This window comes from Patagioenas fasciata, chromosome 11 (genome assembly GCF_037038585.1).
Source record: "Patagioenas fasciata isolate bPatFas1 chromosome 11, bPatFas1.hap1, whole genome shotgun sequence".
Classification (NCBI taxonomy): domain Eukaryota; kingdom Metazoa; phylum Chordata; class Aves; order Columbiformes; family Columbidae; genus Patagioenas; species Patagioenas fasciata.
The window spans coordinates 5820137-5889617 of NC_092530.1; the positions used below are offsets into that span (position 1 = coordinate 5820137).

Here is a 69481-nt window from a genome sequence, read left to right on the forward strand (position 1 = left end):
ACCCAGAGCATCCCCCCAGGTAAGGAGCAGCTGCCTTCAAAACAGCAGCCAGTGCAATACAGAATGTTTCTTTGCCTAAAAAGCCTTCCCAGCAACATTCTCATCCTCCCCCAGCTTTCTTCTGCTGTCTGTGATATCCCTGCTATTCTTTACTATTCAAGTGAGTTCTGAAACACATCTTCTTTGAAAACCCCTTGTGTAAAGTAGGAGAAAATACCCATCAGGGCTGCGATTTGTCAGTTCGGCAGCGCTGGCTGTGGAGCAAAGTTTGAGGGAAGTTTGGCTGGAAGGGAGGGAGGTATTTGGGAATGTTTTGCGGGGAGCTCAGGCTCACCCCAGCACCACACTGCTCCCCGCGCGAGCAGGCGATGGGTCCCGCCTGCTGCTGCCTTCTCCTGCACAGGCTTTCAGCCCATGGCTTGCTCTCTGCAGGCGCCCGTGTGGTTTGGTGTGCAGGATTGGTGGGGTTTTAAGGTAATAAAGTTGTTTCCCTCCTGTCACTCACTCAAAATCACCCAGGGAACTGGTCGGTTTTATATCAGCATCTATGCAAGAGACCTTCCTAGCATCATGGGAAGAAAGGCTTCCAAACATATCGCAGCTCCCAGACGTCGCGGTGAAGGGTACCGGCCTTCTGCTGCAGTTCATGTCTCAGCTCTATTTATCCCATCAATATTAACGGCCACTGGGTAAAAGATGCTTGTTCCAAACCCAGCATGTTGGGAGCAGCTGGGCTGTCTGCAGAGCCCTCAGGGCAGCCATGCCCTGCAGCTGGACACACTTGTTGTCCCTCTGCCCAGTGGCACAAGCTTGTCCCCTGGCACTGGGCACAGTGGGTCACAACACAAATCACTCGTGTGTGTGTGTGGATGTGGGTGCAAATCCCTCCCTGTTCCCAGTTCTGGTTGATTACTAATACTCCAGTATTAGCCTCAAAAGTGTCCAGGGCAATGACAAGAGCAGAGTGCCTCCCATCCCTTTTCTGGGATACAGATGGGGATGTACCCTGGACCTCAAGGCAGGACTGGGTGGCAGTTCCTAGTGTCCCTGCAAATGCCAGCAGGACTCAAGTGGCTCAGGGGCACCAGGTAGGCTGTAGTGGAAAGTCTGGACAGTCAATTTAATGGCATTTTGGAGGTGACAGCCGTCACTGTCCATCCCTCCCAGTGCTCGTGGCCTCGAGCCAGCAAAAGGTAACGTCCAGCTCAGCTCATGAGTGCTGTGCTGGAATACTGAGATGTGGGGAAGAGATCACAGCCTGCTTTGCTGCATGAAAAGTTGGGGACATTACACCTTAACCAGCCCTCTCTGGAGCCTCTTCACTGAGCCCTGAGCCTTGTACAGAGCTGAGAGAATGCTGGTCACTCCACAGCCTTCAAGCAATGATGTGCACAGTCACAGCAGCGCATGGAGCTGGACCACCAGCATCCTGGCATACTCCATGGCCCTCCTTTGTCCAGCAACAGGCTGATATGGCCAGGTTGTTAGGCAGTGAAATCCCTACTTCAGTACCCTCTGGAAACCTGGATAGGGACTGTGGGGCCACATCTACAGGTGGAAAAGCTGAGCTGGGAAACATGGTCCTGCAATAGCTGCGTGCAGGCACAAACCTTTGCAGCCCAGGCTGTAAGCAGCTTCATCTGGCATCACAGGGGGGCACAAACCACCCTTAATGGTATTTTCTGCTGGTATTACAGTATCCATTTTGCAAATGTGATTGTTGAGTGTACTGCTGAGGCGCTGCTCTGCTGAGCTATCTGGATGTCACAAATGCAAATAAATCTGCTCTGAGAGGAGGTTGAGGGGCTGGAGGTTCAGGACTGGGTTTTCTTCCTCCTCATCGTAGGAACATTAACCTCTGGCTGCAGCTGCAATATCTACTGCTCTGATCTGCTCCACATTTCTTCCTTGCATTGCTCAGATGCTAATGGCAGCTCAGAATATCCTTATGGGTGAATACATTTCACTATTTGGCAGTGATTCCTCACTCCTTTCTTGCAGGCTCTGTCAATGTTGACCCAAGTGTTGGTGAACACAGGATAACTCTCTGGGAACCCTCTGTAAATAGCAGTGAGGCATCAGGAGTAAATGGCATAAATACCAGGGATGAGGCTGCTCCCAGGAGCTGGGCAGTGCAGCCTGAGCCCTGCACAAGGCAAAGCTGGATTCCCACCCTGGGCAGCCTCACCCGGAGGAAAGTCCTGTTGCTGATGTGACAAGGAACACCAGCAGTGCCACCGCCACGGTGACATTAACATCCCGGCATGCTCCTCCATCTCTTTCAGCAGTCTGGAAAGAACTTTGCAAGCGGCTTTTGCATGGATTGGCTGTCACGCACAAGTGCCCAGCATCTTTGCAAACACCGCGTTTCCACCACAACCTCTTACTGAGGACAGCACAAGTCCCAACCCTCCCTTGTTACAGAGCGGGGAAGGGGAAGACAAGAAATGGTTCATGGCCGCAGCAAACCCAGATCTGGTCAGGATGGGGACTCGGGTGCCTGCATCCCATTCATGAAGCCTGTGCCATGCCCTTCAGCTCAACCTGTGCCGAGCACAGCACTAACTACCCCTTGCTCAAACTGGTCCCAGCAGGGTGATGCATTGCATTCGTTCATGTTTTGCTGTACAAGGCCTGAAGCACAAACTGGTCCTCTGTGGCCTCTGTGTTTGCTCCTTGTCCATCCCACCCAGGTGCATGATCCCACTGAAAGAGCCTATTTGCTGCCAGCCTGCCCCAAAGTGGCCTGTTCCCCCACCTCCTGCCAGACACACCTGGCCTTGGCAAGATTTTATCAGAGCCAAAGCAAGCTCAGTTTACACAACGATGATACTGCTCTCGCAGGTGTTTAGACACTTCCAGGCTTACTGAGGCTTACAAATAAATATTTATTATTAATTTTATTCCCCTTCTGGTGCCAGGGTGCACAGGATAAATCACTGCCACTCTGTGATAAAGGCTCCAGGAGCCAATCTTTAGCCTTGCCTGAGATTTATGCCCCTTTAAAAACAAAGATCCTGACAAAGAGAGAGATTTCCTGGCACAGAGCAACTCTGTTTAATTAGAGAGATGATTCATGTTTTCAGTCACAGTTTAGTACCAGGCCCTTTACAGTCAGCAGTAAAGCAGGAACCTGCAGGTCTGCAACCCCCTCTCGGTTTGCCCCAGTGGAGTTACCATCGGCACGATGCCCTGCAGAGATAGGGTCGCAGCGCCGAAAGCCTCAGCTGGACCCTGGCACCTGCAGACCTTCACCAGAGCCACCCAAAACCCTTTTCCTGTGCATCTGGCGCATGGGAGAGACAGTTCGCCCCATGCCACGGGGACGGTGTCGGCTCCATCAGGGAGATCTCTGTGTTCCCCAACCTAAACAAAACACTTGGGTCCTGTCCCATGCTTTGGTTGCCATCATCCCTGCAGCAAGTGGCCAGGGGCCATGCCATGGGCCACTGCCCTCCCCGGCAGCCCCTGGCCACAGGGTTCTGCAGGCTATGGGAGCTGATGGAGGCCAAGTCCCACACCGGTGCTCTCACAACTGGGGCCAACCGTTACATGGCCAGGGCGGACTGGTCTGAGCATCCCCAGGCTGAGCAGGTGCTGCTGAAAAAGCTCCACCAAGAACCCATGGGCTCTTTGTAGCGGAGATGGGTCTCTCATGAAGCCAGCACTGGAAAGCAAAGCTTTGGCCCTAATTCTGCTCCACAGTGGGGGAAAAGGTCATTGCAAGGGGGGCTATCACCTGATGAGGCAACGTCATGCTGAGCTGCTCCCCGAGAAACAGGGGCACCTCTGTGGAGCAGATCCCCTTCCTGGCACATGGTGCTTGGACTTGGGTTCAGCCAGTGCAGGATCAGGGCACAACCCGGCCAGGACAGGGACCCAACCCATCATCTTTCTCCTCATGCCCCTGCTCAACTGGACGTCTCACCAGAGTGGCAAGAATGAGCCTGGTGAGCACATTAAGCAAGCTACCAGCCTTGCATATGGCTACCAGGCACATTTATGGGCCGTGACTGTCTAGACAGTTTACAAGAGTTGGTGGCTGCCTTGTTCACTCCGCTCCTTACCATCACATCCCAGGCATTAATTCAGAAATAAAACAGACGCGGCAAAGGCCCATAAAATTAATTAGCTCTCACTTTAAATTAAGCATCTCAAATGACTGTTTCATGGAGATTTAATTAAAAGCCTGAAAGTTATACTGTGAGCAATGGCTGGAGCTGGACCGGAGAGGATGGTGTGTGTGCGCGGGACTGGGAGCTGGCACCATGTCCCCTGCTGTGCCAAGTTGAACAGGCACTGTGCACAGTGGTGCCAGCTGGGTCTGATGATGTGAGTGAGCTGGTGTGTCCCTTCCAGTGGCACTGTCCCCTGCTTCCTAAGCCTGTCCTTGCAAGGGCGTCTGCACCCAAGGCGGGGCACAGCTGGGGCACACAGGTATGCAGGAGGGAGACCTGAGGTGGGGGGCATTCTGCCAATAGAAGGTGACAGCTCTGAGGGAGAGGGGATTTGGGCTCCGTCCCCATGCTTGTGCCTGGCCCTGGTGACCTTATCTCAGCACCAGAAGATGTGGCATCTGGAAGAACAGGAGAGGAATCCCAAATGGGGACAGGAGATGACCCAAACATGCAGTAACATCACCAACGTTGAGAGGGATCAGGCTGGGTTCAGCTCAACGTCAGATGTGTTAGGTTCATCAGTCACCAGCTGAGGTCCCCTGGGTGGGATGGCTGATGCTGAGTGTGCCTTGGTTGTGAACTGGCAATTAATGGACAAAACATCCCATCCTGAACAAATACTGGCGAAGGGCAGTCCTTACCCCAGTGAGACGTGTGCTGTCACACCATGTCCCTGTCCCTGTGCTCTGCCAGCAGGTCCCTTCCAGCTTAGCCTTAGCAGGGCTCCATGTGGCCACAATAGCATCTCGGACTGCAGCGGAATAATGTTAATGGTCCCAGCACACCGCTCAAGCTCGATGCTAATGAAGAGGAAGAACTGGAGAGGAAAAAGAAGGTTATTTCCATCTCTGAAGAGCCCTGAGGTGGCTTAGCAGTATATTCAGGTTACACCCCTTTCTGATTGCAGAGTTTACTTCTGCCCTTACATCTGCCCCTAGATCCTTGGTGCATTCGGGCTGTAGCCTGGCAGTCCCCAGGGACAGGGGCCATCTCGTTCAGCTCGCTCCTGTTGGCAATAGCAGTGCTAGGTCCAGACCAACCCTCAGGAGAACCACAGCCCTGGTATCAACCTTGGACTGGAGACTTGATCATCCCATGGAGAGGACTGTCCGTCTACAAGGCAGTCCTGTTCCGTGCTATCCTTGGAGCCTCCGGAGGGCAGCCCTGGCAGGCACGTCACCGGATGGCTGCACAGCCCAGCTCAGCTGTGGTTTTTCCTTTGCTTTGGTGTCATATTCTGATTTGAGGTCCCTCGTTGTTTAAATTGAAGCCCTGCAAGATGTCAGTGAAAACCAGGCTGCAGCAGGCAGCCAGGGCTATCTTTACACTGGTGAGCAAACAGGGACCAGGCAGGCTGTCCTTCCCTGGTCATGCCAAGCACCCCTGGCTCATGTGCCTCCCAAAGCAGTGCCCAAGTAAAGCAACTCTTTGGATAAGAAATAACCTCTTCCAGCTTCCCGGGCTGCTCACCTGGGTGCTGGCACTGCCCTGGCCCAGCTCCGCTGCTTCACTGCAGCACAGAAGGGAGGGAGCTTGTTACACTGAACCGTGAATGGAAAGCGCTGATCACCAGCACTAGCAATGTGCTATTAACACCTTAACCACCCCTCCAAGGCCTCCTGGCTCTGTTGACTTCCAAGGGGCTCTCTGTGCCACCTGGGGTTTGACTCCTTAGATGAAACCCCACGTTGGGTGAAGAGATTTGGGCTGGGGAGGGAGAGACCCCTTTGAAGTCTGCCTAGGGACTCTAGTCAAAGCAAAAACGACCACAAGGCTTTCCCCTATCGCATAAACTTGATGCTTAAGATATCGCTTTTAACATTTCTCCCAGGAGAGCACTGATGCTGGAGTCTTGCTGTTTCTTGACACACTGCTTTCTGGAGAGGAAAGAGGAGCTTGAATTTGAATAACGAGGCTTTGACAGGAAAGCACCCTGCCTTGCTTTCTTGCTTCATGCCGAAGACTGCTCCTTCCCCCAGGAGCAGGCAGAGCCAGCCCGGCTGCCGGAGGCTGAGGAAGATGAGCGAGAGAGACCACGTTCAGGAACGAGAGTCCGACAGGTCACGGTGCGAGAGCCCTCACCCGCACCTTCCTGCACCGCAGACGTGATTCCAGCAGCTCTTGCTAATAAAGGCCACACACATAAGACAGGCCAAAGGGTGTTTTTAAATGTGCATCTCTCATCCTTATGTAATGGCTAATTTACCTTAATAATATTAAACTTATAACAAACTTTTATTTTATCTCATTATTTATACTGCTTTTTTTGTTTCCCCGTGGTTTAAACAGTGACCTGTTCACGGCACAGCCTGTTGCTACCTGGCTTGTATTGCACTGGAAATTTTAATCCCCATACTGCTACTGATGTGCCGACACTGCCAATGCTCCAGTTACTTCGGCAGTATTTTGGGGGCATTTGTGAACCCTACACATCAGTAGCCAAGTTGGATCCTGCAGGTTCTCCCACCCGCCCGCATTCCCTCAACCACTCGCGCACCTGGTATTCACGTGAGCTGTTAAAGGCGACATTCTCCCCAGGTTTCTCTAATCCCATCAGACTTGCTTTCAGTTCACGAGAGCCCATTAATTTGTTCCCAAGGCTTAGAGACATCCCCAGAGCAATGCCACCGAAGCATCTACCAAGGCCCAGCAGGATCAGAAATCCTGATGGGAGCACGAGGCTCTTTGCAAAGCTGTCCCGGCTCCAGGCTCCCAATGGCTCAAACAGCTTCTTCCTCCTGGATTTCCTCCCCCACCATCTCCCTGGGCGCTGGCTTCCTGACCTCAAAAACATGGGAACAGAGGGCCCTGGCTCCCAGCACAACCAACCACTCCATGCTGGCTCAGATCCTTCCAGTCCTTGCAGTCCTCGGCTCCAATTGCCCTGCATGGTCTCCTAACCCTTCTTTCTCATCTGGATCTGGATAAGGCAGCAGTGTTCCAGATTTAACATCTCTCTCTGCCTGTGTGTGCTCAGCAGTCTGTTGTCCCCTTGCTCCCCTCCTCACGTCATACCATGGAGCTAATTCCCAGAACCATCTTTGGAACATTTCACTGAATGCCAAGATGTTTGCAGCCTTCATCCTTTCAGGCCAAAGCCCTCCAGTCTTGCCTGCTCTGCAAGAGAAACGGCAGCACCCTGCGTCCACCGACACTTCTACAGAACAGCTCTGTGTTCATCCGGGTTTCTGCAGCCAGGAAGCTGAGACCTTGCAAAGCCTTTTCTCTTGCAAAGTCCAAAAGTCCCAGAGAGGTGTGAAATGCCTGGGGTCAGGTCAAGGTGCCATGCTTACACCTATGCAAATGCACAGTTCTGTGCAAGGTGCATCTTTGTGTTGAGAAGCCATTTGCTAGAGAATCCTTTGAAATTTATTCAGTTTTAAGAGCTGTTCTCCCCACTATGTTTACACAAGTGGCCACCACAGGAACTGCAGCCAGTGTGCTTTCCTTCATTCTATGATAATTAGCATCAAAAGCACAAGAAGTTGCTTTATGGCCCAAACAGGAGCTTCGTTTACTCTATGGTATCATTACTACTCGCATGTGTGTTCAGGCTGGTGCTGTGCCCACCGCTACTGGGGGAGTTTTCAGCACTTCCAGGCTGTTTGCAGCAGGATCTGCCCTGTCCCCTGCTGCTGGAGCCAGGCTCTTCTGGGTGACAACCAGTGACAGGACAAGGGGCAATGGGTGCAAACTGGAACACAGGAGGTTCCACTTAAATTTGAGAAGAAACTTGTTCGGGGTGAGGGTGTCAGAGCCTGGCCCAGGCTGCCCAGGGAGGCTGTGGAGTCTCCTTCTGTGCAGACATTCAAACCCGCCTGGACCCCTTCCTGTGGAACCTCAGCTGGGTGTTCCTGCTCCATGGGGGGATTGCACTGGATGAGCTTTACAGGGCCCTCCAACCCCTGACACTCTGGGATTCTGTGTGTGACCTGCGTTCAGGGCTGTCCTCCATCTCTGCCGTTTCATTTTCTCCCCAAGTAGTCATGCTTTGTGTTAAGATCCCGTTGTCTGCTCCCCACGAGCTCCCCCAGCCCCTTGGTTGGCATAAGCAGGCCCAGCTGGCACGCTGGTGACACCGGTGGCTCAGCGCTGGGGACTTGCTGCCATCCAGCGGCTGCTGCGGACAGCGCTGGAGCCCGGCTCGCCCAGCCTCGGGCACGAACACGCCTCTGTGTGTGCGTGTTCACACACGCGTGTCAGTGTCTGCACACAGATGGCTGTGTGTCTGCGTTCTCAAGTGTCTGCCCCATGTGCACACGTGGTCTGGGGCTGCATGAGAACAAGGCCACGGTGTGGCGCAGGTGGGTGTGCAAACACGCGGTGTGCGTGCACAGGAGTGCGTGTGTGCGCGCGCACAGGTGCGTGCACAGGTGTGTGCACAGGTGTGTGCACAGCTGGGCACACTGTGCATGTGTGCAGGCGGGTGTGTTGTGGCTCTGAGAGCAGACAGTGTGAGCGGGTTGCTTCCCCCAGCCGCACTCCTCATGTCTGCCCTGTCCAGTTGCACGGCTCAGCGTCACAGGCTCGGGCAGAGTGACTATGAGCCCAGTGAACGAGCGGGCAGCAGGACTGGCTCTGGAGAGAGCCGGCACCTCTGCTCCAGGCAGCAGAGTCAGTGGCAGGGAAAGGGCAGCCAGGACACGCTCCTGGTGCACTGGACATGCAGCAGCATCCTCCCCTGGCAGTTTCATCCTTTGGTTTTGGCTGTTTCCTGGGCATCTCAGGGTGGTTCTTGCAAGGTCAGCAGAGCCAGAAGCAGCAGACTGTGGAGATGTGCGTCACCTGGCCCCAGACGTCACAGTGAGAAAAATGGGAGAGCCAGCCCTGCTCCAGCTGTGCAGAACTGTGCACCTGCTCCCAAGCACACTGCTCTGCTGATGCTGATAAATCTTCCCTCACTCTCAAGGCTTCATGTAATTAACAGCAAAGCTGAACTGTATTTAACAAAAGCATTTTCTGTTTATCAACATGCATCTGCCACCCAGCTGCAGACACATAAGGTATGGAACAGGGAGGTCTGTCCAGCTCAACACTCCTCCTTGGGCACAGATGGGCCCCAAGGTGCCCTGGTCTAAACAGTTCTCCCTGATCTTGCCTGTAAGCTGCTAATGGACTGGGTGGCCTCCACCATCCAGGACGTTCTCCTGCCCCATAAGCAGGGAGGACAAGGCAGAGGGAGCCTTGACTGTGCCTGCCAGCCCCAGCTGGGTGTTAAAGGTACCAGCTCATCCCACCATCTGCAACTGAGAGCCCCTAGTGAGATGTGGAGGCACATGCCAGCCAAAGGAGCAGGACGTCTTCTCCAGAAGGGTCTGCAAACACGTCAGGCAGTGGACATGGGGATGTCACTGCAGTGCAGCTCGTTCCATAGCATCTCTGCAACTGGATTATGGTTTTGGCATGCGACATCCCTGCGGCACCCTGCAGAAGGGAGCTCAGTGTGAATGGCATGTTCCAGCCTCCTGCTTCCTTTCCCTTTCCCAGGGCGGGAGCCATGGCGTCACAGTCGAGGAGGTGGCAGCAAGCTCCTTGTCACAGCCATGACTCTGGACTTCTCCAAGTTCGAAGTTCCCCCCAGCACAGACCAGGGACATAGCAGTCCCATTCACCTCCTTCCCAAAGGTAGCAATGGGGTGGTCTCTGCCACCAACATCATTAATTAATACAAGTCATTCTCTGTACAACTTCTAATGAATGACTGTTCATCCTTGCTGCTGCTGTCACCTGCCCTGACCAGCCCCCGATGCAGCCAGATGAGGCCCCATTGTGCCAGCTGCATTGCCCCACGCTGCACAGCCCAACGTGGGAGGACCAGGAGGTGACAGTTCTGCTTTAACCTGGCCAGGCTATGGGCAGGTCTGTCCCCATGAACCCTCATCACCTCATCACTATTCAAGTGGGCAGCCGGAGCCACAGGTCCCTGTGTGGTCCCCTGTACCCAGAAGAGGTTTAGCTAATCTCAGGAATCCCCACAATTTGGACAGCATCCGTCTTCATTCTCACAAGAAGGCGACTTTGTACATCAATTTTGGCACTGATTGGACAAGCATTGAGCATGATTACATTATTTTCTGCACTCAATTTAACATAATGCAACTTCATTCATATTATTAAAGCCTTAATCTCCATGGTCACTCAAGTGAGTGCCTTAGGTGGGGAGTTACTGTGTGACAGCTCCTGGCAGTGCCGCAGCTGGGCAGCCCATCAGCAGCGTTAATTAAAGGCAGAATTAGAAATTATAACCATGACTGTGCTGCTTCTGTCTTTTTGATAAGTTATAATATCTCCCACAAATTAACATGGGTAGGGAAGAAACCATCCCATAACTGCAGGGGCTTTCCAGGGAAGTGGATTGCTTTGCAGGGATGATTGTTTTTTAATATCTCACGCTATGTGTTTTCAGAAGCGCTGCTGCTGTGTCAGGCCTCGTCCACCAGCGACTGCGAACAACAGCAGCTCTTTTGCCTTCACAGCAGAGACCAGCAAGGGACAGGGGCACTGCCCAGCACCAGGACAAGCAGTGGAGGATTCCTTGGGGATGAGTCCACCTGGAGCAAATAGCAGTGCCTGGCTGGTGCCAGCACTCCAGGAGCACAGGCCAGGCTGAGAAGAGGCTCCTTCAGCTGCCACGGGTGGCTGGGGGACCTATCTGCCAACGTTCCTTGCTGTGCCACGGCAGAAAGCTGGAGAGATGTGGCATGGAGCTGGGATCCGCCTGGGAGTGATGTCTGGGGACATGCAGCTGTGAGCGGGCTCTCTGCCACCCAGGGGGCAAAGGAGGTTGGAGGGTGGGATGGGTCTTCCACAGGACTCATCCTGCCTTGGGGTTTGGCCCAAGGCCCTGGTGCTGTGATGCGCCATGCTGGGTGTGCAAGACCTGAAGGGAACCCCACACAAGTAGTTTGCACCCAATCCAGGCACCCAGCACCCATCCCAGACAGCGCAGTGCCAGGAAAGCCTTCATCCTGCCATGGCGGCCCTGAAAAGCCCCCATTAGCCTCAGTGATGTGACCTCCTAAGGCAAAAACAAGACCCCATCCATCCTCCACCCACCCAGCCCTCTGCCCACTGCCAGTGCTGCAGGAAGGAAGGGCTGGTTTGCTTTCTCTGCATGCAGCTAAACCTGCTGCCCAGCTACAGAACTGTGCAAAAGGAATTCACTGTTTCCAGCCTCTGAGCCATTCCTCCCTGGAGCATCCCTGTCCCCATTCCTGTCCCCTCTCCGCAGGGGTTCCACATCAACACCTGGGAAATCAAACATTCTTAACGGTCCATAACCCACCATTCTTCCACTTGTTCTGTGGTTGTAGGGAAATAGAGCTAGAAAGCCTGTGCTAACAAATGCTTACACAATTCCTGGGGCTGGGAGAGGTGTCAAGGCATGGGGTAAGTCCTTCTCCTTGGTCAGGCATGGGGGATCATCCCCCAGTGCTGCCCAGAGCTCTCACAGCATCTGTCCTAAAGCAACTGGATGATTTTGTGTGGGATCCCAGCAGGTTCCTGGGCTCTGTGAAATGGTTGTGTCTGTTTCAGCTGTCCCTGTAGAGGTGGTGTCCCCAAGACACGGTCACCCTCTTCACCAAAACCAGGGGATGCTGCCATTGCTGGCTGCTCGTTAGGTCACTGCACAGCGTGGCTGTGCCAAGGGCAGGTCCCCGTGCAGCAGGGTCACCTCCTGCGTGAGCGCTGGTGTGCAGAGCCCTTTCCTAATGTGCAATCCCAGCAAGGTCAAGTAGCTCCTAACACTTCACAGCTCTGCAAACAGGCACCTCCCTGGGGAGGATTAGCCTTGCTGCAGGAGACAGTGGCTGCTCTGGTTAGCACTGGGTGCAGTTGCTTACAGTTCACCCCTCAGAAACTTGTTGAGTTTTGGAAATGGGGACTGTTGCCTCCTGCACCTTGCCCCATGCCTCACACCACCGAAGGCAAGGCTGGGGGGCATTTGAGCTCTGTTTCAATCTGTGCCCCTCACACTGGCATCGGCTCTGTAGAGCAGGCAGGGAGCACCGTAGGGGACCTTTGTGCATGCTGCAGTCACCCTGGCACTGTGACAGGAGCCACTCAGCTTGGCACTGGCACTGTCACCTCCCTCATGGTTAGGGACAGGGAAGATGAGGGACATTAGAAGTATGGAGGAGCTGCATCATTCTCTGATGTCTGAATGGAACTAGCAAATCACTGAGTTGGGCTCGGGGAGGACTGGAAATAAGGCTGCAATGCCTGAAAGGAACAGAGAAGCTGGATCACCTTTAACTTCTCAAGTCTGGGCTCCAGGATGGCAGAAATCCTCATCAGGCACTCTGGAGAGGACACACGGGAGCCAGCATGTCCAAGGCTCCTAAAACATCTCCCCTCTCTTCCCCCAGGTACCCTGTTCCAAGGCTTTCCCTTTGCTTGCGCTGCTGCATAGGGACCCCAGGCAAGCTCCTATCCCTGCAGAGGTGGTGTGTGCATTTGAGCCGGCTGAGGAGGGTCAGATGGACTTTCCAGTGGTCCTTCATCCCAGTATCACAGTATGTTTGGGATTGGAAGGGACCTCAAAAGATCACCTAGTCCAATCCCCCTGCCAGAGCAGGAGCGCCTAGGTGAGGTCACACAGGAAGGTGTCCAGGCGGGTTTGAATGTCTGCAGAGAAGGAGACCCCACAACCTCCCTGGGCAGCCTGGGCCAGGCTCTGACACCCTCACTGAGAAGAAATTTTTTTCTCAAATTTAAGTGGAACCTCTTGTGTTCCAGCTTGATCCCATTGCCCCTTGTCCTATCATTGTTTGCCACCGAGAAGAGCCTGGCTCCATCCTCGTGGCACTCACCCTTTATATATTTATAAACATTAATAAGGTCACCCCTCAGTCTCCTCTTCTCCAGCTCCAGAGCCCCAGCTCCCTCAGCCTTTCCTCACACGGGAGATGCTCCACTCCCTTCAGCATCTTGGTGGCTGCGCTGGACTCTCTGCAGCAGTTCCCTGTCCTTCTGGAACTGAGGGGCCACAACTGGACACGATATTCCAGGTGTGGTCTCCCCAGGGCAGAGCAGAGGGGCAGGAGAACCTCTCTGACCTACTGACCACCCCCTTCTAACCCACCCCAGGTACCATTGGCCTTCCTGGCCACAAGGGCCCAGTGCTGGCTCATGGTCACCCTGCTGTCCACCAGGACCCCCAGGTTCCTTTCCCCTACATGCTACACCAGTTGCGCAGCCCCATGGGTGAGGGCCAAATTGGGGCGCTGCTCCTTGGGACACTGCAACAGATACCAGAAGCAAGGAGGTCTTCAATGCTGCCTGCCTGCTGCGTGCCCACCACAAGCATTTAAAGGGAGATGCAGAGGGCTGAGCAAAGGAAATGTGCTGGGGAAGGTGCCTAAGTGGGGTCATACCCCAAAAAAAACCTCTCCAGATGAGGCTCAGAGAATGAGGACCTGTTTGGTACCTGGCCAGGGTGAGGCAGGAGAGCTGCAATGTGCTCTTGGGCCTCTCCAGATGTAATACATCCACAGCCCCACATTTTCCTACTGTGTGACCATTCAGCCCCCAAAGATGTGCCTGGAGGGGGATATCTCCTGTATCTCCAGTAGCACCCCAGAGGGCCCTGCCAGAGGATTGGGACATCAGCACCTGGTTTGTGGTGACACCAGGGAGGGGATTTATCTGCAACACCAGCAGTTGCCAGGCAATAGCATGTCAGGTCATGCCACTGCCGCTGCTCCGAGCTGGCAAAGCAGCGGGCGGGGTGGTGTCCTGGCATCCCCTGGGCCAGCACCCACACGCCTGCTGCCCCTTCCCAAGGAGCACCGGGTGTGCTGGCCCTCCCTCAGCCCCAGTTGCTCTTCTGAGATGATTTCCCTGTGAAGAGAAGCCATGACCCGGCGTGTCCTTAGGAGGGAACCTGTCCGCTTCCTTCAGATGTGTCCTGCAAGACCTTGGCTCTCCCAGCGCTACCAAGGGGTGGATCTCCAAACAACAAGCTCACATCAGCCACAAAGATCAAAGGGGATGTTCAAATGCACTCCATGCCTGCATCATCCATTTAGGGTCTGCACAATCCATGGTCCAGGTGCTGGGACTTGCTGCCCTGTAAATGAGTGGGTGCTTTCAAGTCAAGGGTATATATTGAAGAGTCTTCAGCCATCTCCTGCCTTGCATCAACACGTTGCGTTGAACTACAAAGTCAGGATGGACCCTGAGGGCCTGGATCACCCTACACCAACAAATAAAAGGAAAAACAAAAGCACTGACAGGGCTGTCCCATGGGATATTGAAAAGCTGCTTCTCAGTGTGTGCAAACCTCCTTCTACTTGGGCTTTTTCTATCTAGACAAGGGTTTTCCCTTCAAAAGGGCTGCAAAAATGGATTTGAAGACAAAAGCATTGCTCATAATTCAAAATGCTCAGAACTGGTTTGTATTGCCATGGGGAAACAGCTAGCAAGTCCCAAGGGAGAGGCATAAATGTCTTGTTGAATATTTGTACATTCTTTCAAATGCCACCAAAAATAAGACATTCCTGTTACTTGCTGTGACTGCCAAAAATTGCTGGGGAACAGAGAAGCCCCGCAGAGAGGAGAGGATGAGGAAGGGAGGTGCACATGAGCGTGTTGATGTGTGCGGGCACACACGTGCCTGGGAGAAGCTTGAGGTTTGCAGTGTTCACACTCGCTCCAGACAGATGGGGGGAGATGGGACAGCTCACACCATCTCCTGTACCCCCCACAAAACCTCAGCTGCTCTGTGTCTCCTCCCAACCTGGACGATCCTGGTATGGTCCAGCATCACCTGTGCCACACGTCCTGCCGTAGCCCCCATCTCATCAAACCCCAGCGATACCCCGTGTCGCCTTTGTTCCACCTGGGCAAGAGCCACCATCTCCTGCACTTCGCATTGGGTTTGTTCCACCTGGAGCAGGACAAGGGGGAGTGGGGTGACACTCCTAAAGCTTGGAAAAGCCAGCAGGCGAGAGGGAGGGACTGACCTCCCCCAGTGCATGGGAACAAGGCAGGAGTCACAGGCTGGAAATTAAGGCAGAAGAGTGAACAAGTGAGAAGCTCCGGGCACAGGACGGGGCAGCTGCCCCCAGCATGGCCCTGCAGGGTGGCTTGTCACCCACAGCCGCTCTGAGAAGGAGCAGGCACCCCGGGAAGTGTTTTTCACTGTGGCATGATGTGACTAATTGCAGCCACAGACTTTATACCCCCAGCACAAGCAATTCTTTCTCACCAAAGGCAAGAGCAGCCTATTTTACATTTCCCAAAAAAAAAAAAAAAAAAGCTGAAAGCTGCCCAAACCACCAGTGTGTCTTCATCCCTGCTCCAGGCAAAACCTCGCTTGGTGTTTTCAGGGGCTTCCCCCAGTTTCAGGTCACGGGCAGCAGTCAGCCAGCTCCCAAACCTGATCTCCAAACTGGAGGAGCAGCACAGAACCGTGCTCCCCCCGTTGCTGCCCTCAGCTCACTCCATGATCTGCCAGACTGGCCAGCAGCAAACCCACAGCCCTGCGTGGCCGTGATTATTTTGAGACCCCCCTCTCAGTGCCTCCCTGAAGCTCCTACCACCCTCTTGCTGCGCACCTCACAGAGCCTGATGGCAGTTTAATGATGCAAACGGGTGCTCGGCAGATGCAGCACGAGGTTGCTGTGCTATAGTTTTCCCCCCTCGCTGCGAGGCTTTCCCAGGCTTGCACTGACCCCGTGGGAAAGTCAATTTGACTTCAACCCCTCTCAAGTGAGCTGAAAAGTCTTGCGCTGCAATCGCCCTCTGGTCCAGCTGGAAGAGCCCTCCAAGTGCCGGCATCCAGCGCAGGGGTCGCTCCCCAGGGCTGTGCGAGCCCCCGCGCTGAGGAAGGGCAGCGCGTGGAAACCCACGTGCCAAGAAGCTCCTCAGCCGGGGCCTGTCAGGGCGTTTTAAATGATTTTCTGGAGTGTTACACAAAGAGGAAAATATCCGAGACTCGCGGCAGGCTGCGTGACTCACCATCGCCCAGGGAGGAAGGGCTCCGGCTCCGCTTATGCAAGTGCCAGCAGCTGCTGGGGCAGCGTTCGCCCTTGATGGGAGGGCTGTGTCCCAGCAAAGCCCACCCATCTTAGGGCACGGTGTGGGTGCTGGGGGAATCACAGCGTGCAGGTGCACGGAGGAGGAGCAGCAGCTCTGCCGTGCGCTGGCCCAGCCCCGGGCATGGCGGGGCCGTGGTTGCCATGCTGGGGGCACCAGCCTGGCTGTGGGGGAAGGTGCTTCCCCAGCCAGACCCAGGAGAGGAGGGACGTGTCTGGGTAGGTTATTCGCAGGGTGGAGCCAGAGGAGGTGACCTGGGATAGGAAAGCCTGGGTGTGGGAAAAGCTCTGAGAAAGCTTTGGCAAGGGAATAATTTGATACTTTCTTTTTCCTGCAAAGTCCTGTTTTCTCCCCATCTGGATCGCTGCCTTCAGGAGCGCAGGCACGAGGACAGCCACGCCGGGTGACACCCTCGCACTCAGCGCAGCCGGAAGAGAAGGAGCCAGCAAAGAGGCAGGGCAGAGTTCCGGGGAACAGCCTGCTCCCCTCAGCACAAGGGAAGGCAGAGCAGGAGGCTGGGGGGGCGTCACACCCATATTTGCATTCAGTGGGGCAGGCTGCTCTCTCTCGACTTGCCCCATCCCCGCCTGACCCCATCCCCAGCAGGGCGGCTGTGTTTCAGGAGAGCACGGGCTTGATGGGACCCCACAAATGAGGGTGGCAGCAGATGGAGGCACCCATCGCCCCACTCCTCTGTCAGTTGCAGAGCCGGGGCTCAGGCAGACATGAAGCCCAGAGGAGAGCTCTGTCAGCCCCATGGCCCCATGCGAAGGGGAAAGGGCTGCTCAGGTACTCAGGGAAGCTGCCCCACATACCTTTTTGCACTAATGACAAGCAACTCCAAGATACCCCATCCCCCTGGATGGAAGAGACCCCTTGTCAGGCAACGAAGCCCAGCTGGGTCCCCATCCCTCCGCATGTGGCTTTGGCTCCATCAGCAGGTGTGGAGCAGGGCCCAGGAGGGAAGGCAGAGCTATGGTCACCCAGCCCAGGAGGCTTCCCTGATCTCCTGGGTGTCCCGCAGAGCTCAGGATGTGTGTCACCAGGAAAAGCAGGGCAAGGTGGACCAGCAGCTGCCCAGTTCCCCACACTGGGCACAAGGATGCAGGCAGCAGTACCCCTGTGTCCCACCATAGCGGTCGTGCTCCTGCTCAGGCAGGAGAGGGGGAACAGGCCCCCCCTCTCCCCAGCCACACGTGACCCCCCAGACTGCCCACCCTGTCCCCCCCCTCGGCTGGCAGCTGACGTCAGGCAGCAGATGCATCCTGTGCCCAGCAGCCTGGAGTGGGGGTGGCACCGGCGGGCGCCTGCAAATATCATGGCTGCTGACAGCGCTGGTTATTCTTAGCATCCCGCGGAGGCGCAGGGGCTCTGCCTGGCAGCGTGGCGGGCTCCCCTGGAGCAAATGGCCCTGCTACGCGAACTGTCTTACACCAAGGTGCCAACAGAAAGGGGAAAGTGGCATGGCCAGATTGCACCTGGAGTCCTGCTTGGTGCCGACCCCAGCTGGGATCTGCAAGGAGAAGGGTTGGCTCTGAAGACACCCAAGATCAGGATGGGGTGCAATCTCCCCTTCCAGACTCGCCCAGGGAGAGCTGCCCCGAAGTGTGTACTGGGGAGATGAGCTGCGGCTGCGGGACCTGAGCAGACCCTGCAGCTCACAGCTCCCGGAGAGATGGCAGGTGGCTTGGGTCTCCGTTCAAAGAGAGGAGAAAGCCACACAGCCCACAGCTGGCACAGAGTTGGCTGAGCCCAGTCCCTCCTCTGCCCCACGTTTCCTTCTGTGCTCTCCTTCCCAGGCCACCACCCCCTCCAGGCCAGGGGGGCTGCAGGAGCAGGGCTTGGATCCCTGCGCTGAGCTTGGAGCAGAGCACTCCACGTTTCAGCTGGGAGAAGGGAATCCTGCTTAGAGCCGAGAGAGCAACATGGAGCCTCTGTGTGCAATGCACCATCTCAAACATCCCCTGCTCTCCCAGTCTGCACCAGCCCTGAATGAGTCCTCGTTCCCCAGCTGATCGGTCTGTGCCAGCTGCGACCCAGAGCCAGCAGTGCCTCTGCCCGTGTGCGGGGTGCAGGCTGCCTCGCTTGGCGCAGGGAGCAGCTGGATGCCCTTGAGAAGTGGGTGTGTGGAGCCGCAGGCAGCAATCAGCAGTGTCCCAGTCCTGAGAACAGCAGGACCCAAAAAGGCCAGAGCTAAACATAGGAAACCTACTTTTCAGCTGTCGCCTCCGACAGCGGGGCTGTCTGCCTGCTCCTGGCTGATCGCCTCCTCCCAGCACGTGGCTCCAGGATCTGGGGCTTTAGGGAGCCCATCGTGGCTTGCAAGGCTCACAAGCAAGAATGCTGAAGCCCATGACACTGCCAGCTGTGGATGAGGAGCAAGGAGCTGATGGCTGTGCAGTAGCAGGACTGGTGTGGGGCAGCGTGGCAAGTGTGCTGGCCTTGGGGCTGCCCCGAGTGGCAGCTCCCAGGGCTGCTGGAGGTGCCACGGGCCAGCAGCCACAGCCAAAGGGCAGAAGGAGCCCGCAGGAGTCTGCAACCTGCACCCCAGGCTCCTGCCAGGAGGAAGACGGTGATGTGACCTGCTGAAAATAGTAACAGCCCCGAAACTCTGCAGGACAGGCTGTCTGGGCGGCAGCCACGGGAAGAAGCCGCGGCCGCGGGCCAGCGCCGGGAGCTCCGTGCGGAGCCGGGCAGGCCCCCCCGGGACAGGCAGGACACCCGGCCTCGGTCCCAGCGGAGGGGCAGAGCCGGAGGGGCTGGCGGGGGTGCCAGGCAGGGTGGCGTGTCCTACCCGCTGTGCCCACGGGATGGCAGCAGCCTCCCGTGGCTCCTGCGGGGCGCCCACCCCACACCCCGCCCCGAGACCCGGTGAAGGGCACCGCTCTGCCCGGGCCGCGGCCCCGCGGCTGGGAGGCACCGGGCCGGCCCCCGTCCCCAGCTTACGGGGGATGAAGGGAAGAAACCTCAGCGCCCTCCTGCTCCCGTGGGCCCTGGCAGCAGTGGGGTCACCCAGGGACACCCCGCCAGCCCGGTTGTCAGGCTGTGCCGGTGCTGCGCGCCCACCCGGCACACGGCAGATCGGCAAGACCCGGATCCCCCTCCCTCCCGTGGGGCTCAGCCCCTCGGCGACCACCGGAAGGAGTGAGGAAGCACCTCAAGGGAGTCCTCAGCATCTACCAGTGCCATGGAGAGAGGGAACAACTCTGTGGCGGCTTGTGGGTCATCTGACCTTCAGGAATCTGCTTGGTTCGCAGGGCTGCGGGTCACCCCCTACCCACCCCTGGACCCCCTGCTAGTGCCACCTTCACTGGTGGGACAAAATCCAGACCCGTCTCCGGGATTGATGGATTGGCATGAAATGAAAAGTGCTGCCCAGAGGTCTCCTTGGCCACTTTTAGAGCTGTTTATCTGAGGCAGTGTCTTGTGCCTTCCTGGTTTACTAATGGACTGGAAAGTACTTCATTCTCATGTGATGTGAATGCATCTTCCTCTTTCTTGCCAAATAGGGAACAGAAATGTTTATTGGGGACTTCAGCCTTTTCTTCAGCAGTATTAGCTGCCTTATTAACATCTCAAGCGAGCACTGCTCTGCTGCCAGGATCCCTGCTGTCCTGGTGCTTTTTGTGGTTTTGCCCTACTGGATTTTGACCTGGTTTATCTCTTATCAATTCTGTGGACTTCAGATCCTCTGCTGTCCTCCAATTGCTGCTTTCTGCAACTCCTTTTATCAATCCATTTGCAATTCTTCCATACAGACTTCCTCCCACTGCCTCCAATTCCCCTCCTACCCATGGTGGGCTTTTAAAAGCCTGTATGCTCCTTCCCTCGGGCAGCTCATCTACCTTCAGATCCTTGGCCAACCCTTCTTCAGCAGCTCCCAGCTGCTTTGTCCAGATGTTTTCCTCCTTGAAGGGGTGAGGGTTCTCCCAGCTGGCTTGGAGGATTCATTGATCGATGGTGATGGCAGCTCAGCCCCGCTTCCACCGCACACGTCATCCGCTCTCTCTTATTTTGTTCCCGTGTGTGCTCCTAAGCTGGGACCTCAGTGGCCTCCCGTTCGTCATCCCTGGTGTCACAGCCCCACGTCTCTGACAGTTTTGCCCTGTGTCCCAGCACCATCAGGGCAGGACAGTGTGTCCCAACTGCTCTTTGCCAGCCCACGGAGATCAGTAGGTAGGAGAGATGCTCCCACGGGGGTGCAGGAGTGCCGGCAAAGTCACCTTTTTCCCCTCTGCAGAAATTTCCGTTTCCCCTTGCATACCCCAGAGCCCCCAGCACCCTGCAGCCGAATCAAAACTTCTCCGCACATCCTTGGCCGCCCTGGCTTTTTACGCACATGTTCCACCTGTGCCTTTCTTCAGCTCTGGGTTAAGCAGCTCCCAGTCACAGCGGTGATGCTGCGTCACTCTGGAATTTTCTGCCATCCTGGGCTCTTTTCTTCTCCTTTTCCCTCTTTTCTGTCTCTGCTCCGGAGCCACGTGGGCTTTTGCGTGCCCATGCCCAAGCCTCAGGGGCTGATGCTGCGGCCACCCTCCAGCCTCCCTGAGCCCCTCTGCTCCCTCCCCAGGAGGCACAGAGTGGAACGGGGGGTCCTGGTCAGGGGAGGGGGCACCGTGGCCCCTTGCCACCCCTTGCCATCCTCTCCCGGGCCACCCCTTGTCTCCAGGTCGGGAGGCGCGCGCACCGCCCAGAGGGCCCGTTGCTGGCCCAGGGCTGCCGAGGGCAGGGAGGGGGCAGAAAGCACCGCGGGGACCCACGCGTGGGCTGTGCCGGGCCGCCGGGGGCAGGACGGGCGAGGGGGCGGGTGCCCGCCGGGGGCCGGCGGCGGCGGGGCGGGGTGCGGCGGCGGGCGGCCCGTGCGCCCGGGGCCGCCGTTACCAATCAGCGCGGCGGAGCCGGGGCGGGCGGCGGAGCCGGGGCGGGCGGGGCGGGCGCGCAGCCGGGGGGGGCGGGCGGGCGCGGCGCTCGGCACCGGGCGCGTCCTGCCGCCGCTCGCCCTCCGCGGCCCGGGAGTAGCCCCGGTTGCGCCGCCGTGGCCGCGAGCGGGGGGGATCCCGGGATGTCCTCGTCGCCCGTGGAGGAGTGCCGGTCGCCCGTGGGGCTGGACTGCTGCAGCTGCTGCCTGGACTTGGCCAACCGGAGCGGGCTGGAGGAGGGGGCCGGGGGAGAGAACAACAACCTGGGCAGCCCCACCGTCAGCAGCTTCCGGCAGCTGCAGGAGCAGCTGGTCCGCAAGAACCTCAACACCGACAAGCTGAGCTCCATCATGCGCCAGGACTCGCTGGAGCCCGTCGTGCGGGACCCCTGCTACCTCTTCAACGAGGGCATCTGCAACAGGAACATCGACCAGACCCTGCTCTCCATCCTCCTGCTCTTCCACAGGTGAGTGTCACCAATGGATGCCAAGGGGCTGCCTGTGTGCTGGATGCCCCTGGAGCTGGAGCCAGGCTGGCTGTGTGCTCAGGAGCTGGCAGTATGGGGGGTGAGATGTGTGGCCTGCAGCTCCCCCAGGCTGGCAGGGGCAGGGGGACCTGTGTGACCCTGAGGCTGTGTACGCTGGCAGCGTTGGGGGATTCTAGGTGGGGAGGAGCATGAGTGGCTGCGCGTGGCAGGGACCCGAGTCCACTCGCCATGGGTGGTGCCAAGCCAGTCTATGGAAGCAGATCCAGGTGATTCTGACCCGTGGTGGCTGGCGGCGCCCCTCTGTTGGTGCCCTGTGTCTGTCCTGGCAGTGACAACTGCCTCCACTTGTGTGTCTTGGCCCCTGGACTCTGTGTTCATCTCCCTGGCTACATCTTACCCACACAGACACTGCCTGCAGGGGCATGGACAGTGTCCAGCGTCAAACAGGCATCATCACATTAGTCCTGCATGGAGAGGGGCAGCTTGTTACTTGGGAAACAGCTGTGCTGCCTCAGAAGCCACCTTCAGAGTTAGTGAGAAACTGGGTAGGGAGCCTGAGAGTCCTGCTGCTGGGTCCTGCTCTTTCAGCAGCTTCCCCTGTCTCTGCCTGGAGTAAATTCAGTGGAGACAAATTTGGCCTGGGTGGTATTTCCCGTCCCTGGAAAGTGACTCTGCCCCTGCCCAGCTGCTCCCTCTTGGCTCAGAGCAGGCTGCTCTGGATGGGGTTGCCTGCACCCAAGCAGCGGGATGTGCTCAAAGCTGGTCCCATCCACTTGCCAGAGGGCTGGGCTCTACCCGTCCGAGACTGGGGAGGGCTGGAGTGTGGGGAGCCGCCCTGCTCCCCTGCTCTGGAATTGCAAGCAGGGGAGGCTGAACGAGTGGTCTGTGGGGCTGCCACCCTCCAGGGTCCCCAGTCCTGATGAGGGGGACCCCAGGCGCAGGGAGGGGACAGAGCTGTCTCAGGTCCTGCACTGGCACCTCCAGCTCTGCGATGAGGCTGGACCTGGTGCCCAGCACCCTGGAGGGCTGGAGAGACAACAGGGAGCAGCCTGCGCTGTCAGCTGGCAGGCTCGGGGCTCTCCAGCTTAGCCTTGACAAAGCTGAGCTGGACCAGGGAATGCTGCAGGGTGATAGCCTCCAGAGCTGCTTGTGGCTTCAGCAGATGGGACGCATTCCCCCTCCCAGGGCTGAGGGGACATGTGGCCCATCAGTGCGTACGGAGGGCATCTGCGTGACTGGCAGTGCAGGCAGCAGCTCTGGGGCTCGTTCCTCAGCTGTGGGTGGGGTAGCGTGCAGGTGGGGCGCGTGGCAGCACCCACACGTTTGCAGACACCTCACCGCCCCCTCCACTTTCAGCATGCACGTGCACCTGTAGGCATGCTCCTGGGCCGTGCATGGGTGTGCAAGACACTCTTCGTGCCCTGCACCCGGCGCAGGGATGTGGGTGGGCTCACACGTGGCGGCCCCACGCATGCCAGCCACCCAGGCCATGCGTGCATGCCTCCTTGCCCCAGCCAGTGTCCCACACTAAGCAGGCTGCTCCTTCGGAGCCATCCTCAGCAGAGACACTCTTCCTGCACTTACATAATGCTGAGCTGCCGCTCAGGTGGGAAAGGAGGAGCCGGGACACCTGCCAAGGCACCCAGCACCCGGCCTGGGCTCCCGGCTGCACAGTGAGCAGTGAACCCACCCAGCCAGGAGGGAAATGGGAGCGAGAGATTTCCCTTCGTTCTGGGAGGCTACAGCCAGTTGGCACCACAGGCAGAGAGGGGAGGCGAGACACTGTCCCCAGTGCAAGCTGCTGGGGCTGGGTATGGGAGCCAAGCTTCTGGGATGCTTGCCCAGGGAAGGCGATGACAGTGCCCGTGGGTGAGAGGTGATGTGGGCATAGCTTGCTGCTTTCAAACATGTCCCTGCTGGGGCAGGACCCATGGTGCTCCTGGTGAGCATCAGTCTGCTCTTCTGAGGCAGGGAGCAAGTGTAAGTGCCAGGGAACTGGGGTTTCTCCCCGTCTGTGCCCTGCAGTGCCCCTTGCTGCCATGCCCAAGCCTGTCTTTCATGCCCTTGTGTGTGTTGTGGCTGGGGCTGTGGGCACTCCTGTTTACAACAGGCTGTGCCACAGCATGGTGCGCGGTGTCCCTCCATCACACCTGCTCCCAGGCACCCTGCTGCCAGCCTGGCCTGGAGACTGCTTGGGTGATCCCGTTTCGCCCCTGGGTGGCACAACATGGGGGAGCTGTGGGCACGGCCCCAGGCACTGGAGGCAGGTGTGTCTACACCTGTATCTGCTGCTGTTTTGCTCCACTCTGAACTTTCTCCTCCTGGGGAATGAGCCAAGATACCCAAAAGGTGATAGGATACACAGCAGCAGATTGTGGGTGCCAGAGGAACACCCCGATAACAGGCCTGATAAGGGCACCCTTGCTACTGGCACTGGGGAGCCCGAGCAGTTTTGTGCCTCCTGTTCTAGCTGGTGTGCTGGCATGGGAGGAAGGGAAAGTCGTGTGGATGCACGTGCTCGTGCATGGCCAAAATCCAGCACAGCACAGGAGGACCAAGCAGCTACATCTGGAGTCCAGGTCTGGCTCTGGGACTGCTGGTGACAGCTCAGCCCATGATGGATCAAGACCTCAGCTCCACAAGTCAGGATCAGATCAGTGCTGAGGGTCTTGGACAAGCTACATTCAGCATTTCCAGCCTGTGTTTGGGGTTTCCCCTTGGCTGGGTGTCCCTGCTAAGCTCCCCATGCTCTTTGCTCACTGTAGGGATGCTGTGAGGGATGCACAAGGTAGGGATGCTCTGGACCAAGTGCTGATGCTCTTGCAGGAAATCTTCCTGCTTGAGGAGTGCATGGAGCCTGTTCAGAAAAGGCTTCTCCCCTCTGTGAGCTCCTATGTGCTGTCACTAACTGCTCTCTGAGGAGACCTGGGCAATTCCAAAGGGCCCAGCTTGCACAGAAACACCAGGTATAGGGAGGCCAGCTACCACCATGCTGCTTGGGTGACACATCTCCGGCCTGTGGATGCTGGTGCTGGGGACAGAAAGGTCTCTGCCATCCTGCCACAATGCCAATGTTACCCCGAGATGGCTCATCCAAGACCTAAGCATGAGCTTAACTGAGCGTGGGCTGGGGAGAGCAGCCCTGTGACTCTGTGGCCCCTTCCCCGGGGCTGGCAGGGCTGAGGGGAGCCGCGGGTGTGGGCGGGGGTCAGCACAGGCAGGTGCAGCTGGCAGCTGAGGCCGGGCACATGGAAAGCCATGGCAGTGCCGCAGCACCGCGGCGGAGAGCAGCACCCTCCCGGTGCTTACTGGCTTGTGATTCAAGCAGGGCCCTGCCTGGCTCTGAGGTGGGGAGAGGAGATACGTGCCAACCTGCTCGCCCACATCAACCAGCCCATGCCAGCTCTCCTTGCCCAGCCCTTCCCAGATCAGTTCTGGATGCCTGGCCGGCCTGTGCCCTGTCCTGCTCTTCCAGGCAGCAAGGGAACATCTCTGCCCAGCTGGACTCTCCCTGGGCACCGTGGACCCGCTGCTCCAGCGAATAGGGTGGGCAATGGCCCACTCTTTGGTCTGAGCTGTGGAAGAGGCTGGAGATCACCTTCGCTCGAGTCTTGGGCAAGCCAAGGGAGCTGCAGGGAGGCGGGGGAGGGATGAATCGGGGTGGGAGAAGGCAGCCATAATGTCACCGCCTTAAGGTCAGGCTGGTGACCAAGAGCTGCCCAAGCAGCCGTGCCAGGGTGGCATTTGTGGCATGGCACCATTTGTTCCCATCTGTCACAGTGTGACTTTGCCGTAGTGAAGCGGGAGGAGGAGATGGAGCCAGGGCCTGAAGGGCATCTCAGGGTGGTGGGGCCGGGGAGCGCATTCCTGTTGGCCGAGTGGGCTGGAGCAACAAGGAGGCATTGACAGCAACAGGGGCCGCGTGGGAGCGTGTGTGAGCATGAGAGAGGTGCGGGTGTGAGACCGGGGGCTGTCCCGCTGGCAGCTCTGCCTTCCCCAGCCCTGTGGGGCAGGTCTGCCTGGGGAGGGGGCTCTGCCAGCCACCCTGCCCAGTCAGGACCAGTGTGCCAGGTATTTGCTGTGCTCTCATGGGACAGAGCTGCATACAGCCTGACCCGTGTCTTGTAGCATGGTTTGCTGAGCCCTGCAGACTGATGAGATGATGGGGAGGTTTCGCTTTAGCAGCAAGAGCCTTGGCTCCGGGAAGTAGCTGACCTTGGCATACCCAAATCCTCCCACCGCTTGGAACATGCCAGGCAGCCTGCCTTGGTTTCCATAGCGGGCATCCTGCCACCCTCGGACCCCTGCCCTGTGACCCAGCAGGCTTTAGGGGGATGTTCTTGCAGGCCAGGCTTGCAGGGGCTCCTGTCCAGGGAAGCCCAGCAGCACCAGGTCAGCCGCAGCACACCGCTCTCGGCACGGATCGGCGAGGCCAGTGGCGGCACACGCCACACCGTGCCTGTCCCTGCCCGTTTCTGTGAGACCCAGCTCCCTCCAGCAAGTAGATTCCCCAGCATGCCCTGGAGTGTAGGAGAGCCCTGCTCAGCACCTCCAGCCCCTCAGGATGAAGCCGTTTGCCCCTGGCCACATGGCTCTGGCCAAGGGGGCCTGGCACGGCTGAGCTGAGGTCTAGTGATGCCAATGCCAGCTGCACAGAGATCTGTCACCTCAGCTTCCTGTGGGCACTCAGGCTCGGCCTGTCTGCCAGGACATGTGCGCAGCTCCGAGCAGGCAGGTGTAGGTGGCCCAAGGGCAGGCAGGGCTGGGCAGCACGGTCCCATGGGGAAAATGCTGGCCAGGATTTATTTCAAGCTCTGAACATTTGATGTGGAAGAGGTTGGAACCAGAGCAGGCTCTGGGGGTCTGCTCTGGTCCCAGCATCATGCCCCCCCTTCCAGCACCATGATCCTCACTTCCCTGGGGACGTGTGGCCTGATCCTGGATGGTGCTGAGGCCAGTACTGCTGACCTTCTCTGTGAGTTGGGGCTGGGGCTGGCACTCAGGGGAAGCCTTTGACAGCCCAGCTGGCACCTCAGCTCGCACCGGGCACAAGATATGGATGTGTGTGCTGTGGGCAATGCCTTTGTGGGCACACCGTGCCCATGGTGTGCTCTTCTGTGCTGTGACCCAACACCACCTCCCTGGCCACCTCCCAGCACAGAGAGGGTTAAAGCCAACCCTGTACTTTGGGGGAGCACCATGGCCTGCATGTGGTGGATGGGTTCAGGACACGTGTTGGCAGAGCCACGCTGCCTGTGCACACAGGGGATGTGACTGCAGCGTATGTATGTGCACCATAAGGTGGCTGTCAAGGGGAGAGAGGGACCAGGTGGATCCTGCCCTTTGGAAGTAACTGAAACCTCATTTGCAAAGGGCAGAGGATACCCTGAGGTGTGTGGCAGTGGGGGTGAGGGCTGGAGAGGCATTAAAAGCTGCAATCTGTCCCAAAACCACACTTTGCCAATGAGCTCCAAGTTATATTAATCCAGGTGCTGCACATTGCTGGCTTCAGGACAGGAGTTTGCCATCCTCTGTCTGTGTGCTTAGAGATATAGATGGATAGATATGTAGGTGTATATATATATTTGAGGGGCTTTTGCTGCAGAATGACTCCAGTGGCAGAGGAGAAGCCCCAGGCTGCTCCCTGGCCTGCTGGACCCCTGACTGCGGGGTCAGGGGGTGATCCAGTCCTTGCCACTCCTGGGGATAGCAAGCACTACCTGGGTGGGCAGCGGGGTGGCAGATGCCATGAGGCAGGGCAAAGACATCCCTATGACCTTGAGTGAAACCACCCCAGTGATCCCCCTGTGGTGCTCCAGGGACTTTGGAGGCAGGGGACAGTCTCAGGTCCTCCCCAGTGGTTGGCAGTAGCCAGGTGGCAGCTGGCAGCTGAGGGCAGCACATGGAAAGCCACGGCAGTGCCACAGGTACGCAGCCCGCCGGCAGCTTATTGTCTTTCTTGTTGTTATTGTTCCGAAATGTCAGCGAGGGATGAGTTTTAACTGAGCATACCTAGTCTGAAATGCCCGGGATTCTTCGCAAAGGCCAGGCAGAGTATTAATAACCAGCTCTGCTGAAACTGCACAGCCCCAGCGAGCGTCCTTGCCTGACCTCCTGCGGGGCGCCGGCTCGGGTGCCCGGGGAGCTCGGCCCCTCTCCCGCGCCGGGCCCCACCGCACTGTGTCTGGCTGGGCTTTGCACCCCCTGGCTGGGTCCAGCCTGCCAGCCCTGAGGAAGGGGCTTTGAGGGGCTCCTGGGGCTCCCCCCCAAGAATCCGCATCGGGCCAGGCAGGAGACTACAAAGCTTGAGCACCTTTGAAAGGGGAAGGTGAAGGATTCAAGGTTTTCCTTGAAGGTTGGTTAGTCTGGGCTGAAACAGCAGCTTTTGGTGGCATGGGGTGCCGACGCGCTGCTCTCGCAGCTTCCCAGCCTCTGCCCTTTCATTACATAACAAGCTGCCTTCCAATTAGTGAGCCGGGCACTCCCACACGCCGCAGGGCAGCAGCTGCCAGCGCCAAGCGCAGCTCCAGAGCGCCTGCTCCTGCCTGCAGCGTGGCCTGGGATCACTTTCAGCAGATCCCTGCCTTGGGTGCCTCTCTCGGGCTGGAGATCTCCGGAAAACCCAGCTCTGCACCAGCGAGGGGCTCGGGGAGAGCAGAGCCTGGGCCGGCAGCCCCTGCCTGCTGCACGCTCTGGGGTCCGAGGGCACCGTGTGGCCCTGGTGCAGCGGAGGGTCCCTTTGGCATCAGAGCCACCTCTGCCCTGTCCCTGGTTCCCTGAAACTGGACCAGACAAGGGCTGCTAGGATCTGGGGATGATCCAAGATGACGCAGCGGGCTACAAAGTGAAGACAGGCCTGAAGTTGACAGCCTGGTCTGGCAGGAGACCTGTGGGGCAGAGCACAGCGCACCAGGGGAGGTGACAACAGGGAGTTCAGTTATGGGACTCCACCCCACGGTGCCCATGGGTGTGAAATGCTTGCTCTGCGGACAGATTTGTGGGTGAAAACCCATCTGAGTCTGCTCACCCTCCCTGGGGCTGGGCATCCCTGATCCACGGGAGACAGGGAGTGTGGCCAGGGGCTGGATGTGCTCCCACTCGCGCTGCACGACGCTGGTGGGAACACACGGGGTTCAGCTGGGCTGTGCCATACCTGACACCCTCCCCTCAGCATGCTCCAGTTGTGGGGCCATGCAGGGGCCAGGTGCGAGCAGCCGGGTGACGAGGTTTGTGCTCGCTGGGGTCACCTGAGCTGTGCAGGCAGCATTGTGGAGCTGGTGTCAGCAAACAGTGGCAATGCATGAGGTTGGGCGGCACTGTCCAGGGCTGGTAATAAGCAGATCGGCCCTTTTTCCTCTTCCCCTTCTACCCCAGTGTGCCTGGGGAAGCCATGGCTTCAGGGGCTTCCAGTGTGCAGCATCGCAGGGGGCTCTGCCGGGGACATCTCTGACCTCCACTCTTCACGCTGCTGCTGAGGGCAGCGCTACTGGGCTGTGCTGGGTGGGGGGCACAGGAGGAAGAAGTGGGGCTGGTGGCAAAGTTAGAGAAAGAAAAACTGCAGCTCTCAGCAGGCCGACTTCGGGGTGTGCACTCGCACGCCAGAAAATACAGAACTGGGAGTACAGCCAAGTACCTTTATCAGAGGAAGCAGGCAGCCCAACAGCTGGACATGGGAGCCTGCCAGGCCTCCCTCCTCCTGCCCCACACTGCCTCCAGCACAACAGGTTGCAGAAGTCCCCACACCGCAATCCCTGCCCATGCCCCGCTGCCCGGTGGGGGAGTTCGCTGTGCCCCCTGCCCACAGGAGCTTGCTCTGCCTCTGTCAGTGGTGAAGGGAGAGGACAACAGGTTTCCCATCAGCCTTCTGTGATTACAAACCCTCCCTGGGCTTCCCCAGCATTGCAAAGGCCTTGACTGCCCTGTTCAGCTCTGCCTGTTGCTCTGCTGTCCCCTAGCCCTGGGACTGGGACTATGTCTAGCAAGGCCAGCAGCAGTAGCTCTGTAGGCAGGGGCTTGCCTTACAGATGTACCCAGGAGGATTTAGGTGTTGCTCTCTGCCCTAAAGGAGCATGTGCTCTGGGTTGAGGGACTTATGAGGCTCTGGTGAGCATGAACCAGGTCCCCATGTCACAGGGCTCCTGGCTGCATGGGGCTGCCACAAGGCCCATGCAGCCCCGGAAGGCACCAGTTGAGCCGAGGGTAGTGCCAAGTCTGCAGTAAACAGCTCGGCCAGGACATCTTCAGGATAAGGAAAACAAGGGCTGGCCAACTGGTGTGCTCAGCAGCTCTGGCCTCACAGCACTCAGGACGGGCACAGCAGCCCCAGGCCAGCACTGCAGGGCAGACAGGCGCAGTTTGGGACACTGGGAGTGGGACTGCCGAGTGGGACAGCAGATGACACGGCTGCCTGCTTGCCCAGGGCAGCCCCCTGGCATTACCTCTCCCCAGCACCAGGACAGGGCTGCGGGCCAAAACTTGGGGCTCCACAGAGCTGTCCCACACCCAGCCCTTCCCACCATGGGCTCCAACAAGCCCCAGCCATCACCGATGTCCCTGGCCACCCCTCCTTCAGCTCCTGCAGGGCACGGCTTGCCCTGGCGCTGGCATCCCCCATTGCCTTGGCGAGCACAGCCACATCTGCAAGATTTCGCTTGTGAAAGGCAGAATTTTCTTATGTTTGCAAGCAGTGGCTTTTCCACTCCCCCTCTGCTCTGACCCTTTGAGCTGGAGATCTGGCTCTGCAGAGCAGCCTGGGCAGCTTTGGCTCTGTGCCTTTCCCGTATTGCTCTCCAGTGTCTCTGAGGCCAGGCAATAAACATTTCCCACGCCTCAGACCCTCTGCAAGGCCTTCCTCCCATTGAACTGAGTCCTTGGGAGAGAGCAAGCCAGGAGCATTGCCACAGAGCAGGGAAAATGGTCTGGAGCTGGGGGAGAGCAGAGACTGAGGGGCCGGGACGGCTCCTGCAGCACTGGCTGTTCCTCCTGCTCCCACCAGCAGCTGATGGGACAAGGGCATCCTTTGGCCTGTGGCAGCGCAGCGCCTGGCATGGGTTCAATGCACAAGGCTCAACGTCACAGCACACCTTGTCCTGGGGGCCTTGGGGCCAGGGCCACGTCTCCTGACCCACAATACAGCGCAGGTGTGGGCTGCCAGGGGGCAAGAGAGATGATCCCATCGTCCTGCTCCCTGCCGACACTCGCTCCAGCCAGGCTTAGCCCTGCGGGGGCTGCTGTCCGGCTGCCTTCATGCCTCGGTGTCCTCTTGCAGAGAAGGGGCTTGTCACTAAATGTCACCCGGCCATCGGGGCTGGCATCTCCTGGGCTGAGGTGCAGGCTGTGTGTGGGCTGGTCGAGGGGTTGCAACCAGTATCCTGCAGGGCCATTGCTGGGGGTGACACCAGCTGGTGTCACCACTTCTCCTCGCTGCTTGGTAGCAGCCACAGGTTTTTCTATTTCCCCCAGAGATCTCAACAATTAGTGTCACAATTACACTGTATCATGGCTGCTGCTATTGTTACCAAAATAACCTCAGGCACGAGTCTGTGCCGTGCCTGATGAACCTCCCATAGCTGCTCCCACCAGGCGAGAGCCGAGCTGCTGCTGCAGGGACGGAGCTCACACCACTGACCCTCTCGCCCAGCCTGCTCCAAGGTGCCCATCGCCATGGCTTCTGGTGCCATAGGGTTGCAGTGAGTCTGTGCCCCCCTGCTCTTTAGGAAGAGCAAGGAGGGACATTGCCCACCCTGCTCTGCTGCTGCCAGGCCCCAGAGGAACAGGAGTGGGGTGGTGGGAGAGGAAGCAGATCCCAGCAGCTCTGCTGGAGTGGGGCCAGCAGCCCAGCAAAGCCATCTGCTGGGGCTGTGGGGGCCAGGAAAGGACCCCCCGCTGCTTGAGGTGCAGCTGGAGCCCCACGCAGGACTCTGCTGCTGTGGGAGGCATTTGGACATCCCACAGGGTCTCCCATACAGATCCCTGGGGAGAACCAGAGGTCCAGCAGAGAGCTGCGAACTGCTGCTTCCACCTCTGAGATGTCAGTTGAGCTGCAGTGGGGCAGCCCTGTGCCCTGGGGGTGCCTCACCCCTGCACAAGGGGACAGCTGAGCTGTCCCTGCTCCACACTGCCAACACCACATGTGCGTGCACAGGTGTGAGTCTGTGCCAGCTGTGAGTCAGGGCAACGCACGCGTGGGCAGGTGGAGGTATGAGCCATGCACATGCAGGATGCATTGGCATGCGTGCAGGAGGGGTATGTTTGCTGGGTGTTCGTGCACAAGTGCATGTGCGTGCATGCATGTGCATGCAGGATGCATGAGTGCACACGTGCAAGCATGGCGTGCACCTATGTGCAGGGTGCATGCCCACGTGGGCTAGTAAATGCACGTGTGCATGCAAGGGCCATGGGCTTGTCTTTGCAGGTGAGCCTGCGTGTGCAGGGTGTGCATGTGTGTGTGCATGCAGGATTTCCACATGTGTACATGAATGTATGGGTTGCAAGGTGTGTCTGTGTTTGTGTGCACCCAGCAACACGTCCAGGGGTGTCTGCAGCAGAAGCCATGTTCCCCGAGTGGGTGTGCGGGTAAGGAGCTGCAGGCGGGTGGGCTGGATCCCTGCTGAGGCTGTGCCAGGGGGAGCAGGCAGCACCTGTGCACAGCATGACCTGTCCCCAGCTGAGCAGGCTGCCTTGGCATTCCTCAGTAAGTTCCAGGAAGGAAAGAGAAAGCAGAGCCTGCTGTCATTTCCATCTCTAAAAAGCATCCCTCTCCTGGGGTCTCATGGAGGAGGGCAGCATCCTTCCCAGCCTCACAGCTGGGGAGCCCACACCCCAAGCAGTGATGGCTGTGGTCAGGGCTGGGAAAGACCCCAGGAGGGTCAGCAGGGAAGGCAGTGACTTACTTTTGTTTATTTTTGCAATGGTCCCAGCTCCATGGGAAAAATAGTGGAGGTGCAGAGCTGAAGTGATTTCCTACCAAAGCACTATGCTGCTGCACTTCCCCACTCCATTCCAGCAGCTGCGACAATCACTAGCTCTTCCCCAGCGCTCCGTACTGGAGCACTGTGTTGGGAAGGGGCCGGGCAGGGCCCTGGGACCACAGAGCCATGGGACAAGAGCCACAAGCCAGGCTCCGGTCTGTTCGTCCTGAGGCTCTTGGTCCCTGGCGCTAGTAATTTAGGGCTTTCCTTTGGCAAGGGGGCTGGACCAGGTGTGGGGATACCGTAGCACAGGAGATGGGGAGTTGGGTCTAGGGTCAGCCTGGGGTCTGCTCACCTGCTGCTGCAGGAGACAGATGGTGGCACAACTGGTGACGCACCCAACCATGGGGGAGCTGATGCCTCTCCCCTTCTCCCCTGACCTCTCCACAGCGAGACAGGTACCTTCCCTGAGCTGCGATGGGAAACTGAGTCACGGGACCCTCAGTGTGGGTGGCTCGGGCTTGTTCCAGCCAAGGAGACAGGGTCGTGCCCCATGTCCCAGGGGCTCTCACCCTGCCCACTGCCAGCCACCCTGGGGACAATTGCACACAGAGTCCCTTTCATCAGCCGATGCAGGGGGGCAGCCGCCCGCGCCCTGCATGGCTCGGGGTGGCACGCTGGCCCCTGAAAGGGCTGATTGAGCCCAGTTGAGGTCATCTGCCTGGCGTGTTTACCCCGTGCCTGCAGCCCCAGGATGCGGCCAGCACCCAGGCTGTCCCTGCCGCCCGGCTGGCCGGGGAGACGCGGCTGTGGGCAGAGCCGGCATCGCTGCCAGGGTGCTGGGCTGATGCTGGGAGCACAGAGGCTGGAGCAGGGCTGCAGGCACCGGCATGGCCTTCAAGCCGCCGTACTCCCCAAGCCTCTTCAGGAGGAGGGACTGGTGAGTAGGGGCTGGCTGCGGGTGGGGGGACATGCCAGCACCGGGGCTGGGGGGGACAAGCCCCTGCCTGCTCTCTGCAGCACCACCCCTCCAGCCCAGCCCCTGCCCAGCAGCTTTGCATGGGCCAGGCTGGTGCTGGCACAGAGGTGTGTGTATCATCCCCCCTGCAGACGGAGGCACGAACAGGTGCCACACATGCCCCCCTGGGGAGAAGCACCTCTCTCACCCACAATCTCCCCATCGGGGAGGAGAAGAAATGCCTTCTCACATCCCCACATGAAACATGTGTGTCTCAGGGCACCTTCATGTGCCCAGCCGTTGTTCATGGGCAACACGGTGTCCCATGCAGGGTGCCTGTGTCCTTCAGCACTCAGGACACCACAGTCCTCATCCTGCCCTAGGAGGCAGGGGTGTGATTTGCTGGGGAGCCAGCTGGCAGGGCCTTGCTCTAAGCAGCAGCCATGCTGCACTGTGCCTCAGTTTCCCTTTCTGATGGCAAAATACCTCTCTGCCCACCCTCAGCGCTTTCCCTGATGAAAGGGCATGGCAGCACAGCTGCTGGTTGGGGCTCCTCGGGTCTCTCCCCATGCTGGTACCCACCAGCCAGCAACTGGGCGCCTTCGGCACCCTCCAGATGGGGGGATTTGAGGTCTGCTGCTGCATTTCTGGTGTGCACATGCCTCTGCCAGCACTAATGCTTTCTCGGACGCTGCATCAGCCTGGCTTACCAAGAATGAGCCCCCCAGGGTCAGCGGCAGCAGGCGGGGAAACCGCCTGCGTGTTGAGTGAAGTCTCAGGATCTCCAGGTCCAGAGAGCAGAAATAAGCCCTGGAGCTGACAGGGCAGCCCAGGGAGGGCGGCCAAGCGCTGGGGTCGCATCTCCCGCAGCAGGCAATGCCAGCCCCCCACCTTGTTATCGGGGGCGTTTTGGGGGCCTCGCCTGCACCCCACGCCTCTATGTGCGAGTCGCTTTGCGGGCGCAGCGGCAGAGCTGGCGTGACCCCGCTGCTTCCACATGCGTGTGCGCTCCCGGGGCCCCGCTGCGCACCCCCCGGCACCCGCGCACCCCCCGGCCCCTCCGCGCAGGACGGAGCTCGGCGGCCGCTGCAGTGCCGGCCCTGCCCGCGGGGCGGCGGCCCCCCCAGCGCGGCGGAGGGTTATGCAAGGGCGGGGCGGGGCTGGCCGTTGCCCTCGGGCTTGTTTTGCTCGCTGGGGTTTGTTTTGCACGGCGGCGTTGTTTTCCACTCCCGTTTTTGTTGTGCGATCCGGTTTTGTTGCGCACTCCGGGTCTTGTTTTGCGCTTCCGTGTTGTTTTTCCACTCCTGTTTCTGTTTCGCGTCCCGGTTTTGCCATGCACGGCCATGGCGGCCCCTTTTCATTCTGCGCCCCGCTCCCCCCTGTTTGCAGCCGCGGCGGGCTGTGCTGAGGGCCTGCAGGCGTGCACACCCCACATGCAAAGCGGGTTTCCTCCCTTTCCCAGTCTCCCAAGCAGGTTCCCCCACAGCTGAATCCCTGTCCCGGTTGCGGGTGAGGAACACAGAAAGGGGCTGCCGAGTCGTGTAGGGAGGGGTGGGTGCTAGATGGGTGCCGTGACTCTGGTTGCAGAAGACGAGGGGTGCAGGAGGGGGTGTACAGATTGGGAGTGTAGAGTCGTGAGGACACAGGGCTGGGGGACAGCGGTCCTGCACTGGGACGCGGCCGTGCTGTGTTGCGCTTCAACTGGGAGCTGTGTAGGTGCCGTACTGCGGGGTGAGGGTCCCGTGCAGGGGTGCAGTACCCAGGCACGGGGGGGCCGTACGGGGGAGGCGCTGTGGAGCGGCGAGTAGGGCGGGCCCGGCTGCGCTGGCACCGCCCGACGGGGCGGACACCGCGGCTATAAGTTGGGGTGGCGCGGGGAGGCAGCCGCAGTGCCTTGTGCTTCGTGTCTCGTTCGCAACGCTCCTTGCAGCTATGAGCACCGGCTTGTACCAGTCCCCGATGGAGGTGGCTGTCTACCAGCTCCACAACTTCTCCATCTCCTTTTTCTCCTCCCTGCTCGGAGGGGACGTGGTCTCCGTTAAGCTGGACAACAGGTAGGGACAGCCCCGGTACCGGCCGCAGTCCGCCCCGCCGTGTTCCGCCGTGGCCCGGGGAGGGCAAGCGCATTGCCCCGGCTGAAGGGACATCTCGGAGCATTGGTTCCCTGTGAGAGCCCGCTAAAGGGGGGCTTCAGGTGCATTGTTGCTCCGGGGTGGGGAGGACCGGTGTGTTGATCCCCAGAGAAGGGGAAGCCCTGGTGCGTTGCTGCCTGGGGTGGGGGGTTGTCCCGATGATCCCCGGGGAAGGCGATGCTCGGGGGCTCGCTGCTAACGCTCTGCCTCTCTGCTCTCTTCCAGCGCCTCCGGTGCCAGCGTGGTGGCCATTGACAACAAGATCGAGCAGGCAATGGTGAGCCGCAGTGCTGCTGCCCCCCCTCCCCCTTTTCCCCACCCGGTTCTCTTGCTTGGGGGTTCCCCATTCTCCGGGTGGGTGCTCTGCCCGATTCGGGGGGTCCCCGCTCCCCAGCCTGTTGCTGGGCAGAGCAGCTCCTTTGTCTGCCTGCTGCAGCTGGCTGAGCTCATTGGCTCCCGCAGCACCGCAGTGCGCAGGGACCCCACCGAGGGGAGGACCTGAGAAGGACCCTCTGGGGGTGACCAAGCCAGGTCCTATGGTTATAGGGATGTGCAGCCTGCCAAGCCCCCATGGGGTTGGGGGGAATAGCTGGAGGGTGCCTCTGGAGACATTCCTGGGAGATGGGGGAGCTGAGGGATGCTGTGGGTGCTGGCCTGCGGGGGCTGCACTGGGTGAGCACTGAACCCTGGCCAGAGTGCTAAGGGTGCGGGGAGACGGCCTTTGCGAACAGCCTTCGTGGTACTTGGAGAGTGGCTGGGGACAGAGCTTTGCAGGACAAGGGTGGGAGCAATCCCCAGGACATAACCATCAAGTGATCAATCTCTTTGATGGTCTTTTGCAGGACCTTGTGAAAAATCACCTGATGTACGCAGTGCGGGAGGAGGTGGAGGTCCTGAAAGAGCAAATCAAAGAACTGTTGGAGAAAAACTCCCAGCTGGAGCGTGAAAACAGCCTCCTGAAGACCCTTGCCAGCCCTGAGCAGCTGGAAAAGTTCCAGTCCCGGCTCCCTGCGGAGGTTTTGTGCCCGGAGGAGCAGAGCCCAGGGGCGGCTGCCCCGGCCCAGCACTCCGGGGGCTCTGCGGTGTAAGGTGGCTCTGTCCTCGGGGTGGGCAGAGCCACAGAACTCTTTCTACTTAATCTCCTGCAAAATTGTTTCTGCCTTCATCTCACACGAAGGACTGCCAGACCCCGGCACTGAGCCGTGGCCCCCTGGGCAACCCCGGCAAGTCAGCAGGGCCAGTGGTCGTCTTGTGCACAAGGATGCTCTTCTGCAAGGAAGACACGGGCAGCTGACCCCTTCCCATCCAACCACCCGTCGTGTGCCGGGGTTAATCTGTGGCCTGCCCGTCTCGGGCTCTGCTGAAGCCTGGGTGTCTGCAACACCCTGGCAGTGCCAGGCGGCCTTTGGCACTTTAATGAGAATCCACGGTTGGAAGGAGCGCACGCCGAGTCCTGTGCCTTTGCTGCACTGTGCGGGGGGAGGGGGCCTTTCTGGCAAAGCCTGACGTTGGAGGAAGACCGTTGTTTAGTGAGCGACGCAGATTTGTCCTGCCAGCCAGCCAGGAGTACGCTGGAGCCCAGACCGGACTGAGCAGCACTGGCGGTGGCAGTTGCAGTGTAGTGCATGGCTGTACGCACACCAGTGTGGGGATTACAAGGAGAAAAAGCTTGTTTTATTAGTTGGGGCGTCTGTAGCCACATCTGTACAAACACACGCATGAGCAGGACCCGCGAGGCTGTGGAGTGCCCTGCTCTGGGGCAGCCAGACCATCTTTGTACAGCTGGGGGATTCAAGGCAAGACTGGAACGGTGAGCGGCTGTAACTGGGTGGCCAGAGCTGTGAGCAGCCCAAAGGAGGGGACGGATTCACCCCTTTCTGGTATCCACCGTGACAAGGGCTGTGCAGCCGCATTGGGAGGATCTGGACTGACATCTGGGCTGGGGGGACCAGCCTGTGCCCCCAGGCTCCCCACCTGCCCTGCCAGCTCTCTGGGAACTGACGGGACGTCCCTTTTGACGTCAGAAGCGGTGACACAGTTGTGTAAATCTTGGTAGAAATGGCAATAAACTCTACTTTTTGTATAAATGTGTGGCCAGAGCTGTGTATCTGTGGCTGGGAAGGGGGAGGTGTTGGTGGGGTGGCTGCATGGGTCACTGGGGAAGATGCTGGGGTTTGCTGGGATGGGACTGGTGAGGATCCTGTGCTGCAGACCCACAGGGGGCTGGGCTGGTGCTGCTCCACAGCAGGGAAAGCCTGGCAGCTCCCCACCTTTGGCGGGGGGGATCAGTCCAAGATGGGATTCTGGAGATGTGAGAAGTCACCCCCTCCCCAGGAGGCTGGCTGTGCAATAGCAAAAAGTGCCCTGAGCTTGGAGGTCTTTGTCCCCTGTGTCATGCCTGGGACTGGAGTATGGGCAGGGCAGGCTGGGGGGAGCAGGCAGGGGGGAGGCTTTTCCCAGGCTGTGCAGAGCTGTATGTACCAGCAGCCCAGCTCTGCTCTTCCTCTGGTGTTATTCTGTTGCTTCTCACAGATATCATTGATACATATATATACATATATTTTTAAGTGACTTGAAACATGATCTGGGAGTCAGAGGATGGCTCAGCTGGATTGAACAGTGCTGGATGGGTGCTGAGGGTGCCCCAGCCCCATCCTAGAGCACAGCCAGCCTCTCTGGGGGTGCTGGGTGGTTGTGACATTTGGATTAAAGGCTGGTGGGTACCAGGGGAGGCTGGAGGTGTGTGAGCAGAGACCCAGGCTGGCAGGGTGTTCGAAGCTAGGTGCAGTATCATCATCTGGGGTTTTGTACTCTGGACATGACTCCTTGGCCAGCTGGAGAAATCCCTGGCCCAGGGAAGGGGTCCGGCAGTGCCTCAGGCCCAGGGTAGCTGGTAGGGGCTGCAACTGCTTTGCATTGCTTGAGGTTTCTGCCATGGTGAGGGCGACTCAGCCCCAGCGGGCTGTGAGTCACGGCAGAGCCGGGGAACTGTGGACGGTTGGCTCCCTGGAAACGCCGGGTAAACAGCAAAACACAGGCTGTGGGGGCTTGAAACCGTTATGGGGTGCCTGTCTCCTCCCTGTCTGCCCCAGGGCTGGGACCCAGCCACAGCCTTGTGCAAGCAGCCCTGCAGACACTCTAGTGCAAGGGCTCAGTGTGCACACACCTGTGCCTTGAGTGTGTGAGTACCATGGATGTGATTGCTTTCCTTGCTGGGTGCATGCATGTGCAAGCAGGTCCACGCACCCCTATACTATGTATATATGCACCCCTTGTACATCCAGGCAGTGTTGCGAGTCTCTTAGGTGGTGCAGCTTCTCCAGGAAGCGCTGTTCCCCAGGGCAATTGGATATCAGTTGGGTTTGCGCTGGGCATTTCACTGTAGTGGGTGTTGGGGGTGCTACTGGGCTCCCAGCTCCTGGGAAATTGTCTGCCTGTCCTTCTGCACCGCTCTGGTTGGGGAAGGCTTGGACTGCAGGGATGAGCACTGTACCTCATCTGGATGTGCTGCACTCCACACCCTGGCTGCATTCCAGAGATGCAGTGACAGCGTTTGGAGTCTGTTCGCCACCTCTCCCCATCATCTGCCATCTCGGCTTCCACCCTGCCACGGTCTGGGGATGCTCCACAGCCCCTGCACGGCTTTGTGCAGGGGGTATAGGCAATGGAACCCAGGCAGACCCCACTCAGCAAAAACCCACCCACTTCAAACCACTTATTCAGATGAGCCTTCCTCCCACGGGTGGGCAGAGCCTCCTCCTGTCCCCACAGCGTGGTGTGACATGTTGCCAGCCAATGGCACAGGGCAGCCCTGCCAAAACCCCTCCCTGCAGCTGGCATATACCACCGCAGAGCCGGCAAGGCTGAGCCCAGCCCTGGTGCTGGCCCCGGGGTCTCCTGGGAGCAGCGGGAGAGCAGCGACCAAGGGAAAGGGGCTGCCCCCTCCTGCCCTCGGGCTGCACAGGGCCTGCTCCCCAGCTCCTGCTGCATCTGAGGGCTGGAGCAGTTTCTAACAACACCCCTGCATCACCCAAAGACACCTTATACCCTTCCCAGGCCCTCTTGTTGTGGAAAAGACTCAGAAACACCCTTCCCAGTCTGCCTGTTGCTTCTGGACATAACATCCCCTTGCACTGTGCCACAGGCCCTGAAAGAAGCGGTACACACTGTGCGGCACCCGAAATGAGATAAGGGCGCCTCCCTTCCTGCTGGCCCTGCACACTCTGTCTCTGCCCCCACCAGCCCCTGGGCTCAAGAGCATTAATACCTCGGTGCAGAGAGGGGGCCAGGGCAGGGTGGCACCCCAGCCCTCTCTGTCAGCACCCCGCTCACCCCCCAGCAAGGATGCAACTTGACCGAGGAGGCAAACCATGGCAGCAGAAGGGGGTGAAGCAGAGCCAGGCCCTGAGGCAAAGCAGGCAGGGCTGAGCTTTACTCTGGGACCCGGCAACCGACCTGAGCTCCCCCCGCTTCTCAGGAATGAGTCAAGCTCAGCAAGTCCCTATGGTGGGGACTTGGGTGACAGCACCAGTCCGGTTAACGCTGCATCAGTGCTCTGCGGTGCCCCAAGGGTTAACATGCCGCAGCAGGAAGTTTCTCAGAAATGACTGATTTGTAAAAAACAAACCAAAACAAAACACCAAAAAAACACCTGAGAGGTTGCTGCTGCGCAGAGCGGTGCTTTCCCGGCCTGGCAGGATGATGCCCGGCCCCAGCGCCCTCCCCTCAGTACCCCCACACCCTGGCAACCCAGCCTGCTCAGAGGGGGACAAATGTGGCACTGGGAGGAGGGGGGATGCACACCCACTCCTTCCCCCTTGTCCTTGGTCCAGGTCGTGCCTGGGGTGTGCAAGGGGGTGAGATGGGAAGGTGGATGGGGTAGAGTTGAGGGTGAAGATGGGGATGGGCTGGGAATGGAGATGGGATGGAATGAGGTGGGGTCGTGGGTAGGATGAGGATGGGTTGGAGGTGAGGTGGGATGGGGATGAGGATAGAAATGGGGATGAGATGGAAGCGGGAGGGGAAAAGAAAGCAGGATGGGATGAGGATCTGTCCCTCTTCTCCCACCTTGCTGGGGCAGGCTGAGCTTCCAGGGCTCCCTCCAGCCAGGAGCCTGACTCAGATCGGGGGCACGGTGGTGAAAAAGTGTTGGGGGACTAGTTGCAGAGAGGCAGAGTGCACACGCAGCTGATGCTCAATGCAGCGTGTGTAGGGCAAGCAGCTGCTTGGGAGGGCGATCAGAACAGAGTGAGGAGAGCATAAGAGGTTAGAGGTGCACCCCAGGGTCAGGTGTTCCTGCTCCCTCCCCAGCTGCAGCCAAAGCAGTTGGCCTTATGCAAGCGTCCCTCCCTGCTCCTCGAACGCCGTGTCCCAGCCCAGCCCAGCCCTGGGGGAGCTTTGCAGACAAACGAGTGGCGGGGATTTTCCACGCGGTCCTCAGAGTCCAGTGTTCCCCACGGATCCAGATCAGCTCACACACTGGCTGGGGTTAGCCTGGCTCAGGCTGCTCGGGACCACTGGCAGGCCCAGGGACCCTTTGGGGAGGGAAAGGCACGCTACGAAATGGAGGTTTCCACTGGAGAGCAGCGTGAGTCACGGCTGCCAGGCCCGAGCAAGCAGTGGCTCGGTGCAGCAAAGGTCCGTGTGCGGCCAGAGCCTGCACAGAGGCAGCAAGCGCTGCTTGGGCTCAGCCTCCAGCAGCCTCCTCAGGATACGTGCACAAGTGTCGCATGGGCGCTGGCACCCCCTCCCCAGCTGGACACTGCCCTACAGGACAATCCAGAGGATGGGAGATGTGGCCTGAGGATCAGCCAGTGACAAGACTGGGCCACACAGGAATCGTCCCCAGGAACCCCAGCAGCTGGGTGGATGGGATTGAGCAGAGGGGCTACCCCGCCATTTCGGGCTGCACCTGGGCACGGGCAGTGCTGAGGGGTGGGAAGATGCTCAGAGCTGGGGGTCCTGGTCCAGCCTGCCTCCTCTCCTGCAGCCCAGCCATACCTGCCCGTCTGCTGTGCCTCAGCTTCCCCTCTGCAGTGTTTCATGCCCACTGGGAAGGGGGTTTCTCCAGGACACGGCCAGGGTGAGACCCCAGTGCTCCTGCAGGTAGACCCCAGCTGGGGATGGGGTTGCAGGGCCGTTGGGATCAGGCCAGGAGGAGGAGAAGGGAGCTGTTTCCAGCACGTGTGTGTCAGGACCAGGCTGTGGCAGGGCTGCGGGCAGGTCTGCCCACTGCGGGCACGCTGCAGCCGTGCCCTGCGCCAGCTCTGCCTGCCCGGGGCACTGGCAGCTGCATGACACAGGCACAGCCTCCCGAAGCGGCACAGGCAGTCCTTGGGGAGAAGCTGTTGCTGTCTCAGCCCGTACTGTGCGGCCGTTATACAACCACGGGGAACCAGCCCAGACCTGCGGCCTTCGCACGCTGCTGGGTTGGGACCCGGCAGTGCTGGCCTGCAGTACCACCGGGGTCTGCGGCCCCCTGGCAGATTGTGGGGCTGTTTCCCCCTCCCAGAGGCACTGCCACTGCCTGTCACCCCCACGGTCCTGACAGGATGGAGACCTGCCGGAGCCAGAGCTCAGCCTGCCGCACAGGGCAGGACTGTGTGCCCAGGGGACGGGGCTCGATGGCGGGGTGGGCACCGTGGGCAGGGGCACTGGGGTGGGTACACCATGTTCCCTGACTGTTTGTGGTCCCCAGCACCCTGCCCTGACACCCAGCCACAGGCATCTGCGGGTGTCAGGAAGTGAAATAAACAGTAGGCAGTCTCCAGGCAGCGGGACCGCAGGCAGCGCTGGCACAGCAGCTGTGCAGGGTGCACCGCACACCGCGCTGACGCTGCCGCCACCACCTGCCCGCAGCCACAGCACCTCTCCCCGCCTCTCTAGGACTGCTGAAGGGAGCAAGCAGGGTGTTTCTACCCCAGTCACCTCCTTTCCACCCTCAGGTGTCCTCCCTGCACCCTCATGGACCGCAGGATGATTTTTCCCATTGAGAAAAATTTTAAAAATGCCCCGAACACCTACATGGTTTGTGGCACATGGGCTGCAGCCATGTCCTCATCTTCATCAAATACTATGATCTGGTGAGGCAGTTGGTCCAGCTGTCCCTAAAGGTCCCGGCATGTGGCACAGGGGTGTTGTGCTTTGGGGAGCCGGCAGCACTGGCCGCCCTCTCAGCCCCAGCCAGCTGGAGAAAGGGGACCTGAGAGACGAGCCATCTGCCTGCAGTCTGCTATGGGTCAGCACGCGGTGAGCCACAGCTTTGTCCCCATGGCGAGGTGCCTTTGTGTGCTGGGATGACCCTCCCAGGGCTGGGGCAGTGGTGGGAGCTGCTGTTGTGCAGCTGCAAAGAGGATCTCAGCTTCCCAGACAGCCCGAAGGACCAACAGCCCCAGGGAGCTGAGCTCAGAGGAAGAGCAAATAAGGAGAGGGAAGGAGATGGCGTTTGAGGATTGTATTAAAGACAAGTGGGGGAGTGTTGAATGACAGCATCGATTACAAGAGGAGCTGAGGAAGGTGGAAACCTGCAGGGTCATGCTGGAGAGTGAAAAGAGTGCACAGGACAAATAAACAACCTGAGATTCCCCCTGCCTGTCGTGTCAGAACCAGCATGACAGCTCCGCAAGGTTAATGGGATCTATTAGGGGCGATACGGAGGCTGCTAAGCAGTAAACTATTCATGAGAAAATGAACTTCCTCATTCCTGCCAAAAAAGGGAGTTTCATTAAGAACACTCAGCACCAGAACAAACAAATCAATTAGAAAGAACAAGTTCTTGAACCCAGACAAACACCCCAGGGACCCAGAAGGCTTTCGTGTAGGAAGAGCCATGCTTGGAGCAAACGCTTCCACACAGGGGACTGCCGCATAATGAATGAGCAAAGGGAGTTTCAGAAGGTGCCAGGGATTAGCCAGGATTTAGGGGCCTCGGGGACTTGGCCAATTTGCTTTAATTGATCATTAGAAACGGCACAATTCCCAGAAAATCCGTGTGGGAAATTCAGGCGTCCAGGCTCTGCGAGGACTTTGCTGGGGCTTATAAGAGGGCACAAGTCACGGGGGGGTTGTCTCCACCTCAGAAGGGGGCACAGACACTCGGAGCACAAGCAGCTCGGCTTGTCCCACGCCCCCTGGGGGCTGCCCACAGCCTGGCTCTGCCGCTGCCCCCTGCCCGGCGCTCTGCCTGCACAGGCAAGTGCCACCCTGTCCTGCCCCAGCGACAGCACTGGGAGGCAGCCCCAGGGCAGAACGGCACGGGTTGATCTGCACCCTGGGGGAGGCTGACTTCTCCGTCCTGTCCTTCCACGTTCCAGTGCCACCCCAAACCCAGGACTCGCTGCGGGGAAGGCGCAGACAGCTGGCTGGTGACCTCGGTATGGCTGATGTCGGCGGCCGCTCTGTGCCAGGTTTACACCGTCCTAAACACTGCCATGGAAATTTCCCCTGAGCTCAGCACTCAGGTTTCCCTGGCTGTTGTTTGAGGTCTGTCCTGCCAACCTTCCCAACCCTGTCAATGATTACCCAGGATAGAGGTTGCCCAAGAGCCACTGGGACAGGAACAGATCAGGCACGATGTCCCTGAACAAACACAAACAGCCCTGGCCAGGGCAGGGTGCCAGCCCCCGCCTTCTGCAACACCCTTTGCTGACACAGCCGGTGGCATGTGAGGCCACCCCCCCTCCTTGTCACCCAAGGGTGATCTGCTGCAGTTGGGACAGACAAGACACCCCAGAGGAGTCCAACCCTCCTCCCTGCCCCCGCAAACCCGGGATCCATCACAACAGTGGATCAGCCGTGACAGCCCCGTGTGCTCCTGGAGGAGATGCTCTCTGGCAGAGACGGTGGCTTGGCAGCGCTGTCCTGTAAATACCGCTATCACCTCCTACGTGCCGTGCGTGTTTGCCCAGGCAGGCGTGGCGGGGAGGAGGGCACCCGGTGACCGCTCGGGTACCATACAAGGAGAGGAATGCGGGCACAGGGCACACCTCACTGCCTGCACATCACCCTGGCATCACCCAGGAAAACTCCCGGCAGCCCGGCGCAGCGGAACAGCCGCGGCTCAGCCCTTGCTTGGGACTGGCGCCTGGCATGGTGGGCAGCACTGTGCAATGGCTGGTCCATGACCCCTGTCCTGTTCGGGGACCTGGAGGTGGCAGCGAAGGCATCGATAACCCTGGTAGGGTCAGGCAGCTGGTCAACCGCTGTGAATTGACTTTCCTATCATCAGACCTTGTCATCAGGAAATAGCCAGCCAGCTCACGTATGCCAGATTTCCAGGGCGCTGTCTGGCCAGGATGGTGCCTGTGAAGGGGAAGAGACCCCTGGACCACCCAGCACTTGAGCAGCTGCCTTGGGAACCTACTTCTAACCCCATCTCTGCTGCCCTGAGGCTGGACTAGGACCAGCCAGGGCTCCTGACCTACTCTTTCCCACCCCACTCCATGGAGCCTCTAGGAAATCCTCCACTCACAGGGTGTGTGTCCTGGCCGAAGAAGGAAGGGTGGTGTGGGGCTCCTTTGCACCCTAAGATGGAGGACAGCACAAAAACCAGCTGCCTCACCACCGCAATGCTTGCGGTGCAGCCTCGTCCTCTGTGTCCCTCAGGAAGCAAGTTGCTCTGCCCTCCAAGCATGGGAGGGTTGAGGGCATTTCCATGCCCTGACACCCCCATCCCATCGCAGCTCAGCAGCCTCTATGCAGGCAGGGTCTCCCTCAGGCTCCTGCTCCAAGCTGGGCAGAGCAGATCCTGCAAGACGGATGCGGTTGGGGCTGCAGAGGCACTTCCAGCGAGCAGCCTTCCCCGCAGCCAGCAGGGTCACCGGCTGCTGCTGCGCAGGCAGAGATAAGGGCCCCTGGAGTTGGCTGGCAATGCCGCTCAGCATTCGAGCATGTTTGTTTTGTCTGGGCCCTCTTCCACCCCGTGCAACCACACGTGGCAGGCAAAGCCATCAGCCGCTACCCGGGCTCTGCCTGCTGAAGCTGTCTGCTGTAACCCCATTGGGGTTAAGGCTTGACTCCGAAACAGGAGATCTCATGGGCTGTGGGATCACAAGCTGGAGTCCCCACCATGGATTTTGGTCTTTGCTTTTTGCTGCAGAACCCCCCTGGTGTTTCAGAGAAGGGATCCCCAGGTGAAAAACACCATCAGTCCCACTTGCTGCAGTGAGCACCAGGAGCACCCAGGCCTTGGAGGAGGTGGCAAAACATGGTCTGCGAGAAGCTGCCTCCCTCCTGGAGGATGTGTGGGCTCTGTTTGTACTTGCATCAGTGCAAAGCAGTGTGACGTTTCCATCCCTTCCCCTTTGTCCCCAGAGAAACTTATCCCTGAACCTGTCCATACTCTCCGCTCAATCATTTTGGTAATTCTTTCATGCCCACAACACGCACTGGTAAGGTCAAAGATAGTACTTGGCCACCTTTGAGCCAAACACAGCTAAAACTGTCTGAGAGATCCCGGAGGCATGAGACGGGGCTCCTGAGCTGTCAGGAGCGCGCCAGGGCTCTGGAGTGTGAAACACCAGTGTGATTCCATTTTTAAGCAGCACACTCCAGCACAAGCATCACTGCCTGCCCAAGCCACGCTACTTCTGCTGCACAAACAGCCTCTGCTGCCCCACACTTGTTGGATAAGGCTCACGAGGATGCTTAAGCCTGGGCACTGCAGGCAGGCAGGACAGTCTGTGTGTGCTGGAGCCCTCTGTGCAGCACCCCAAAGCGCTCCCCAGCACAGGGCAACAGGGTGGCACAGGCTGTGTGGTGGCAGGGACATTGCTTCTGGGTTGGTGCCACAAGAGGATGCTCCCAGGGGCAGGAGGGGAGGTGTGTGGGGCAGGGGGAGCTGCCAGGTGTGGGGCAGGGGGCTGCCGCCTTGCCAGTACCCTGTTACTCATTCTCCAGGAGGGAGACCTTTGGATTGTGGAAAGTTCGTGGTTCGGGGAGGGTGGAGGTGAAGACAGAGTCCAGGCTCAGATCTGGCTTGTCCACCTTCCCTCAGCTGGGGTGACTGTTGGCCTGGGGATGCCTGTTTGCAGGGCTACAGCAAATGCATTATGCAGGCGGCTAGTGCATCGCCTCCAGCAGCAAGCCCATACATCAGGAGGCCTTTGTTAGCCCTGTTGTTCACTCATGTCCCCCTCAGGTTGGGCTAAGCCAAGGAGGGGGATCAGACCCCTGCAACCCATGTGCAGGATGAAGTGGTGTGAGCGTGGGGCATGTGGAGCCCTGGCTGTGTCTTGGAAAGGTCGCGGTATGAAGGGGTTCCCTGGAGCACAGCCGGCAGCTTGGGGACTGCTGTGGAGAGCTCATCCTGGGCAGGAGAGCAGCTGGGTCTCTCCAGGCTGTCTCCATCCCAATATCAACCCCACATCAGTGCCCCTGGCTGGCTCCTGAGCCCCGGGTTGTGCTCACATGGCCACAGCAGCAGCCCCTGCCCTGTGCTTGGCAGCAGGGACGGATTGCTGGGCACTGCAGCTGCTTGTTGGCCGCCTTGGCTCCCAGCTGGGTCCTGCTTCCTACCATGGAGGCTCCAATTAAACCAATTTCTTGGACATCTTCAGCGATGCAGGAGTCAGAGGCTTTGTAGTTGTGTGGCCCCTTGGGCCACCCTCGGGGTCTCCCTGTTCCACAGTGCCCTCCCCATCCCCAGGGCAGCACCTGCTCTCTTGTATAACCCGTGGCCCCGATCCCCTGGGGCAGTGCTGCCGCTAGCCATGCTGCTCTCCACAAGCCTTATTGGGAACACATCCCAGTGGGGGCCGAGCACTGGGGACTGTCCCGACCTTGCCAGGCAAAAACAATGCAGCACCATGCTGGGATGAGAGACAGAGGTGCCTCTGAAACTGCCGCCTGTCCCGGGTCCTGATGGTGCCAGCCTGCTGTGCCCAGGAGCCGTGGCGCTGAGCAAAGTGGCACATCAAAGCCCTTCTTGCCTCAGCTCCCCACCGCCCCCAGCCAGGCACAAAGAGAGGATTTGGCTGGGGAGTGGCAGCGAAGGTGGGGAGACAGGGCCAGGGCCCCCGCAGGTCTTGGGCTGGGGCTCAGGGCCCTGCCAGCCCTGGCTGTGGGGGGAAGCATGCATCCTCCTACTCCAAGCACCCCCTTCCACCTGCCAGAGCTCAGCCCCAGCACATCACAAATATTCAGAGTGATCAGAGTGGAGTATAGAAGGGAGCATCCACATGGGAACGCAGCAGAGAGGGATCTGCACTAACAGCAGTGTGTTTTGAGCCCCCAGCACAGCAACCTCCTGGGGCTGTGACTCCAAGGAGACAGAGCCAAAGGTGTCCCCACGCCGGGTGGGACAGTGCATGGACACACACCTGGTCCCTGTCCCAGCCTGTGGCACAGGGGCAGAGCTGGGGCAGCAGGACATGGGCTGGGGCTGGCAGACAGAGCCTGTTTGTTGGTGGTGGGGCTGCTGCTGTCACTGGTGTCACTGGCACCGTGGGAGACTGCACCCACACAGCCCTGCACCCACACGCACGTGCCTCAGGGCACATGCACGCCTCATGCTCAGAGGGACCAAAGCCTCTTTGTCCCCCAGGCAGCCTCTGGGATGGCTAAAGGCTCCAGAGATGCAAGTAAGACCCTGCTGCAAGGGAGCAGGGTGTAAGCAGCTTGGCTGCCCATGACAGCATTTTGGGGATTCAGGTCCAGCAGCACGTATGCTGTAGAAATCGTTGGTGCTGGTATCATCCAGATTCCTGGCCCCCTGTGCAGACTAGGGTCCTGGGGACTGAAGGCGGGGAGGGAGGTGGGGGGGCAGGATCCCCACACGGGTGCTGCAGAGAGCCAGAATAGGAAAACACTGAGCAACAAGCTGCCTGCACACTCTGGCAGACGCGGTAATTATTGTTATTACAATAACAATAACAGTAACAATAGCAGCTACTGCTCGCTGCAGTTGCATCACTGCTGGCATCATCGCCATTCTCATTTCACTTAGAAACTGCCGCCCCGAGGGCAGGAAGCGCAATGGGCGGGGGAACCCACCCTGAGCAAGAGCTTGTCCTGCGGTCTGTCCCCTCTCTCCAGGGGACTGACAGCCGGGGACTCTGCCTTATTGCCTGCAGTTGCCCTAGTGTCTGTGTTGAAAAGGACAGACAGATGGGGCTGGAGATGGACCGGCAGCTCCAAAGCGCCCTGCGGATCCAGGGCTGTGCCTCTTCCCTGGGTGGCTCCTGAGCACCCTGCCAGAAGCTCGCCCCATCCCCAGGGGCCTGGCAGGGTGTCATTTGGAGGACAGCCAGGGCAGGTGTCACCATCCAGAGCTCTGCCGCTGCCAGGGAGGATGTCCCGCTCATGAGAAGGGAGCACTCCAGCTCTCCTCCCAGCCCAGCAAACCTTGCCATTAACAGAAGGATTACTAGGGAATTAGGGGTCTGGGCAGTAAGCAGGTCTGGTCTGTGAGCTGCCGAGGGACGGGGATTACCCTGGGACAGAGGCTCAGCGCCAGCATCTCTCCAGCCAGAGCCAGTGCTGCCAGAGAGCTGAGCCCCATGAGTGCTGTCACCGGGCCCAGCTGAGCCTGGCCTCTGCTCCCTTCAGGAAGCTGAAGCAGGGATGCACACCTCTCTCCCTTGATGTCACCTGCCTGTCCTTGACCTCCAGGTCCCAGAGGGGTCCTACTGCATGTCTGGGGCTTCCCGCTCTGCTAGAGACCAAGACAGGGATGCCAAATCTCCTGTTGTGGTGGAGCGGTGCTGAGAACCAATATTGCACAGAAGTCTACCGGCTCCACTGGGCTAAGGGAAGCAATCCCCAGTTTCCCATAACTGCTCACTCTTCCCTGATTTCACACTTATGCGAAGGACACAGGCACGCAGCACAGGCAGCCCGCACCCAGCAAAGGCCGCCCATCCCTGCTGCTCTGCTCTCATTGCCTTTGCCCCAGGCTGCTTGCTTCCTCTGGGGTGCCATGGGGTTGGAAAGCAGCCAGAGCCTGGAGCCAGACAACCGCTGTTCCTTACAGGCTTGAGCCCCAGGAGCACTCCGGAGCATTTCTGGACAGCCCCAGCTCTGCCCTGCTGCGTGCAATGGAGCCAAGGTGGTGCTCACACGTTTTCTGCTGAACGCCGCTGCAGCACCGTGCAGAGGGGAAGAAGGTCCTTCTCACCAGAGAGCAAATCCCTCCTCTGAGCCGGGCCTGGATTACGCTAAGGGGATTACTGCAGCAGCAGGTCTGCCCAGGAGCCCTCCCCGCCACCCTGGGGCTGCCATGTCATGCTGAGCGGGGAAGAAGCACATGTGCAGGGACATGTGTGCATACATGGAGACCCTGCACCAGGACTGGGCCTCCTGCTGGTACCCAAATCACTGAGGCTGTTACCCCTTGGCACTTTTGTATCGGGGAAACAGAGAAGCCACATGTCATTTTAACAGCTCTGACACAGCAGTGCCAATGCTCTCCTGATACATCCCAGCCCTGCACAAAATGTGCTTGTTATCAGAAGACAAGCTCTGTTGTAAAGTTTCTACACAGCTACATTCTGACTTCCCTGGTTCTGAATCCCAGCAGCTCCCCGTCCACCCCATTCATCTCTGCCAGCCCCCTCCCATCTATTTGCCTGGCGCAGAAGCTCTGCTGCTGGTGAGCCATGGACATCTCCAGCAAAGCCGAGCAGGGCAGGCAGCGAGGGAGCCTGGCTCTGCACGCATGCTGGATGTGATAAGACAACTAGAGGCTGCTGAGAATGGCGTGGCTGTACCACGAGAAAGCTGTTTTACTAATTAATCCAGCCAGCAGCTTGGGGATGGGTTAGATCTTCCATGGCTGGCAGGGATTTGGGCAAGAGAAAATGCCCCTGCAAGCGAGCGGGTCCCTAACCAGCACCCAGCTCTGGCAGCCAGCGTGGCTGTCCCTGGACTGCATCCCTGCCTCATGGCTTGGGGTGACCCACTTCTGCCCAGAGCTGGAAGAACCGTCCCCTGCTCCCCTTCCACTTCAGCTCTGACATCGGCAGCCAAGAGGGCCCAGGAACCGGGGCGGGAAGGCGAGGGGCTTGCTCCATGTGGTGCTTTGAAGCCCCCGGCCATCTGATCCGCCCCTGCCGTGGGCCAGCCGCCTGGTGTGCTCATCCCTGCGGCATCCGGGGCAGTGGGTGCCAGCAGCCCAGCACAGTGCTATATAAGTCCATCACATCTGCTCTCTGCCTGCTGCTCCCATCACAGTGGCAAACAGGCATCAGGCCAAAAATGCCATTCCCCTCCTACCTCCCTGGGGCAGCAGGCCTGATGGAGCTGGAAAGCTCATGGGGAAGGCTGGTGAGAGAAACCGAACCCTGAAGCCGGCCTGCTTCCACTGCTCCCAGCCTCTCCCACCACATCCCATCACCAGGATGGGTTCCACTATTGATGGGTTATCCACTGCGGTGGCTCGGCCAGCTCTGCAGGCTTGCCTTCAGCCACCTCCTCCTCCTCCCGTGTGCCTGCAAGCTGCTTCTGAGCAGCCTTGCTCTGCTCACCAGCTCTCACTCCTTCTGCCACCCTCCGTGAGCCCGAGAGCTGCTAAGGCAGCACAGGGCCAGCTCCTCCAGGGCAGCATCCAGAGACGGGTCCTCAGCACTGAAGTAGGATCCAGCCCTCTAAAGCATCCAGGCGTCCCGATGTCTTGGTTGGCCATCGTTTGGAAGTGAGGAACACATGCTCACATGTACCAACCGAGGCATTAGTGCCCAGATGGGCTGAGGAAGAAGCTGAAGGTACTTTCCAGTGCAAACCAATTCCAAGAAGGACCAGGTCCCACACATAACAAAACCAGAACATTTTCTTCCTGTTTCAAGCCTAATTTTTCATCAGGACCAATTATTTCTAACTGAAGACATAAACCTGGAAACAGGCACTGTGCTTCTGCTAACACTGCTTCTTTGGGGAATCCCCGAATTTCCAGATCTAAAAGATCCCACAGATAATGCTTGACTAGTGTGAAGGAAGCATGGTGGGCAGGACCTCTGGGCTGAAAGCTGAGGTGTGCTGTGCCCTGTATTTTTAGAAGCTGGACCTAGCCATCTGGATCTGACTTTGGACCCTCCCCTACCTTGCTTGGGATTTCCAGATCAAGGTGCCTTGAGGCACCCAACTAGTTTCTGCCCGCAGCAGTGTCATGCTGCTGATGAAGAAACTCATGCAGAACAGGGCTTGTTTTTTGTTTAAAGCTCATCTCTTCCAGTATTTGCCATGTAGGTAACATTCACCACATCTGATGTACCTCTCCTTGGAGAAGGAACACGTCCTGAAGCTGCCGCTCGCATTGCTGGGGCTGACGCCAGCTGCGTGCCCAGGGCTGTGCATGTGCGGCAGCGCTGGCAGGATCAGGCCATGCTGGTCCGTGCCCAGCTGGGTACATCACAGCGGAGTGACGCAGGGCTGCCTCGAGGCACCGTGTGTGCCACCGCATGACGCTGCCTGGATGTGCCCCTGGGAAGGGCTGCTGCTGCATCCCCCAGTGTGGGGTCCCGCAAAAACCCAGCTCTGCACGGGCACCGCGTTCCTGCCACAACCGCTTCCATACCTGGACCCCAGCTGCGCCACAGCCCAGAGGTGTTGCTTGGTCTGTTACCATGTTTGGGTGTTTTCGAGCCGGCAGATGACTCAGATCTCTGTTCCTGGGACCTGTTTACACAGCTGGGCGGGAGCAGGAGGAACTGGCAGCGTGGCGCCCATGCGGTGCCCGGTGTGCCCCCCGCCTGCGCCTGCCCACGCCACCTGCTCCCCTGCTCGTGCCAGGGACAGCGAGGAACGGCTTCTCCTTTGGGAGCGGGATCTCACTGGACCCCGCCAAGCACAGGAGAGCCCCCCCGGGGAGGGACATGCCCAGGCTCACACAGGGAGGCAGGGGCAGACCCAGGTGTGCTGCTCCAAAGCAGGTCATTTCAGCTTGCTTTAACTCCTCTTAGCAGGAACAGCCCAGCAGTTTCTTTTTTCCTTACTTCAGCTTGATGCTCCGCAGCCCCTCGCCCTTTGCCGGCTGTGCCCATGGCACGGCTGTGCCCCCGTCCTGCTGCCAGCTCTCTCAGGTAGCAGCTGCAACGTGTCCCCTCGCGTGTCTGGATGCTGGAGCTCCTGCCATTGGGGTGTCATTGGGAAAACAAAGCACTTCTTGGCCTGCCTGGAGTCGTGGCTCAGCAAACACGCTGCAAAAATCCCCAGGGCTGAGCAACAAGTCACTACTTTCCTGCCTTGCCCCCGGCATCTGGCAATGCCACACAGCCCTTGGCCCTGTGCCCTGCATGAGGGAGGGGAGATGGACATCTCTGGGCTTCTCCAGGTGGCTGATTTCATCCCGATGCCACCACAAAGCTGGTAGCAGGGTAGGCAGAGACACAGACACACAGAGAAGGCTGTTGTGGGCACAGGTGCTGGGTTTCCTCAGCCTTCAGCTCTACAGTGCTGGAACGGGAGCCTAGGGGCTTGTTCATGCACCAGGGCTGGTGCTTGCGGACCTCAGGGGACATTTCTTGCTCCACAATCTCCATCATAGCAGGCTTGTTTGCTGTTAAGTGTTGGCTTTGTCCTGAAAAGATAAACTTTTTTTTGGTTACTTGGTTCTCAGCTATGAAAACATCTGACTTGACAAAGAAAACTATGGAGAGAGAAAAATTAATCAAAGCAGGCTCCTCCATCTCTGTCTTTGCCACCCTGCACACCCTGAGCACTGGGCTTACCCCGGGAGCTGTGCCCAGGTGAGGCCGGGTGAACCTGCTCGGGGAGCTGAGCTCAGGGCGCCAGGCTGGGGCAGAACCCCGCAATGCTTTGGGACCGGCCAACTTGCTTGCTCATGTCTGGTGCTAAGGCAGCACATGGCAAGAGAGGAGAGCCATGCCATGTCCTTTCAGACATTGGCGGGACAGATATAATGTGACCTCCTCTTCCCCCAAAGTGGTTTTAATCCCTGGTTGGAGGTGAGCAGGCAAAACATGGCTTTTCTACAAGACCAAAAAATGAAAACTGCATGTTTCCTGAATGTGGAAAGAGTCGAGCAGAGGAAGAAAACGGCTGAGCAAAGCAGCCACTCCACTTGGGTGGAAGGCGTTGAGCAACAGCAAACGGTGTCTGCAGCAAGGCAGCGCACCAGCCCCAGCCACAGCGGTGCTGGGAGAGTTTGTCAAGGAGCTTTGTAGGTGTCCTGGGTGCTGGGTAGTGGCTGCTGGAGCCACATGGGTGCTTGCAGGGTGGGAGAGCAGGCAGCTCCTGCCCGTGTGTGGGACGCTCTGCCTGCCGAGGGAGAGTGCTGAGACAAAAGGGCTCCTCGGAGGCACGCTGCTCCTCGCTCAGGCTGCTCAGCACCAGGGCTCCGCATGTCACCGGTGCCACCACAAGCCCGCTAGATTGAGGGAGGCTGAGAACAAACCCTCCGAGCAACCTCTGCTCCTGCTCTGCCTCAGTGTTCCCAGTCCACGCCTGCATCCTCACACAGCGCATGGATAGGGGCAGGATTAGTGGGGAAACTGAGGCACAGGTGAGGCTGGGTGGCATACTGGCGTGGCATCTGCAGCACAAGTCCCCCCACTCTCTGGACAGGCACTGTAACTATGTTCAGCTACATCCCCCTTTGATACTCAGGCTGTGGGAGAAGAAGCGTCTATAGAATGACCTCAAAACCCTGGGAAGCCCTGCAAGGACTTTCTCCACAGCACCACAGGCCCTCGGTGCCAGGATGGCTGTTGGATCTGGCTAGGGAGTGGCCACTTTTGCTGGCCTGCTGCAGCTGACCCCCCAGCCCTTGCCTCCAGGATGGTGTTTCCAGGGGATCTGGGCAGCCCTCCAGCATTTCCCCCACTGCTCCCGCCGCACTGTACGGCCACGTGCATCCTCCCAGCTCACAGTAGCTCCTCGGCTCTCCTTTGGCTGCTTTCTGTGGACATCCCAGTGCTTTCCTCCACCCTGCCGTGCCCCAGCTGTCCCCATCCCCAACCCCGGTGTTGCTATGAGAGCAGAAACCAAAGCCTGGCCCTTCCTGCCTGCCCACGGTGTCTCATACCCGCTGCCAAAAATAGCTCAAAAAGCCCTAAAATAGCCCACTGCTGCCCACACAGCCCATTCAGTGCCGTGAGGAAGATGTAGGAGTGCACGCAAGGGTAGGGATGGGCAAGTGGAGGGACCAGCCCAAAAAAGTACATCCCGTGGGAGCATGATTTCCCTGGGCCACGCAGGAAAACAGCCGTTGTTGTGGTGACAGCTCCGTGCTTTCTGCTTCCTCCAGCGAAATGGGGTGAGCGCATCATCAGCAGCCTGATGTCCACTGGTGAGCACAGCTCCAGCCTCTCCCGGCCATGACTTAGTGTTGGCCACCGGCCCCAGCCCCGCCTGGCCCCTGGCCAGGACAAGGACCTGCCTTCCCCATTACCCCCTCACCATGCCTGAGCATCTCTAGCTTTCTCAAAGCACCTACCAGATAGCAAGACATGGAGCCTGGGTCACACTCAGAATGTCCGGGCTCAGAGATGGGGTGTCCCCATCTTCTCCAGCCCCGTTCTGGCTTTGCCAGTGCCATAAAACACCCCCGGCATGTCTCTGCCATGCGAGCGATGGTAACACAATCAGAGCCGGCTCTGTTCAGGCTCCCTTCTCCTGCCTTCCCTTTCCATCCTGATCATGCCAGGGGGGCCAGAAGGGACCCCACTTCCCCAAAATGTCCTCTCCCCAAGTGAAATGCTTCTCAGTGCCCTCAGGTTGATCCCACTCTGCTGTCAAAGCACCCAGGGGAGATGCTGAGCTGCAGGCTGCCAGGGGTTCATGAGCCAGGGGAGCAGGAATGGAGTAAGCTGGGTATGGACAGAGCAAATTGCCTTCTGCATCACAGGGATCAGCAACCCTGACATGCTCATGATGTCCCCCAGCTAATGCTAATCCACCTCTATTAAACTCAGATTACATAAAAGTCTCTTTTTTCAGTTCTTGCTCTCCCTTCCTGGATCCCTCTTCCCACAGCCCCATCTGTCCTGACGTGCCCCTCTCCCTTGCAGAGCCAGATGCACATGAACACTTTCTGGGTCCCTTCACCTGGCAGGACACACAGACCCACTCCGAGCTGCCTGTCCCCAGCACATGTCCACCTGCAATGGACACATTGCTCCGTGTGCCTGTCCCACACTTAGAGCTCATCATCTTCATCTGACGGGGCCCTATGAATAGCACTGCTGCCCCCTCCCTCTTGGGCCATCACCACGGCAGGGCTGTTGTGACAGGTTGCGATGTGATACAGCTCAAAGGCAAGGCAGGTGTGTGCTGTCAGCCGGGGCACAGAGCCAGTACCAGCTCCCCTTGGCTGTTTGCAGGCTGCTCTGGGGTCAGAAGGCACAGTGATGGGCTCACACATGGTCATCTAGAGCCTTCAGCCCAGCTCCACAGCCCTGGGCACCAAGGGGGCTGACATTTTATTCTTGCAGTCTGCAGAAGGGTTTCAGGGAGTACCAGACTTAAAACCCGTGCTACACTCATGCTAACTATATGTGTACCCAAATCCTGGCCCAGAGCAGCCACCATGCGCTCTGCAAACAGGGCAGCGGCTTGTCCTGCTCCAGGCAGCTGTACGATCCCACATCTGGCCGTGAAATCCCATGGGAGCATCCTGATGGAGACAACTTCTCTGCATCATCCCTTGCTGATGGCCAGTCTCTGCAGCCACTCCAGGACTACATTGGCCATGGCAAGACAAGAAGGGACATGTGCCCCATGCACTACCAGTTCTGCTTGGTGGCATTTAACTGCCCTGCTCTGCTCTCTTTTCATCTCCCTTTCATGCACAAAATAAAACAAACAGCCTTGTTCTGCAGCCCAGACAGGCAGCAAAGCTGTGGCACAGCTGGGCATGGGGTGCTGGGTGAAGCAGCTGCGACGTGGGGTGGGAGGATGCTCAGTAGTACACAGCCACCCCCTGCATGAGGGGACTGTCACCCCTCCCCATAAGCAATTGCCACCTGGCCACTAAAGCTTTTGCTACCCTCTTTTCTTTTGGTCCTCTGGCCTCTTCCCTTCACACAGCGCAGTGGCAGGCTCAGGGGGCTGCCTGGGACACCTGTCCGCATCGTTTCTCATGTGGGAACTTGCTAAAAGCATTTTTCAAGCTGATCTGTTTGTGCACAGGTGACTCTTGGAGGATGCGGGGCCATGGGCTGTGGTGTGGTGCTTTTTTGGGAGCAGTTTTCCTGAGAAGGCAGGGAAAGGACCAAAAGTCACAGCAGCACTATTACTGCCGTTCCCACCCACTAAAAGCACACAACCAAAGGTACAGCAAAGAAACTGCACCCGAAATAGCCTCTGCCCAGGGCTGCAACATCTCAGCCAAGAAAGCCAGGAACTGTCCCAGGGAAGCTCCACTCTGCCCACACCGGGACACAGCAGCAGCAGGCTCCCAAAAACCATCAGCTCATTCCCCCAAAACCACAGGGTGTCTTCTCCTTGGGGTTTCTCAAATAGGCTTTAGACCCCTGCCCATCTCTTGGCAGAGCACAAGGCTGGGTGCTTAGACATCTTGAGTCTCTCTTTATCCCTGGTAAAGGGGCCGGGAGCCACCACCAGCTCCCCTGGGTGCCCACGGCCCCTCCTCGCCTGGCCCGGGTCCAGTTGGGATCCCTCGTCCCCGGCGTGCCCAGCGCTGCCTGTTTGTGTGCTGCTGCCCTGGTTACCAGTCCCTGAGTCACCGCGAAACCTCCTGTGTGGGCAGGGAAGCCCAGACTCACATTTTCCACGGGATCTCTACAACTCATTCAGTCTTTTGAGGTGGGAAGCGATGTCAACAGGGTGTGATACAGAGCAAGGGACCTCCCAGCGACCAGGACTGCCTGCGCAGGGAGCAGCCGAGGGCATGTCCAAGCCCAGCAGGGACATTTGGGTGCTTTTGGAGCAGTGCAGCCATAGGCTGCTTAGGTGCTTTGTGCACTCAGCTGTGGGATGTCTGTTCCACCACCCATTCAGCTGCATCTTTATCCCCAAGTCCCTGCCTGTGCTGCCCTGCACGTGTGCCCCCCCACCCCCGTCACGGGCAGCCGGCCAGCACGAGTCATAGGGTTTCCAGACAGACCTGGTCTGGCTGTGGAGCGGGGAGATGGGGGAAGTGAGCTCAGATGCCACTGAGATGAAGCAACAGAGGCGGGCAGTGAGGCCATGGTGTGACGAGCAGAGCCTGTCACTTCACGGCTGCGACCTCACACCAGCTTTTTCCAGGGAAGGTGGAAGACGTCACCTGTCAGGCAGCTCCGCAGTGTCTCAGCGTGAGCTCAGGGCTTGGCTCAGCAGTTCTGTGTGGCAGTGGCGGGTCCCCGCCGCCCCAGGACTGATCGGTGCCATAACCAGGGTGCAAGCCCCTTTGGGATGCCTGCAATACCCATGGAGGCTCCAAGCTGCAGCTCTCTGGAGGGGCTGGGGGCAGTCCCCAAATAGTCAGCCTGGCTGAACCATCCAAGGACAGGATCAAACCCTCTCCACCCAGCCCCAGCGTGCCCCACAGACCCTTCAGAGCCAGGAAAGTGGGTGGCAAGTCCCTCCTGCAAAGCTCTTCAGCCTCCCTCAGCTGGGAGCTGGCAAAGGTCAAACAGCCCTCAAAAAATGTCATAGCAGGAAAAGTTGCTTGCTAATCCAAGCCTGGGCTCCTGGGGCATCCCTTGAGGTTCCCTGAGGTGTTGGCATCCCCCAGACCTCAATGCAGACACATCGCTGGTGTTTTGCTGCAAAATCTCCCAGTTTTGCAGTGCTGCAAAGTTTTCGTGGATGCCCAAAGATCAGTGGGATTGCAGGGGGCTCCATCCCCTGCTAGGGCTGGCTGTCGGTGGGGACCGGTGATGACGGAGCCCCTCCTCAAGTCCCAGTGCATTACCCCCAGGGCCGGCCGGCCCTGCAGCCCCCAGGCCCCCTAGCACAGGCTGCAGGCTTGCGAGGAATGAGCATCTGGAAGGGATCAGCGCTGCTAACCACTGCGGGGAAAGGGGAGGGCTATAAATAGCAGCAAGTTTCCAAATCAAAGATTAAAAACAACAACAAATGAAGAACACAAGCTGAAGCACTGGCTTTTCCACCCAACATGTTTATATATATAGTCATTTCTGTGTTCCTAGCTTGTTTTCAACCTTCCCTCATTGCTATGATGTTCTGGGTCTGTCCTCTTTCCCACTGGGCAGCTTCCCAGAGACACACTTCTTGGACAGTCGTAACCTCTTTAGTAGCTTTAAAATGAATCCCAGGCAGGAACGTCCCAGCATCTGTTTTGTGCTAGTTAAGTAAAACAGCTCACAGGCTTGTCCCCGGCCAGGCGGTGCCCTGGGCTGGCCTCGGTGGCCCCAGGGCTGCGGTGGGCACTGCAGGGGAGCAGCTGCGAGGATGCTGACGTTTCGTCTGAGCGGTTGGATTATGTTTTCTGGGGGAGCTCACTAGAGATGGGAAAGTCTTAGCACCTCCGAGGAGAGGCTAGATGGACACCTGAATTTAACCCTCACGGCTGGTGAAGAAATTAACTGCAGAAATACTGCCTGGCTACTTGGAGGATTTCCTTTGGCCCGTTCACGAATAGTGTCCCTCACTCCAGCATGGACCAGAAGCAGACACTTCTTGCGACTACCCAAGCTCAGTCCCAGAAATTGAGTCACACCTGGACCCAGGGCAATTACCTGTCCTGGGAACAGGTGTTGCACCTCTTGGGTACTTCCCACTCTCCCCACTGGTGCCCAGGGACTGTCACGATCCCACAAGTCACACTCCAGCTTCTCACAGCCACCACATCTCCTGGTGGTGGATCTCTCATGGACCATTTGTGGCCGCAATGGCATGTCCAAGAGGATATATGTTCTGCAGGGCAGTGGCCCCCAGCTCCCAGGAAGTATGTCGCCAGCTCCCAGTTGGGCAACTCAGGTCTTGCAAGGCAAGAGAGAGAGGAGAAATCACACCTTTCACCCAGCAAATTACTCCTCAGCTTGAAATCCCCAACAACAGATCAAAATCCTCAAACCTGGCTGAGTCCTTATGGTCTCTCCCCCTACTCAGGGCACCGCAAATGGCTGCAAATAACGGGCAGCCCGGCCCTGGGCAGCACACGCACGTGGCCTCGTGCACAGACCTGCTGGGAAGCCGGCGCTGTTTTGTTTATCCCAGTTTTATTGCCCACTGAAGTTGTTTTCGTGGAAGGGCTGAGGTTTGGCAGGCTCTCTGCTGGCAGCAGTGCTGTGATGCAGCCCAGGTCAGGATGGCATGATATACACGTTCAGCCCTCTTTTGAGAAATAGCCTCATAAATCTGCTTAATACGGCTGATGATTCATTCCCGCTCCCCGTGGGCTCACTTCCCGTGAGCTGAGCCTCACTGCTCCTGCTCTGGGAAAAAAACACAGACAGAAAAACACCCAAGCATCATCCCTTGAGCAACAGCAGCAGCGCTGCCTGCCTGCACCCTCTGCCGCACCCTCGACACCCTTCCCAGCACACCCGGCCTCCCCGCAGAGGGGTGAGGACCCGCTTGGCGTTCCGGTGCCAGATCCTGGGACTGCAGGTTTCACAACCACAGCAGCTGGACAGCCACCAGCTCCCTCTCCCACCCTCCCCAGGCCAAGCAGGGAAAAGGACAGCAGGCACTGCAAGCAGCTACAACTGAAAAACACAGGGCCAATTTTGCAGCCACCCCTTGGGATGCTGGCTTCTGCTGGCTAAAGCCAGGCAAGCGTGGCATCAGGTTTATGAGGACATAAAGGTTCTCAGAAAGGTCATGGTGATGGCTGCAAACAGTGCATGGCTGATACCAGCAGCAGCAGCAGGGATGTTGGCAGCCAAATGGGGAACAATGGGGCAGCTACTTACAGCAACCAGAACAGTTGAGCCATGGCTGGGAATGACCTGGCCCCACACATGGGCACCCACAGACATGGATATGTGCTGGCACTGCTGTCCTGGGCTGGAAATTGGGCTATATCTTGGACCATGGGCTGCTGTATCCCTCCCGCTGCTGCTCTCCCAACTGCACTCCCATGCCCATGGGAGGAAACTGAGGAAAGAAGAGCTGAGACACTCTTCTCCCCCGGCTGCTCCTCCAGGGACGGAGGAGGGCATTTCTCGATCCTGGCATCTACCACCCTGCCATCACAGCCACCACCTCCTAAATAATCCCTGGCCATGAGCAGAGCCACCAGGCACCATGGCGTTCACACTGGCAAGCAGGGGTCTCAGTTGAGGCTGCTCTGTGCCCATATCCCTCTGAGTCACAGCTGAGCACTGTCCCCAGGGCAGGCTGCCTCAGGAATGTCCCTCCAGATGGGTGCCAGCTGGGCACCCCCACCAGCACCCCTCCGCTCGCCTCCTTCCCCACCCTTGGTCACTCCGGAGCAGGGACAGAGGGATGGCTGCAGCGGCGAGGCTAGGAACGGGGTCCGCATCCCACAGTGTGTCACCCTGCTGTGCCATGGGCTACTCGCAAGCCCTCTGGCCTTGGCTGGGACAGGACAGCTGACTGTGGTTTTGCTCCCATCGGGAAGGGAGGAAGCACAGCTGGGCAAAGCAAGTCAGGCAGCTACTAGCCCAGCACTGAGCTGCCGGAGGGGCTCCTGGCTTCACGTTCACAGCACAGTTTGTGCCATCTCCCCACAGTAATGTCAGCATGTTCCCCCTGTGGATGATGGATGCGGTTCAAACTCATCTCACAGGAATTAATTAAGTGGGCTGTATGCTAATTTGGGGCAGGGAGAGGGTGACAAAACCTCACACTCTGCTGTCACTGGGAATACTGGTGTGGGAACCAGTCCTGTGCCACATCAGACACCAGATCCTGGGAAGCCTGGCAGCGCTCCTCAGCGGGACCACAGTTACCATGGGAAGGAGAAGGCTGGGTCACACTACACCATATCCATCCAGATGGACGAATGTATCCACATAGCTCAATGCCTTCAAAAGCAGAGCAGTACGTTCCTTTCAGTCTGTGGTCTCTGCCACATCCTCCGCAAGAGGCTGGGTGCTCCCTGGAGGCTGGTCCTGTCCCCTGCACACCCCGCGCTCGCTCAGAGCCCACGTCGAGGCAGGCAAGTCCAGGGCTGGTCTTTCCACCCCCTCCCAGGGGTGGGCACACAGCCCGCAAACAGTGACCTCTTTTTGGGGGGAAGAAGGGCAGCGTGAGGGGGCTGGATGCCACACACCCAGATGGTGTGTTGGTGGATACAGGGTGGCTGTCAGAGATGTGGCACCTCCCTGTGTCTATCATACCCCATCGACTCACAGAGCCCTGCCTGAGCCAGGCCAGGTCAGCCCCACAGAACAGGCACGTGATGGGCCATGGTTTCCGCACATGATTTCCCTTGCTGTCAGTGAAACGGGCTCCCAGACTGAAATGACTTCTCAGAAGTGCAGCTCCAGCACTGTTGTGCTTTTCTTTAAACTCACCCTTAACTACCTAATTTCTGCTGACACCAATGGGACAGATGGGGTGCAGAGGGAGGGGTGGGTTTGGTGAGCACAGTTATCCCGGAGCCCTGAAACCGCCTGGCAGGGGCAGCAGCATCTGAGCAGCCTCCACAATTAGCACATCTATGGATGGGTTCAACATCATCCTCATTCAGCACAGGGCCGAGGCAGATCCTAAACAGTCTGTGAGGTTTTGACCCTCTTTATTGCAGGGGGAAGCGGGTTCCAAACTCCATTTTGGCGGCGGACAGACATGCACATTCATTATGTCACCAAAACAGCAATGAGCACTGCAAACGTGACGGAGCTGGGTGGGGTGGGGTGTCCTTCTTGAAGGCAGGAGTCTCGTGATCACCTGACAATTTCAGTTTTCCTTTTAAAGACAATGACACAGAAATAGTGAGTTTCCTGCATTCCCAATTATGGTGGGGAAAACTTGGAAGCTTTTCTAAATATATGTTAAAAACGTCCGCAAAGGAAATGTCACTAGAGAGACGGTGAAAATACATGACTTGAAAGGACAGAAAACGAAAATCCCATGACGTCTCAGGGGCTGGAGCTCCTGGGATCACACACTGTCCCGCTCCCCCGTGCCCATATGGCACTTTTCCCCACTGTTACGTGACCAGCTCGCAGCATCTCGCAGCTGATGGCGGCCGGGCAGGCATCCCGGTGCTGTGCCCCAGGGGAAAGGACTTGCAGAGATGAGAGGAAAACCCAGGGTGAGCCACGGAGAGATTTGCTGACACAGCACAAAGCTGGAGTGCTGCGCTTGGCCGAGTTCAAGGTCGAGGGCTGTAAATTCCTTATTATTTTTAGCTCCAGATAGTAGCTGGTTGAAAACAAGAGGAAGAACAGCTGGGATGCAGAGAGGGATGGGAGGTGCAAGGAAGGTGGTTGCTTTTGCCTGCTGAAAGAAAGGCAAAATCCTCAGAAACAGGCAGGAGGGCAGAGAGAAATGAGTGGTGTGGGGGTGGCAGGGTGCCCCCAGACCGGGGCCCGTGGGTATGGACAGGGTGTGTGTTCATGCCCCCAGGTCTGCAGAGCTGGACGTGTCCCGGTGGCTGGGGTGACCTGCGAGGACGCGCAAGGTGCTGCTGCAGTCCCGGGATGCGGGAAGGTCCTGGAGCACGGAGGCGAGCCGGGCCGCAGCGTGTGCCTGTGCACACGTGTGCAGCAGGAGGATTTCTCCACCAAAGGCTGTGCTGGAAAAGAGCAGCTTGCAGCTGATGCTGGGAAAGGGCCTTTTCTCCTCTTTGGCACAACCACTCAAGGCGGGGTAGCACGCTGGCTCCCCCCCACAATGTACCCAGGGCCAAGGGTGAGCAGCGATGTTTGTGTTTGGCGCTCAGTGCTCCATCATCGCCCACAACAAAGTCACGGTGGCCACCAGCTCGATGTCTCTTGTGCCCAGCTCTTGGCATGCATCTCCATCAGACGGGCATTTCCAAACGCAGCCTACATGTCACGTCACACCGCTACAGCGAGGGGAAGCGTGCAGTGAGGGAAACGGCCCAACGAAGGCACCATGTGCATGCAGCTCCTCACATCCCCTCATCCCACACAGGGCATCAGCGTAGCTGGTGAGAGAAAACAGTGATGTTCTCGGGGTGTGAACAGTTTAAGCAATGGGGCTTGAAGAGAAAAAAAAAGTGAAGGAATAACAGGAGAGAGGATAGTCTTACAGCAATCGCTGAGCTGTGCACAGGGAGCATGCCTGTGCAAACACCCACACCCGCTCCCATGCGGGTGTTCAGATCCTGTAGGATCCAGCTACGTACACCAGGCATGTGTGCACACACGTGCCTACACACACTCTCACATGGGTGCGTGGATCCCTGGGATCCAGCTACAGGCAGCACGTGTATGTGAACAGACGCACACATGGGTGCAGGGTGCCCAGATCCAGCCCCACACCCGCTGTGGGTCCCACTCTGTCCCCAGCCCTGCAGGGCTTTGCTCCCAGGAAGGACAGCAGTGGTTATTGCGCATTCTATGCGTTTCATTCCAGGGGTGTCCTCAGATCCCTGTCCCTGAACCCAGCAAGAACGAACCAGGTGATAAAGCAGCAGATTTCCTTGCTCACTGCCCTCAGCCTGCTGCTGCCAGAAATCTGTCTCTCGGCCTCCTCCCAAGCCTGTCCTGTCTGTGTCTCATGCCCCCGCCCTCCCTTGCCACCATCTCTGTTTGCACCTGGTCCTGCTTTCTTGCTTTCCCACACACCCCACTGAGACACCAGCAATAATCCCAGCTCCTGAGATGTTGCTGGGGCTGTGGGTAGTTCTGCATCTCCTGGTTCAGGGCAAACCCTCGCTTGGCAAAGCCAAGGTCTGACTTCAAAGACACCCAGGGCGGATGCTCTCTGGACTCCCCAGGAAAGCCCTGTAGGTGGTCTCTGGGCAGCCAGAGGTCTGAGATGGCCACCAGCCACAGCCCCTGTTCCATCTCAGCTCTGGGCTGATGGAGCTTTCCTCACCCCCACAGCAGAGTCCTGCCAGCCCCTCCGTGCCCCGGAAGCCCAAGCGGCAGTTCACACTGCTCTGTCCCTGCCATTCCCCCTGTGCCACTGTCCTCGGGGGACACTTGAGCTGCACAGAGCACCAGCTCTCCCCAGGGCTGTGTCCTGAGCAGCACAGCCAGCAGGCACAGCCCCACCACTGCTCAGGGACGCGGGCAGAGGCGCTGCCGGGCAGAGTCGAGTACCCACAGAGCTCCTCTCCCTGCTTGGCCGTGCCAGGCCTGGCAGCTCCGGCCGGAGGATGGATGCACAAGACAAGGTACTTCATGGTGTGGCCAAAACCAGTGCAAACAAAGCAGTGTGGTTTGAGGAGTGAGGGAAAGACCCTGCATGGGGAGAGAACCACTTTTGTTGGCACACAAAGGCCCTCTTCAGTGACCTAGAAAGATGAGTAGTGCGTGCAGCCAGCACTGAAACTAGGACAGGGGACAATAGTGGTGCAAGTCCTCTGCAGACAGAGAGGTCTTTGTGAGCCATTGAGCATCTCCAACTCTGCAACCACCATGGGTGCCCAAGCCATGGGGCTGGGCTCCCCTGGAGCCAGGTCACCCCAGACCCACCCCAGACAAGGTCTGCAGGCATGGCCCAGTGCATGGGAAGTGCTGGGAGCACTGGCTCACCTCTGTCAGGGCTGGATATCACTCAGGAGGCTGAGGCGTTACAAGCCGGCTGTTTTCCAAAGCTCTGCCGTATAACCAAATCCCCGCTCCATCCCAAAAGCCCTGCTCCGCCCCATCTCCCCATTGCTGTGACTCATACCTCGTGGCCACACGAGCTACACATAGGCAGGGCCTCACCACCCCGCAGCCAGCCTGGCGCCTGCAAGCACTGCGTGAGAGCCGGGAGATGCAGCACCCACTGAGTGACACCAGCTGCCGGCAGCACCCGCGCCCCCACCCCAGCACACTGAGACCTGCTCGGCTCCCTGTGGTGCAGACCCCCGTCTGGGACAGGGCAGGGGACTCACTCGCTGCTGGGAGGCAGCACATGGGGTTTCTCCACCCACCAAGTATCACCCCACCATGGTCAGTGGTGATCAGAGCTGGGCAAGCAGGGCACAAGGTGACCAACAAGCAGGAGAGAGGATAGTCTTACAGCAGGAGGTGGTGGCTTTGCTCACAATGTTGATCTGAACTCACAGTGCCAGCACGGCAGTTCTTCTCCAGGCAGATTTGCCATCATGGTCCTGCTTCCACACGGCCTGGCCATACTGGCTCCCACCTGGTCTGGCAGCAGCAATGTTTGCTGAAGGGCCAAAGTGGATGGGGAGATCTGGAGGGCTTTGCAGCCCTGCCAGCCCTGGCACTCCTGAGCTGTTGCCTTAGGAGTGGTGGCTGCACTCAGACTTATACAGAATCTGGGGTAGAAACCCTGTGCCAGGGTCCTGCTCTGTCACACTGCTCTCTCACTGCTCCCTTTCCACTGTCACAGAAGGGGGCTGTGTGGCCAGCTTGGTTCCCAGCCCTGCAGAGCTCCAAGCAACCCCACAAGCTGTGAGAGGAGGTTTCTGTTGACCCCCTGGCCCTGGGAGGGGTGTGAAGCATGAGGAGCAGCACAGTGAAACTGGAGGCGCTTGACCCAGGGCTCCTTCCCCAGGGAAGGCAAGTGCAAAACACAGCCAATTCTTCAGACAGAGGCAGAAAACGGTCTCTGTGGGTAACAACAGCGTGGGCAAGTATTCTTCACCAAAAGCACCAGACACATCACGCTTTCTCCAGAGACCCTTGCACATCCCAGAGAATATTTCTAGAGAAGAGCTAGTCCTGCAGAAGATCAGCTTTTTCCCTCATCCTAAGCCTCAGCAGATCACAATATCCTGGATCTGTAAGATGCAGCAGACCTCCTGAGATGTCATGTTGGTCCCGTCATTCTCAGAGTTTCAAGCGGCTGCCAGTACAGAGCTAGCAGAGCATCCTCAGCACCATCAGGAGTCTCAGCTGGCTCCTTCCAATAGGAGGATGAGCACCAAGGCATCGCCATGGCTGAAGAGGACCACCTTTGCCCACCAACACTGACAGACTGTCCTGGGAAAGAGCCAGCACTGCAATTTCTGCAGAAAACCACAGACTCCGGTTTCCAGCCTGCAGTGCACTGAAATGGGCTTGAACCAGCTCTGTCTGACCTGAGGTGCACAACACCAGCTCCATCCAGACTGGTCCCCATCACCAACCACCCTCCGTATAAGCCCCTGGGACACAACTGAGTTTGGCTGGGACAGCTCAGTGGCAGCGTCTAGCTAAAGCTGTTTGATAGGGCTCAAGGCACTCCACCTTAGGGCGCACACCTGCTGCATTTCCTAGGGCTGTCCTCTTGCCCTGGGCTCAAACCCCCAGAGGTCTCAGGCCGATCCTGCCTGTGCAGCCCTCCGTAGCCTCGGGCTCTCACCCAGCACCGCAGCTCTCCTTAGCCCTGTCTCCATGGAGAGCTGGGGGGAGCCACCCCCACAGATGTGGCTGCTGGGGTCAGAGCAGCGGGAAGCACAGGAAAGTACCTGCCTTTGCCCAGGGCACTTCTGGAGAGACAGGCAGGCTGACAGCCCCTCCAGCACAGCCAGCACGCGCGCTCTGGCAGCTGCTGGGTGCGGGGAAGCATCTCCTGCCAAGGACCCAGGGGCTGCTACATCCCCTACTCCTTGATCTGCCATGTGTCACAGCCCCATTGCTGCCGCTCCATTGCCATCAGCCCCGTGACGCTGCTCCTCTGAGGGGACTCATGCTACAGCCAGGCATGTGCCAGGAGACAGTCGAGACAAAAGAGAAACCAGATGCAAAAAGTCTCAAGCCTTTTCCGAACAGGCTTGCTGTTTCTCCTTTGGGACATGGCTACCAGGGCCATTGGCATGGCCAGGCTGTCGTAGCTCCGTGGTGTCTCCTCCCATCACCCTGTGCAGCTGCAGGGCACAGAGAAGAGGCATTGCAGGGCCAAGCGGGTAGAGGGGAGACCCGGGGCTTGTGGTGGGGAAATGTGGCATTGCAGGAACCCATCGGAAAGTGCACCCCAGTGCCACCCTTTACCCAACCCCCACAGCCAGCCCTCCCCCCAGTAATCCACTACAGGCCCTGATTTGAGCACGAAGGATGTAGGTGGTTGTGGCACCAGAGACCTCCGAGCCCCAGGAGAAGTGACCCGGAGCCCGAGGGAAGGGGCAGAAGTGTCAGCAGTGTGGTGTCCACAGCTGGCCAGCCCAGGGCTCAGCCTGAGCCACAGGCTGGCAAAGCACATGGCCCACCGTGGCTTCCAGCCCTGTTGGGTCCCCGCTGCTCCAACAGAAGCCTTCCCTGATCTTTCACTGCCTGAGGAAAGACCACAGTCCTCGGGCACCCGGAAAAGCCAAGCCTGGAAGCTGTCCTGTGCTCCAAGGGCATCGCAGGGTGGACATGCTGTCCTGCCAACAGCCAGTGCTTCACCCCTTGTTCTCAACTTTATGTAAGCAGGGAACCCAACCCTGCTCCAAGACGTGGTGAAACCAGATACATACGGAAACAATTAGAAAGGCGAGGGATAAGGAAGAAGCTTTGCTTTGTTGGCACAGCTCTCTGCCCAAAGAAGAAAACAGAGCCCGTGAGCCAGTCCAGATGTATTTGTGCTGGCAGAAAATAACCCGTGAGTGAAGGGAAGGCATGGAGCTGGAATTCAGCCCCAAGCAGGCTGGGTTTTGAGGGCAGCTCACCCACACCCAACCCCTCTGCAATGGGCTTTGGTTGAGGGGGGGTTGGGCAGGCCCTGTCACACCAAGACAGCTGTCAGTGTCTCACCAGGGAAGATCTTCTCACCAGGTTGGAGACAACTCACCCTTCAGCCAAGGTCAAGGCAGTTGCACACCGACCTAAAACACCAACCGGGTTCCCCTCTGCCGGGACCACCTATGGGACCCCAGGGCCGTGCTCCAGAGCCAGAGCTGCCCACTCGAACAGGAGGTCATCTTTGCCCTGGGAATGTGTCCCCTCTGCAGGACAGGGGTCAGGACAAGTGCTTCATTGCAGCTCTGGATTATGTTAAATACCCCATCATGCACGATCCTGGCTCTGGACCAGCCTCAGCATGGCACCTCGTAAAGAGGCGATCCCTCCGGCCTCCATGCATGGTCCAAGCTGGATGGAGCTACTGTGAAAATATTTGCCTAGAGTCCATGGTTTTCTCTGTTTGTCCTTTTTCCCTGTTGCCCCACAAGGAGTTTTCTGCAAGGCTGAGGTCAGCACATCGTGCTGGGAGCAGGCTGGTGGGAGCGCACAGCAGGGCCACGGGCACACGGAGCGGGACCTTCTGCACACCTGATGCACGCCTGGCCGCCCGGCAAACACTCAGCAGGCTCTGCTGATCTTTCAGGGATGTTTTACAAACGCAGGGCTTGTTGACAAGGAATGCTCACCACTAGAGCTGCTTGAGAAAAGCACCCTGAGGGCATGGCATGTTCCAAAATTAAAGTGATTTTATCCCCCAAACGGTGAGTCAGCTTACAAAGTGGAGTCTGGATGAGTGTCTTCAGGGGTGATTTCAGGATTACACCACTGCAGTGGGAGAATTTCACCCTCTACTTGCACCCATGGAGGAGAAGTCCTTGGTCATCCTGTGTGGGTAGGTGTCCACCCAGACATGTGAACCGGTGCTGGTGCTGTAGGGTGTTGACTCTGCCTGGGGCACAGTGTCCCTCAGACCCAGGCAGCCACACCAGCTCCCGTATCAGTGGCAGCAGCTTCTCCTCTTGCTCACCCCTTAGCCTCCAGTCACAGGTCCTGCATCAGACCTGGACAAAACCCGTCCCTGTCCCCAGGGCAGCTGAGTGGGGAAGAGGACCAAGGAAAACAACCTGTTTCTAGGGTCCACATGCAGATGTAGCCACACTCTCCAGCTCCCCTACCTGTCTCCTCTGCAGGAACAGCAGCTCCCTCATCTCTTTTTGGGACAGGAGGTCCATGGGACAAACAAGAGCTTTTTAGGTCACAGGGTGATGGCCATATTTCTCACACAGGG

At 58.5% G+C, this 69481-nt stretch overlaps 1 protein-coding gene across 2 annotated transcripts; it reads left to right on the forward strand.

Annotated features, from left to right (window-relative positions):
- The first annotated feature begins 21176 nt into the window (after positions 1–21176).
- On the forward strand, positions 21177–37713 carry TSC22D3 (TSC22 domain family member 3). 2 transcript variants are annotated; one of them, XM_065846868.2, is made up of 3 exons: positions 21177–21605; positions 35852–35903; positions 36469–37713. In XM_065846868.2, exons 1-3 carry the CDS (start codon positions 21283–21285, stop codon positions 36712–36714), a joined length of 621 nt encoding a protein of 206 aa, XP_065702940.1. In that variant the 5' UTR covers positions 21177–21282; the 3' UTR covers positions 36715–37713. The 2 variants fall into 2 exon arrangements, with proteins under 2 accessions (XP_065702940.1, XP_065702941.1); XM_065846869.2 differs by lacking the exon at positions 21177–21605 and adding an exon at positions 35362–35548.
- The last annotated feature ends 31768 nt before the right edge of the window (positions 37714–69481 follow it).

What these genes read in the sequence shown, in the direction of transcription:
- TSC22D3 (XM_065846868.2), top strand. Translation starts at nt 21,283, where the DNA reads ATGTCCTCGTCGCCCGTGGAGGAGTGCCGGTCGCCCGTGGGGCTGGAC. An exon ending in ATCCTCCTGCTCTTCCACAG is followed by an intron (nt 21,606 to 35,851) that starts GTGAGTGTCACC and finishes GCTCTCTTCCAG; the next exon opens with CGCCTCCGGTGCCAGCGTGG. An exon ending in ACAAGATCGAGCAGGCAATG is followed by an intron (nt 35,904 to 36,468) that starts GTGAGCCGCAGT and finishes GGTCTTTTGCAG; the next exon opens with GACCTTGTGAAAAATCACCT.